The sequence below is a fragment of the Xenopus laevis genome, chromosome 4L, assembly GCF_017654675.1.
Source record: "Xenopus laevis strain J_2021 chromosome 4L, Xenopus_laevis_v10.1, whole genome shotgun sequence".
Classification (NCBI taxonomy): domain Eukaryota; kingdom Metazoa; phylum Chordata; class Amphibia; order Anura; family Pipidae; genus Xenopus; species Xenopus laevis.
In genome coordinates, this window is record NC_054377.1 from 88,104,632 (window position 1) to 88,176,720 (window position 72,089).

The window sequence follows — 72,089 nt, forward strand, 5'->3', positions numbered from 1 at the left end:
ACAAGTATTTAAATGGCAATTACTGCCCCATTACATTGTATTCTCACTCCTATTATTATTAGTATATATCACATTCTCTTATCTGCCCCATACAATTCTATATATCCACCTCGTTGTAGACATAGCCAGTTACATTATAATTTACGTAAAGCATGTTACATCAAATTCGTAGTTCAAACCAAGTGGTAACCGAGTGTGCAAGTAAAAAATCCAAAAAAGTTCTCTTTTTGCTAACAGCCCTGCCAGGTTACCCCCTCTACTACCCAATCTTACTTTTTCTATTCCCTGTACAGAAAAATATGCTACATCACTTCCATTACATCTTGAAAAATGTCTCGTTATATTACTCTTTTCAACTGTTTTTGGATTTTTTATTTGACTCAGATGTTCTCGTATTCGCTCCTTTAGCGTTCTACTTGTGCAGCCCACATATTGTTTCTGACATTTCAGACATGTTATCAAGTAAACCACTGTGGATGTATTGCAATTGATATAATCTCTTATTTTAAAGCTAATATTTGTCAACGTAGACTTAAATTCTTTTGAAATTTTCATATGTTGACAAGTTATACATCTACGACTACCACACTTGTGGCTCCCTTCTACCTTCAGAAAGCTCTTATTTCTTTGGTCTCCCCTATTCGTTTCCCTGTACATACTTGGTGATAAGTGGTCCCTCAATGTATGAGACCGCCTTGGTATGCTATTAACTCCTCCTTTTAATATTTTATGAAAATCATCATCTGCATATAGAATCGGGATGTATTTCTTAACTATATCTAATACCATATAAAACTGTTTACTATACCTAGTTACAAATGGGACCTTTCATACTTAACTGAATATTTGCATTGTGACTTTATGGTATTGTTCCTATTACTGCTTTGTCTGGTCTGCCTTTTTAGGCTACTTTCACCTGATTGTACCCTCAGTTTGTAAGATCAGTGCCTTTAAACTGCATTCCATAACCCATGCTGCTTTCTTGTAAGAGAATTATCTGATGGACAGGAGATTAGGAGGAATGTGAGAAGATACAGAATAAGGGGTAATTTATGTTGTGGAAGGCAGAGTGAAAAGTGCAAACAGGGGAGCAATCCCCTCTGTCTATCCTATGCTCCTTGTGTGTATCATACTCTGCCCGCCTTATTCTCTTTGTGTGTGCCATACTCTGCCCATCCTATACTCCCTGGGTGTGCCATACTCTGCCTGCCCTATGGACTCAGCCTGTGTGTGCCCTGCTCTGCCTATGGAACATAAGCCTGGTATTTGTTTGTATTTTGGGGATTTGTTAACATTTGTTTAATCATGTGCTGGGGGTGCTGTGTTATCCACAAGGGTGGAGGAGGCATATTGATATAAGGGTAGGTATTAATATGACTTAACTTTTTCACATATGAGTGATAAGTGATAAGTGATATCCCTGCAATGTGCACCAACCATTTGGTTTTTTGATGTGCTACCACAATTAATGCAGACATGGTCTTGTGGTAACATGGGTGTGGTTTAAAGTAGGTGTTGTTTAAACACAGGGAGTGGTCAACACTGGCTACCATTACAGGCCCTCCACCATGTAGGCCAGAAAAATTCTGGCCCTCGCTACCGCAGAAGTTGGACAGCACTGTTTGTGAGCATAGAGATGTGTAGTTGACCCCATTAACACAGCATTGTATTTATTAGGGCTGGATAGGGGCACCCTCCCTCTCTGCTAGTAGAATAACTTGCTTATTTCATTCAATACATTTTAGTTAAAGGGACTATATACACCTAAAAACAACTGTGCTAAAAGTTAGCACAGTAAATGGATCTTGTGTTGAAAATTCATTCTGTCTATATATTACATTTTTAAAAAAAAACACATTTTCTTATTTTTTTGCCACTTTTTTAAAAAAATTGGGGTTTTCACTTTTCACTTAACAACCTCCCCCTCCCTTTGTAAACAGGGCAATTTGTTCAGAGTTCTTTCTTTACTTTTAAACAAATAAACCCCTCACTTCTCTAAGCAGCAGTCTTTTAGCAGCTCATTATCAGGGGCTTCTCAGTGGACTCTTAAATGCCATATGCTTGCTTTAGAATGCCCACACTAGTTTATAAAAACAAGCTGCTCTGTAGCCATGGGGGCAACCATTTAAGCTGAAAAGGGAGAAAAGGCACAGGAAACTTGGCAGATAACAGATAAGCTCTGTAACAGAATACAATTGTAATCTACAGTGTGCATCTTTTATCTGCTATGTAACCTGTGCCTTGAATGGCTGCCCCATGACTACACAACAGTTTTTTTTATAAACTATAGTAGCATTTATGAAGCAAGCACACCAAATTTAATAGAGCAGGGCAACAGCACATTATATTTTAATTACTTTAATACACTTTAATTTTTTGGTGTTACTGTTCCTTTAATTCAGATCCATTGCTCTGTGGGACAGGAACTGCTAAAGTGAAACTGGCTTCAAATTCTTGTTTAGTGCCCAGAAATAACAAAAAACATATATTTCATAATTCAGATAATAGGCAAAAAAAAATGTATCCCATTTTTTTATTAAATAAATCTTGGCCAAACATCAACAATTTTACCTTGTTTATCAATAAAAACTTGAAAAAGTCTGGTCGGGAAAAAACTCGAAAAAGTTTACCATCTTAAATATATTGCAATATATGGACAAACAATCCCTGTTTTGTTTAAAGAGTAAGGCATTTTTTAGTAGTTGTATGCACAAAATGTCTCAACGTCTTAAATATATTGATAATGGGTTGAGTGCAGAGGACTCTTGTATTTGTCTATATGTATTTTGTGGTCACAGCCTCATTGCACCCCTGTCTTATGGTTTTAAAAATCAGTGGTGAGCACAAATTTCCCTTGTTTGTAATAGTTATACAGGAGCAGTGACCAGCTCCATGTTGTAGCCCCCACCCTTCCCAGCTATAGTCATTTGATCCCTCTTGTGGCTAATAAAAGGGCAGCCAAGTTTGGGAGTTTTACTTTGAAAGCATCTAGTAAGTTGCAGGTAAAACTTAGTCCCTTTGTAAAATGTATAATGAAGCAATAGAATTCTTAATGAAACAGATGAAAATTGAGAGTAGGACTGGCCAGATATGGGATGACTTTGACGTAGTTGGCCAGCTTAAATATATTGCAATATATGGACACACAATCCCTGTTTTGTTTAAAAGGTAAGGCATTCTTTAGTAGCTGTATGCACAAAATGTCTCAATGTCTTGAATATATTGATAATGGGTTGAATGCAGAGGACCTCTTGTATTTGTCAGTAGTAACAATATCAGGACATGACAGGAACAGACTCATAAACAGGAGCAAGATACTCTGGATACAAAAGATATTCAGGATACATTGAACTTGATAACAGAGAATGGTTCAATGATCCAGCAAATCCGAACCGTATGCTAGTGCCTAAGCAGGACTGCGCACATGATGTGCCAAAAGGTTCAGTGGAGAGCTGCTTATACAGTAATATTGTGACACATTTCGCAATTCAACTACTTTTTCTTTTTAAAATTACTGTATTTGCCTCTGCTTTTTGCTTATTTCTAACCTGAAACTGAAAAGGCTTTGTTTTTTTTTGGAGATAATTAGGTCTAGCAATATGACTATGAAGATTTTCATTCATCCAGGTCATGGTATATCTAGTATAGGTAAATCTAAAAACAACTGGACTTGCTGAGTAATCAATGAAGACGTTTCACTACTCATCCGAGCAGCTTCTTCAGTTCAACTGACTGGTGTGGGAAGTTCTCGGCGTATAAACTCTTCCACTAATCCAATCACCCTCAGCAGCAGAACAAAGCTCAGTCCCAACCAAGTATGTTTGTTGCTAGATTTGTGTCTTAACACTACATACTTCATGTACAAGAACCTTTTTTATAGACAGAAACATGGCTGTGCTATGGGTTCTCAAGTCTCTCCTATTGTAGCAAACCTGTACATGGAGGAAGTGGAAAGGAGGGCCTTACTTAATTTCTAGGGAACTACACCGAGTCATTGGTTCAGGTATGTGGATGACACTTGGGTTAAAATCAGATCCAATGAAGTGGCGGCCTTTACAGAACACATTAACTCGTGGACAATAACATCAAGTTCACAAGGGAAGATGTCCACGAGAACAAACTTGCCTTTTTGGACTGTTTGATATGCATCCAAGATGGGGGTAACTTGAAGACGGAAGTATACAGGAAACCCACTCATACGTACCAATATCTGTTGTTTGATTCCCACCATCCACTGGAACACAAACTGGGTGTCATTAGAACTTTGCACCACAGGGCGGAAGTTGTGGCAACTGATACAGAGTCCAAAGACAAAGAGCAAAAACATCTTAGAGGAGCTTTGAAAGTGTGTTGCTACCCAGACTGGGCCTTTGTCAAAACAGCAGCAACCAAGCCCAACAGGAACACCAATAGAAATAACTGCACGGAGACACATAGTAGGTGAAACATAGTCATCCCATATGTAGCTGGAGTGTCTGAGAAACTCAGGAGGATTTTTAACAAACACCATGTCCCTGTGTTTTTCAAACCTAGCAACACACTGAGACAAAAAACAGGTACACCCAAAGTATCCAACCCCTAAAGTAAAAAAACAAAGCAATGTGGTATACAGAGTCCAGTGTAGTGAGGAGTGCACAGATCTATACATAGGGGAGACAAAACAACTGCTCACCAAGCGAATGGCTCAGCATAGGAGGGCGAACTCTACAGGGCAAAACTCAGCTGTCTTTCTACACATAAAAGACAAGCGACACTCCTTTGAAGATAGCAAGGTCCAAATCTTGGATAAAGAAGACCGCTGGTTTGAACGAGGCGTGAAAGAGGCAATTCATGTCAAGGTGGATAAACCATCCCTGAACAGAGGCGGGGGCCTTCGACACCACCTGTCTGCTACATATAATGCTGTTCTAACATCTGTACCCCGACGGTTTCAGAACACTTCACACGTCCATTCATGCAACTCTCACAAGTAACACCTCTTTCTAGGAGTTGCATGACACATTGGATAATCCTATCACAGTAACTACACAGATTCTACACCTCTGTGAATTTCTTCAGATGTCACCTCTTTGAAGAGTTACAATGGGCCATTGTGATTGGATTAGTGGAAGAGTTTATATGCCAAGAATTTCCCACACCAGTCAGTTGAACTGAAGAAGCTGCTCGGATGAGTAGTGAAACGTCTTCATTGATTACTCAGCAAGTCCAGTTGTTTTTAGATTTACCCATACTAGATATAGGTCTAGCAAGTAAAAGCAATATTCGATATAAGGATTGCACACTCAATTGTAAAAAGGCAAAAATGTATTCCATCAAAAGAACACTTACATATCAGCTTTGGCCCACTAAGGCTCTACGCGTTTCAACCACCAAGGTGGTCTTCATTAGGGGCATAGCAGAAAAAGATAAAAAAGGCCTGCTGAAGTTGCTTCATGAGGAAACTTTGGGCGACTTCGGAAATCTGAAGCGGTTCATATGCCACCCCCCCGACGATTCATATTGTTGCCGGTGGTAAGGCATTTCGGGGATATTAGTCACGTGAAGAAGAGAGGATTTGTCGCTGGGCGACTAATCTCCCTGTCTGCCACTACACTTAAACTTCTTACACCCTTTCCAACTCACATTCCTTTCTAAACCTTTGCCTGATACTACTTGGGTAATTGAGATCCTAGCAACCACATAACAGCTAAAACACAAGTAACAAGAAGAAACATAGAATATAACTCTAGTGCATACTAGAACTTAATTTTAGCAGAAAAATGGCAAACCTGTGGGTGACTATTTTTCCATGTCCCCCAAAAATATCTTCTTAAAAAAACTTCCTCAATTAATACTTGATAGGAATACTTGATGCTTCCTATCAATTAACTTTGAGTTGTAAAAGAGGATATTTAAAGGTTTTTGGCATGGTAGAAATTTGTGGTGAGACATATGCCAGGGACTGACAGGATTTTCTTGCTTTAGTGGAGCTCAGGAAAGCTCTCCTGACAAGGGTTCCCCTCCTCTGTCACTGACAATTATATTCTGTCTCGCTTCACTGGAGGAGAATTGATTTCACAGGGAAGCCTCTGGCCATGTTTGTTCCAGATCTGGCAAGAAGCCCAGCAAGATGCACACCTCTGCAGTCAGCTCAGCTAGAGACGGGTCGTGCAGGCAGCTGTAACGCTTTCTAGCCTGGAATGCACTGAAGTATCCTGGGAGGCAAATATTTAAGGAGCAGATTCCCTTGGGACAAGGGTTTCCTTCTCCATACTGTAACATAATTACTGAGGAGCAAAATAAAAGTCTATGAAGCTCCACTTTCTGTGGAGGCAAATATACTGTAAGCCCTACTGATGTGATTTTCAATTTTAACTCATATAACGATTGCGCACAGTACTTCTTCATCCAAAAAAAAAAGCAATCACATTACTTCCTGCAGCAGTCTCCTTACTATGACAAAATTATTCTCTACAGCATTTCATAAGGCTGTAAAAAAATATTTTCTAATAGGGACTTTTTTAGTCTTTCATTCTATATCATGTTGTCTAGAGATAGCAGTGTCAGTTCTGCTAGACTCATCTGTATATGCCCTTTTCTGTAATTATTATTTGACATTGCCAAAAAATAAAACAAAAATACAATGTTTAGGCTCAGTATTCACATCACTAAACATAGTCAGTGGGTGTGTTAAGTACAGGGCAGATTTAGCCACAACTATTTTTCAACATTTCTGTGAGTGTATGTTGCATTTTTTTTTTAAATATTCAATTAGGGGTAGATTTAGCAAGATGTAATATTAGAGTTTACCATAGAAAAATGCACTCATTTTCTATTCATTTCTATGGGATTTTTAGAATCGTATTTATTAATGGGTGAAAGCAGGGCCGGAACTAGGGGTAGGCAGAGTAGGCATGTGCCTAGGGCGCAAAGCTTGGGGGGTGCCCAGCACGTACCTTTAAGTGCTGCCTACCCTTGTCCAGTCTGCCGTTCTGTTCCGTGTACACATGCGCGCATGCGCCTATCTGGCATCAGGGTTGCGTGCGTCCTGTTCTATGTGCTCATGCGCCTATCTTACAGCAAGGTGGCGTGCGCTGTGAGACTGCTTCCAGCACGCATGCGTGCGGTTATGTATGCACGCGGTCACGTTTGTGAGCGCACAGTGAAGGGGGCAACGCAGCTGACCACTTGCCTGGGGCGCCCGGCCCATCTGGCCCGGCTCTGGGTGAAAGTTAGAGTTCACAATTTTATAAATGCAATTCTAAAAATACCATAGGAATGTATAGAAAAAGATTGCACCATAGGAGACCTCATGCATAAAAACTCCAGGGTGTCCATATACGCAGACTACTCAATTGAAGTAAACAATAGATGCAATTTATAGATTTCAAAAAATAATGTCATAAAATGCCTGAGATACCTACAGCTGCCCTACATAATGATTTATCCAGCTAAATTGCAGGCAGCAGACAATGGCTAGACTCAGACATTTCTTCACATCAGCCCAGGAAGTGGACACCTGTCTCGAAATTAGACCTACGAGATCTCCCTGCAGATAAATATAGGAGATTTACACCTGCTTGTAAACAGGGAATGTATTAAAAGTAAGTGAATTTTTGTTGGTGAGCACTAAAATCACATTTTCATAGATTTGCCTCTTAGTGTTAAGTTAGTGACATACAATGCAAAGATATTGGTTCACTTATACAGTATAGTTAATGCTGTGAACACTACTTTGGGAAGATCCCACATTTTCTTTCAGGTTTCGATTCTATTTTAATCTTTTCCACTTAGGTCTACACCTAGGGGATGGAACAATCCCAGACAGTTGCAGTCAATCAAAGGTATATGAGTATGTAGGTGTAAGGCCACCATGAGGGGGCACAGGGATGGTCAGTTGTCCCAAGGATTTCCAGCTTCAAAGGGGGCCCAGCCATTCAGTGATTTCCTGATTAGACGGGCCCCCTTTACCTAATCCAATATGGACCCTTCCGAATAGAATTCTGAAGCCACCGGAGCTGAAGAAACCAAAGACGTCTTAGTCGAAAACCACCGGTGCAGAAGCAGCCAAAGCCACCAGAGCCAAAGAAGATGGAGCTGCTGCCAGAGAAGGAGACCACTGAATACAATGAAGAAGACGTTGCTAAGGAGAAATAGGACCACCCCCAGTGAACTGTAAAGTTCCACATGTTATTAACCCCTGGCCACCAATGTAATGCTTTGGTATCTCCTGACCCTGGCCACCAATGTTTTTTTTTTTTTTATAACTTGTAGGGGCCCTCACTACCAATGTTCTTTTTTTAATAACTTGTAGGGGGTCTGGCCACTAACATTTTTATTACTTGTTTACTTGCTTTTTTGTTTAACTTTTAGGTGACCCTGATCACAAATCTTGTAGGGGGGCCCTGGGTCCTAGCACCCTCCCTCCACTTGCATGCGCATGTGTTGGAGCACTGGGGACGTGTACTTCTGCAAGGTCGTGGCTGGGTAGCATGGCTACCCTAAAATCTTGCTGCCCTAGTCCTGGGCCTTTGTGGCCTCGTCATACATCTGGGCCTGTTTATAATGCCCTACCAGAGATACTTCCAAGAGATTTCCTGAGCAGCATTCCCGAGCAACCTCTACAAACAGATGTAAACAGGCTTCCCATGTGTCAAAATATTTTGGGGACAAAATCAGGCAATGGGCTTGTTTGCCTGTCTCCTTAATGGATTGGATTTTTCAGTGTATGGTTAGTTTAATTTAGCTAACTAAATTACTTTTTATTGTCCAGAAGGTTGTATTTCAACCCAAAGCACCCTTAGGTTGCTCATACCCAGCCCCCCCCCACTGCTTGCACCCTACTCCCTTACACACTGATTCAAACAGCTTCTCCAATCAATCCCCAGTTCAGATCTGTGCCACCCTAGGCCTGGGCCTTCCTTTGTGGTCTGCTTCTATCTGCTCTACCTTCCTACTATCCAATTCTCCTTCATCCAGGATGACTTTTAAATGCCCATAATACAGCTACCACTCATTCTCTTGCCTTTGTCTGAGGACCCCTGCCACCAATGTTTTTTTTTTTTTGGGGCCCCAATTTGTTTTTAACTTATAAGGGGGCCCCTTCCACCAATGTTTTTTTTAAAAAAACTTTTTTTTTTTTTTATTTTTTTTTACATTTTTCTTTTTTGAGGCCCCAATTTTTTATAAGGGGGCCCTGACCATCAATAGCTTTTTATAGCTTGTGTGGGGGGGTTACTTTTTTAGCGCTGATGTCTGTGTGGTCTTTTAACTGCCATGTGGAGTGGGCGGGATATGGGGGTGCAGCTTGGTCGTCAGTGTGGGCGGGGCCCAGGGGGCCCCAAAAATTTTGTTTTACAGGGCCCCGTGATTTCTAATGGCGGCACTGAGGACATCACATATATAAAATGTGAAGAAACATTGTTATGCTCAGCTTCTGCTCTATAAGGCCCCTACAATTAAGATGTTTGGTTAAATAAACCTTTACATCTGCAACTAAGCAAGGATAGCAGATAATAAAAATTAGAACATTTTAGCAACTTATTGTATTATTTCTCTTAAAAGCTATATAATAATCTTTCCAGGGCAAACAACCGGACAGTCACTTCTATGCCTTTGCTGTCTTTACAGACGTTTCTTCTGCAGTATCTGAAATATTATTTCCTTTGATAGTAGGGTCTCTAACCTATTCAATGAACCATGGAGATTGCTGCCAATAAAAAAGCATTAATTATTACCAAGAGGAATATTTTTCTTCTATTCTAAGGGCTTTTGATCTTTTTACATAATCATTCAGCAAATAATCCAACACTGAAAATGAGCAGTCAGAAATAAATTACTCCGCTGCAGACTAGGGGTCAAGACAAAAGAGAAAAGTTTGTTTGACACAGAAATGCCTTTTTAATTTTCTGCATTTGTCTGATGAAAATAAAAAAGGCTTGTTAATCAGTTCCAGGCCTTTCCCTCTAGCTTGTGGAGGGGTAGGTCTTAGACCCCTAGATTTAACCTTGTACGTTCGGTAATGAAGAGCTGTTTTCTAATTGGGGCATATTGAGACTTCTATTTTTGTGTGCGGAATAACAATTCATCTTAAAGGGATACTGTCATGAGAAAAAAAATAATTTCAAAATGAATCAGTTAATAGTGCTGCTCCAGCAGAATTCTGCACTGAAATTCATTTATCAAAAGAGCAAACAGATTTTTTTATATTCAATTTTGAAATCTGACATGGGGCTAGACATATTGTCAATTTCCCAGCTGCCCCAAGTCATGTGACTTGTGCTCTGATAAACTTCAATCACTCTTTACTGCTGTACTGCAAGTTGGAGTGATATCACCCCCCTCCCTTTTCCCCCCAGCAGCCAAACAAAAGAACAATGGGAAGGTAACCAGATAGCAGCTCCCTAACACAAGATAACAGCTGCCTGGTAGATCTAAGAACAACACTCAATAGTGAAAACCCATGTCCCACTGAGACTCCTTCAGTTACATTGAGAAGGAAAAACAGCAGCCTGCCAGAAAGCATTTCTCTCCTAAAGTGCAGGCACAAGTCACATGACCAGGGGCAGCTGGGAAATTGACAAAATGTCTAGCCCCATGTCAGATTTCAAAATTGAATATAAAAAAATCTGTTTGCTCTTTTGAGAAATGGATTTCAGTGCAGAATTCTACTGGAGCAGCACTATTAACTGATTCATTTTGAAAAATTTTTTTTTTCCCATGACAGTATCCCTTTAAAATTCAACTGCAGAAATAAGAAATGTGAGAAAGTTTTAAATTTAGTAAGTATGTATCATTTAAAATCATGGGTTATTATGGTCACTGAGCAGCCAATTATAAAGGGGAATCTCATGCGTCAAGATAGATGTTTTCAATCTATTTAATTCATGGTTTTCATTAAAATGAATGCCTGTTGCAATTTATAATCTGTCTATATTAGATATCGCAATTGTAAAATATACTAAATATAATTTTGTTGGAGATCATCAGCCATTGAAAAATAACCTATAACATAAGGTACATAAACCCTGCTAATTGATTTATATTTGTCTTGTTGGTTGTGTATTGATTAACACTGCACATTTGATTTCAGTTTCCTGTTAGAAATTATTTAAGTGAAGTCTCCAGCTGTGGCAAAATTCTCTGCAGTGTTTAAGGAAAACTTTACCCCCAAACAACGTAGGTCTCTATTAAAATATATTGAATAAAATAACAAATATGCAAACCCCTGCTTCATCTAATCAAAGCATTTTCATAAAAATATACTTTTTTATTAATATTTGCCATCGGGTAATCCTAAATAGAAAATTGCCATTTTAAGTTCTAAGGGCTGCCCCCTGGGACCATACCAATGGCACACAAATATGTAAGGTCACATCAGCCACTTCAGTAGGAGAGGGCTTGGTTAAAAAAGATAAGCAATAAAAGCTACAATAAAAATAAAATCATATTTGAAATTTGGAAAGTCAGAAGAAAGATTGAAAGAAGAAAAAAAACGACTGAAAAGTTGCACATTCTGTAACATACTAACATTAAATGGCTGAGTTGCATTTACAAACCGCTGCAGACATTTTGCTTACATTTGCAACAAGCACAATTATGCTGAAAGTTGTAGGGGAAAAACATTTGTGCTAATGTTTTCCACTTTGCGCATGTAAATAAATGCACAGCATCCCCTCTATATCATTTACAATTGTAAGAAAAGGCATAATAAGATGTTTCTATGGTTTGCAGAGATCTAACAAGCAGTTTCCTTCATGATATTTTTTCCACTGAATGGTTTTTTTTGCAGGTCATGCAGCTCAGCAAGGGTTGGCTGTCTACTGTAATGCATCAATAATGGAACATTCTTTTTTATTAGGTGCTTATTGCCAAGGGCTAGCATGATTACAAAATACAAATACATTCTAAAGACTGTTTAGTCTGTTTGTGTGTCTGTATTAGCCAATACATTTGTGCATCACCGCCATAAACCACATATCACTTCCATTTGATTAAATATCATTCACCTCAATCCATTCCCAGCAGAGTATACAATCTATGCACACTATGGTCAATTTTATCAGGAAAAAATTGGCATTACTATATGTTTTTGGAGTGAGGGACGAAATCCATGTAAGCAAAGGGAGAACAAAAACAATCCTTCCTCTGGGTGGAATTGAAACTAGAACCAGGTCCGGACTGAGAATTAAAATAAGCCCTGGCATGTCAGGTGCACAGAGGACCAGTCAGCCCACATAGAGGCCCAAACATCCCCCACCAGCCCACTAAATACTGACTTTCTATGGGACCTTATAGCAGCCCCTCTGGCATTTGCCAGAACCCACAGATTGCCAGTCCGGGCCTGCCTAGAACCCTAGAGCTGAAAAACAACAGCACTAACCTCTGGCACATTTCTGACAAATCCACGGGTTGCTCTGAGCACATCATTCATGCCCTCATTTATTCAAAGCTATAAATATATATGTGTAGTATGAATTTTAGAATTAGAATCTTTAGTGTGATACCAATGGAATATGGGGAATGTTAGAAAAGCTAGGTGTCCAAATTAATTTAATTGCATAAGGAAAGTTAAAGAAAAGGGATGTGTAAATGAAAGCTCAATGTTGCACGGTTGCAACTCTTTTGAGTATTTTTTGAGCTAAACCCTTTGGGCTTAGCTATATGATGTTAAACCATCTCTACTCCATCATGCTAAACAGATACTTGCCTGTGGGGTGGTTCCAGGTGGAGAAGGGCTCAGCTTAACCAACATTCTGATGCTTGGCACAGTGATCATGTTCCACCATTTCTCTGTCTAATTTTGTGGGACTGAAAAAACAGTAGGGCCTTCTTAAAACATTAGGAGAAGTCTTTCACTTGCATTTCATTTTTGCGAATCCTTTCTTTTTCTTTGCTGTTACGGTAGTTTGCACAAGCAGCTTTTCTTGGCTGTCATTTAAAATGGCAATTCTAACCAGCATACAGTAATTGCATATAATAATTTCATAAAGCACCACACAGTTCAGTGGAATTGGAGGAGCGTTCCATTTTGCTCAGCTATTTAAAATATATCGGAGTGAGTCAAACATACATAAACTGCAAAGAAAAACAAGTGATTTTAATGTCTGACAAACACAGGATTTATAAAAGGGCTGTGTAAACAAGATATTTTAGAATATAGTACCATGCATAGGAATTGCTGAGGGTTGTTGCTACTACAGTAGCTACGAGAATAGTTCCTAGTATCAGGAATGAAAGCCTCATCTTGAAAATCGAATGCAGTTTTGGTCTCCGGTGCTCAAATCAGAGGAGGGGCCCCAAATATGAGCAATTAAAGGAGAACTAAGCCCCTCCAAAAAGAAAAGCCCCTACCTACTATCCTACATAGTCCTCCACCCTACTTCCCCCGGCATACTTAACTATCCCTGAAAGTGTCCCAAATACATTGCTCACGTATACAGTATGTGCAGAGTAAGCCCAGTGTAGCTCATGGGCACCATCTTCTGGATCTTCAGTCTTCATCTGTAAGGGCGCAAGCGCAGTTGCTGCAAACTGGACGACTGCTCTAACTGTGCATACACCAATATGCCCATGAATTGCCGAAGGGAATGAAGAGGACCCAAGAATACCGAAGATCTGGAAGATGGTTTCCATGAGCTCCTTATCGCTTACTCTGCACATATACGTGACCAATGTATCCAGGAAACTTTCAGGAGTAATGAAGTATGCATGGGGGTGGGAGTAGGGCGCACTGTCTAGGGTGGTAGGTAGGGGCTTTTCTTATGGGGGGGTTTAGTTCTCCTTTAAGCTGAAAAAGCATATGGAAGGTCCACGTTTTGAAAGCTAGCCAGTCAAGTGGCAATGTATGCATGTATTTGTAATGAAAATCAGATGGCACACACTCTGTAAAAAGTGTTTAATAATTCTTGTGGTTTATTTGAGATCTCCACACAATGTTTCGGAGGTACAACCTCCTTTCTCAAGTGCTCCTTTTTTAAGTGGCAATGTATACACTGCAAAAGGGGCACTTAAAGGAGAAATCAACCTGTGGGGAAAAAAGCCCGTACCCCCCACCCAAGTTATCCCTCCCTCCATCCTCCTCCCAGACTAACTACCCCCCAGGGAAATGCTCCATACTTACCCCTCGGCGCAGATTCTTCAGCGAAGTTCAACACGTCCATCTTCCAGCTCCTCAGTAAGCTGACTGCGGTATTTCTGCACATGCACAGTTGTAGCAGTTTTCCGTTTTGCGACAACTGCGCATGCGCGGAATTACACAGAAATTGACGATCTCTCAGTCAGCTTACCGAGGAGCCAGAAGATGGATGCGTGGAGCTTTGCTGGAAGAATCTGTGCCGAGGGGTAAGTATGGAGGGGGGTAGTTAGCCTGGAGGGAGGGAGGGCTACCTGGGGTGGGGGGTACAAGGTTTTTTCCCCACAGGTTGATTCTTCCAGCGAAGTTCCACACGTCCATCTTCCAGCTCCTCTGTAAGCTGACTGCGGTATTTCTGCGCATGCGTAGTTGGAGCAGTTTTCCGTTTTGCGACAACTGCGCATGCGCGGAATTACATGGAAGGTGACGATCTCTCAGTCAGCTTACCGAGGAGCCGGAAGATGGATGCGTGGAGCTTCCGAGGGGTAAGTATGGAGTATGGGGCATTTCCCTGGGGGGGAGGTAGTTAGCCTGGAGGGAGGGAGGGCTACCTGGGGTGGGGGGTACAAGGTTTTTTCCCCACAGGTTGATTTCTCCTTTAAGGGTAGATATAATAACTATGTTATACTTTGGACTTTAGGTTTTCTGGATAACAGATCTTTCCGTAATTTGGGTCTTCATACCTTAGGTCTTCTAGAAAATCCAGGTATATTGGGACCTGAGAAGGAATTTTTTCCTTTAAGGCAAATTAGAGAGGCTTCAGATGGGGTTTTAACCTTCCTCTTGTTCAATTCGCAATATGGCAGGTTTTATTTAGACAATAAAGGTTAAACTTAATGAATGGGATTTTTTTCTATCTAAATGAAATGTTCCTATGGTATAAATGGTTAATTTAGAAATGTCCATCCCAAAAAAACACCAACCATTCTCATCTTCAAATTTCTTTGCATAAGCATTTCATAGTGCACAACAAAACACACAGCACTATATTATTAGTGACCGAGCCAGATGCTTGACTGATCATGACTAATAATATAGCTATACAAACCTTGTAAGTTTAATTATACAGAGGATGTGTGTCCCCCTACAGGTCTTTTAAGCAGGAGAAAGCTGATATACTTAAATCAACTGCATAAATCTTTTTGAAGTTCCCTTTGTACTGTGTTCTGCTGCTGCCTCAGGCTTAGCTCAAATGCTGATAACATGTAGCAGCTTCCTGATCAGATACCAGCTGTTTGGTGATAATATGACACTTGCTCATCAGTGCTGGCAGATTCTTCACACTAATGAAAAATGAAAAAGGAACGTGAACCTTGGCTCTTCTCTGCCAAATCCAGTTAGCCTGACTATGCATATCATTACCCAGGGTTCCTATACCTTATTATTATTACAAGATGTCATAGTAGGTAATAATATAATAAATAAATAAATATAATAAGTATAATAAATAATATAATAAATATCCAGCTGCAGGGTAACAATAGCTGTGTGATCAGGGCTTGGTGATTTTAGGGTAAGAGAGGTAAAGGGATACACTAGTTTTCTAGTGCAAAGATAATCGCCCTGCAAAATGGACTTTTGCTAATAAAACAGTCACAACACTATGCTTGTAATGTATGCAATGGCTGTAAACTGTACACCATTCCTTTTTTTGTTCTGTTTTAATTTTAATTGCATTTTATATAATCACAATTTAAAATAAAACCTTTAAATAAATAAATAAATAAAACAGTCACATTAAAGGCCAAAGGTAGGGGGTTATACACTGCTAATCTATTTACTGAATCTACCACGCAAGGACCAAATATGCAGCAGCTTCAATTTCCCTGTTTGCTGTGTTTTAAAAGAAAACAAAACCATAGATTTTCCATAATTAAAACAATAAGCAAGGAATATGTTCAGCACACGCTCTAGTTAATGAACTAATGCTGCAAATGGGTTATACTGAAGACCGACTAAAGGGGAAAAGGTAGGAGTCTGGAAGGGCAGCCAGTAGTAGGTTGCTGTAATCCAGGTGGGATAAAATAAGTACAGGAATGAGTGTTTTATTATGTGCTAGAGAGAAAAGGATGGACAAGGAATACATTTTAGCAGCAGTATTAATTTGAGTAGAGATGGAAAGGGAAGACAAGGCGATGATCAAAAAAAGATGATTATTCACTGCTAAATGCAAAAATGGTTTGGTTTAAGTGAAGACCCAATGAAGCGACCATCCATGGTGTGACTGTTTCTGTCCTTTACTATAGGTCTAGTAGAGGAGATAAAGTGGAAAAAGTAAAACTGGTGAGGGTAAAACTGGGGAGTGTCATAAATTCAATTTAACATCAGAGAGGAATGTAGCAGTGGATGCAGCATTGGAATAGCTCATCGGGCGACAGGAACAACTGTAGTGGGCCTGCCACCCTGGATTCTTAGGGGCAAATTTACTAAAGGGTGAAGTGACTCATGCTGGCGACTTCGCCGATTTACTAACGGGCGCTGGCGTAAATTAGCTAGTGAAGGAGATAGACTGTACCGCTACTTTGCACTCTAACGCCAGGCACATTTTTGCTCTGGCGAATGGACGTAACTGCGCAAATTCACTAAGATGCATATTTTAATGAAAGTTACCTTTTGAGCCAGACTTGCCTTCGCCACCTCAGACCAGGTGCAATAGAGTAGATAGGAGTTCCTCAAAAACAAATTTAAAATTTTTTCTAAGTGCCAAAAAACGCTGGTGACTTTTCAGTTTTTTAGGGTGATAGGCTGCAAAATGATTGTAAATGTTTTTTAGGGTACCCGGGCTTCCCCCTACATTTCCTAACATATGTCACGAACGCCGTCCGGAGCAGTTCCAGGAGCTCCGGGCGGCGCATCCGTTCCTAAAATGGCGGCGCCCATGGCACGCCAATGGCGTCACTATGGCGCCAAATTCAAACTTAAAAGCGCAACCAAGACGCCAGAATGGCGCCCAAGTATAGGATACATTTCCTGCGTTTATCCTGGGTTCCATGTGAGCTGTTATTACTGAATCTTGTTCCTGATTGTTAACCTGACCTTTTGCCTGGACTTTTGATCTTGCTTCTATCTGCATGCCTTTGAACTCTTGCCTGAACTTTGATTATCCGATTGACTAACCCCTTGGACACCGCGACTTTGATCCCTCAAGAGGGATTCCTCCTCGATCCTGACTACCTCCCTGGTGGGAGCTCCCGGCTCCCTGACAACATATGGCACATAAACTATACACTGGGCACATGTGTAGGGCATTATAACAACTCTATTTCTTTTATTAAGGTTCCCTGGGCTTGTGTAGTGTAATGTATTTGCTGCAACATATACATAAAAAATCAAACTTCCCGTCATATGCAAATTAGCCAACACTAGCGTAACTTCGCTTTGCATGCCGAATTAACGCTACCAAAACTTTGCCATCATTCGCCGCCCTGAATGCAACGTTGCATTCTAGTGAATTAGCGTTGTCTTGGCAAATTTTCATCTAGCGAAGTGTGGTTATGTGAGCGAAGCTGTCGCTGGCAAATTTTCAGAGGTTAGTGAATTTGCCCCTTAGGGTGTCAGGTATGTGCATGGCAAGCATGGATTTATATTAGTGGGGTGGGTGCTAAAGGCAACAGCAGAGGAGGCAAGGGAAGGCCAGCAGTGGCAGTGTGCTAGAGGGTAGGGTGGTGGTGATGGGTCACTAGAGGTCAGCTCCTCTGGTGGGCCAAATTGTCTCTAGCCTATCACTAAGTGGATGTACTATACATAACAGCCACACATGCTAACAGAGTTTTGGATTGCACTTTAAATGAAGGACAGAAGAATGGGGTAGATATAGTGATGTGTTTGAAACAACAACAAAACACAAAAGAATGCATATTCCCCCATCATGCCAGTCAAGTAGGGGGTGTGATAGAAAGAGAGGCCACCATGCAAGAGAACAACTTCAATGTCATTTTCATTCTGGGAGAGACAGATTTCATTAAGGCCAAAGGAATGAAAATACTTTTAGCAAAACAGGTAACAGATTAAACCAGACTAAAAAAAAAAGTAAGTGGTATAGCAGCAGAAGCAGCGAGCAACAATCAAAGACAGCAGAAAAGGGACATAATATGCAACAGTTAAAGAAGCACATGGCACGGCAGCAATAACAAAGGTTAATTTTCTTATATTCCAAGCTGACTGCACAGTTTATTTTCATAGTTTGATGGAGCCAACTGGTTCTGGAATCCCTGCTAGACTCTCATTACATGTTTTTTTTTGCTGGAAGGTCAAACTTTGAAACAGGCTAGCACCAGTGGCTGCTCTGCAAGGTTTTTATCAATTGAATAGAAATGGAACGTTTTAGGTTGTGTAGTCATTTTTATATATTTGAATGTGTTAGAAAAGCTGCATATAAATATATAAAACAGGTACTTGATCCTTGATCTTGATCCTATGATAAAATTAATCTATACTGGAGTCAAAACAACTCTATACCGTTTATTCAAAGTTCATATAATTTTTTCAGAAGACTTAAGGTATGGAGATCCAAATTACAGAAGCTTTATCCAGGAAACCCCAGCATTCTGCATAACATCTCCTATACCTGTTCTGAAAAAAATGCGACTTCAAGAATTCATTCCTTTCTGACAATATTGAGAGACTTGGGGGGGGGGGGGGAGAGTTGGAGAAACAGACCATTGCAAAATTCTATGGTGGATTTGCTTAAATGAAAAACTGCCAAAACTGCATATTTTGCCACATAACTTACCAGGCAAAAAACTTTGCTCATCCCTAATTTTGACATGTGCAACAATTAAATAGCAGTTCTATTTTCTTTGTATTGGAATAATAAATGAAAATCTCTGCCAAAAATCTTATCTTACAAAAGAATAATACCACCCAGTGTTAATGTGAATAAAATGAAAATATGAAGTTGCATCTGGTGCGGTGAAATATTCTCGTAAAGTTTTGAACGTCACAACCTCTTCAATAATTTCCATTTTTTCCTTCTTCAAAATGAAAAAAATGTGTATCGTAGATGTCCTATCTGCAGCCATACAGCTGATCCTAAACTCAAAGCATCTGCCCATAGCTTCCAGGTTATCGGTGAATGTCTGGGTATCCATATCCAAAACAGCTGGTCATTAGCTGCTTAAAAGGGAAATGATTCCCCATTATGACATATACGCTGTTCTGAAAAATGACTGTTCCATTAGAAGTGTTTAGCAGTTGCGGGATTAAGTATTTATAGCTTTGTCACTTGCAGTACCATGCCTCATCAAGTACTTTTTTCCAGTGACTTAGCAGAAAAATGCCGCAGGCTACAGCTTGTCAACAAAAAGCAAAAGGGCAGATGGCTGATATGGAATTATTTTTCAACCTTTTTATTCAGCTAGAAGAACTCTACTTTTTTTTTTTACATAAGGAGAGCATGTTATTCATTTAATAGGCAATATTGGGTGGCTTTGTGGAAGGTGCACTTCAGGGTAAAGGAATAATACACCAATAGATTGCTGTGCGATTTATCATGGGAGCATTTGCTGAGAACCTTATTTCCAGATTCCATCTAACTTTGGAGTCCCCAAGTATTTTCCAATTCATCTTGCAAGGGCACCTCAAATAAATTAACATTTTTAGATTATTAGACTAATTTATTGACCATCTGCTTTTACACACCTGTCACTAGTATGTCATCAAGCATAACTTCTGAAGGACAAGAGACAGAGAGATGAATGTCCTTACATATTTATAACAAAACACCTGTCGATGAGAAGACGAAAGCTGATGTTTTTTTATAGGTGTAAGTTTATGAAACTTATTATTCTTATGGTGCTTATTTCACAGCACAATTTTTAATCTCTAAGAAACTTTTGCAGAATGGTGGTAATGTATTGACACAAAGTTTGCCCTAGTTTCTCTTTTTTTCAGTTACAGTTGACCAATTGAGTAGTTGCTGTGAGTTACTATACCCAGCATTTAGTACATCACACCGTTCATTTTTCAATACACTCATCTTCAGAATTACTTTGTCAGATTTGTTAATATTCAGTGTTCTTTTACTGTATATTCCAAGTGTGTCTGTAAAAATAGGATTGTCAGTCTGGAATGATAGCCCTAAAGAAGGAGCTCCCTAAAGGTGGTTCCCCAGAAAAGCCACAATAAATTTCAATTGTGATGTAATCCTATTGCTACTAGATAGCTTTTAATAATCCCTCTGGCTATTCCTCAGTAGAACATAGATTACATTAAGTACTCCGCATAGGCCCCTGCAAAAGGACACAATGTGGTCCCTAGAGCACAGAATGTACAGTGCATCAGAAGTGTTAAACAAACAGGAACAATTTATTACAACTAGGCAGTGGATATATCAATTCAATTCATTAGTACATTAAAACTGTACAGTACGCATAGCATTAATACAGGATTTTCTTTCCTTTTAGGTGCTTCAAAGGAATAATTAATCTGTACATCTATTATTAGCTTCTTAAATCCCTATCCTGATCGATAAACAACCACAATACTAACCTTGCTTAACAATGTAACCCAGATCCAATGTTCCCATTAAGCTGTGCGCTTGTGCATGCACATACAAATTTTGAGGGCAGCGCACACAACAAATTGTGGTGTGCACATAGAATTTTGTGTGAAAACACAATATTTTTAATTTATTACTTGGGCACACAATTTTTAAAAATGAGAACATAAGTTTAAAATGTGCACACATTGATATGGGGCATAACCCATCTATTCAGCCTGTACTCATTTTATCAAAAACCATGAATGCCATGTTATTTAATAAAAGATCCAAATATAAAGAGCACAAACAAAAAACAAAACCTCTAATTCCTCTAATTTTTCATGTCATTATCAGGGAAGAAACCGCCTAAAACCTGTAAAAGCAATAATTAAAGAAAAATGGTACAATTGGATATGGACAGCTCCCATTGATTTATATATGACCTTGACAGCTTTTAGTTGGCGAAGATTTGTATTATTGTTTTTTTTATTTAATGAGTTACATTTTTTTGTGGTATAGAGTAATTAGTATAATCCATGATTTTTCGCTCCAAAATAATAAAATTCGGTAAGACAAAAAAAATTTGAACGTTGGTAAATGGGCCCCTTAATGTAGGCATCTTTTCTGTGTTTTAGCTAACCTAATGAGGATACAAGAATACAACTTGGATTTTGTGCTCCTATCACCAAAGCATATTTAGCTGTAACTAATGCCAGAAAGGAGGAATACAGCCTATAATTTTCTAAGTAGCCATTACAGTTTACCTTAATATTCCTTTTTTGTACTTATCTCTGCAGAATTGATGACTGCACCCAATACAGTACTTCACGCCAGTCATTATCTACTGATCCCTCTCAAATAAATTAATCCATAGTAGATTAGAATTTTGAATGTGTTCCTGGAGACATTTTCACACTGAATTACCGGAATTTGATTTACACTGTTTATACATGACTCGCATCACTAACATATACATATGAAGACAATACATGCAGGAAATGGTTCATAACATCCCCTAAAATAAAAGAAGGTCATCAAAAGAGAGGCCAATTTCTGTACTACAAAAAAGTAAACAGATAATGCTATAAAGTGAAACCTCGATTTTAAGTACCCTAATATTAAGTTTTCCCGCATTTTACATTTTTATTTATTTATTTGTGGTCCCACCAATTTATAATGCATATCAATGGGTGCATTTCCCTGATTTTAAGTAATGTTTTCCCAGATTTTACATCAAAATTTTGTCCTGATGTTTCCAAAAACAGTTTTTTTCTTCTATGAATGTTATTATTTGTAAAATAAATAAAATACTAACCAGATGTATATTTTGCCATGGTTCTGCCTGTAAATGGTCATTCCAATTAGTCTGCCCCTTATACAGTCCTGCACCAACAGGGTCGGACTAGGGGGCCTGGGGCCTCCCCTGCATGTGTGCGAATGCACTAAATGTTTTTGCCACGACCACCCAAAGGGAGGGATGCCTTTGTATTGCGGCATGTGGGTGCGGATCTGTGATGGCAAGGCCAACAAGAGCTAGAGGCCCACTGGGGTTTTTCCCTGGTGTCCCGCTGGCCCAGTCCGACCCTGTGCACCAATCACATTGCTTTAGGTTGTGTATATGACTGACAGAGAGGCCTTGCACATGCCCCCCATAGTGTTACATTAACACTACAATGTTTAACCCTTGTTATGAACACAGTAAATATTGTATCTCAAAGTAAAATGGACTCCTGTGCTTATATCCTTTCAGTAATTAAAGAAAAAGTTACTTTACTTTATTTTATGGTCCCCTGAAAAACTAAAATGGGGGTCCTACTATAAATATATTAAAAAGGCACTAAGTTTGTCCAGGAGCAGTAATATAGCAACCAATGAGATGTTTGCTTTTAAACAGCTAACCAGTAAATACTTCCTGACTGCTATGGGTTACTGCTTTTGGACAAACTAAGTGGGGCTCATTTATAAACACTTAGTACATTTTCACATGGCAACCAATCATATGTTTACTTTCAATGTTCTACCTGCAGCTGGCTGATAAAAATAAAATGACTGATTGGTTGTGATGGGTTACTAGTGCCCAGGTGCAAATTGCCCAATGTTAATAAATTAGCCCCAGTGTCTTTCATTATATAATCCCATAAAAGGCATATCCATGATCACATAAATTTGTGTTATCACTTCTGATGAGTGTGCTAGTTAAATGTAAATTCTGGAGCAGGAAATTTGTAAAAGTTCAATTTAGTGTTTACATAACATTCCCTACCAGATCTTCATGTGAATAGTTAAAATCCAAACTTCAGTTTATCCCAAAGACTTCAATGAATAGGTCTAAAGTTGTATAAAACAACGGCTTCATTGTGGCCTATAACATCTATAACATCATATAGATATATCAATTATTTCTTTGTAATTAGTGATTTTAACAGTGGCGATGGGCAGCATTAGATCACACATAAGGAAAACAACGCAGCTTTATAAAGTAAAGACACCATTTATTTTACACCACTGTTTACATCTTTTTTTTGGCAGAAAATATTTTACGTAGCTTTATAAACATGTCCCTAAAAGTTCCACAGGATGCCGAAACCCTAGTAAAGTGTTATAGTCAACATATATGTACAGTATCAGTGTTGCTCATTTATTAAAAGAGAAAATACCTTACAAAATAATGTAGCAGCCTGATTTATCTAATGACACATTTTACAAAGTCACTGTTGTGGTGATCTTTTTGTAACTTCCAAAAAGTGTTCCCTAAAAAATGACATCAAATATAGCAAACCTGCTTAATGAAACAGGCGATAAATCAACATACCACAAAACTCAGTACATGCTAAAACATGATGGTTAATACTAATATTGCATGATACTGCAACAGACCCAAAAAAATCACATGTTACGTTATGTTCTTTCAGACCTATAAACAAGACATACAAGATCTAAGCTAGTAATATACTGTAACTGCTGTTACTGCCCAGTTATCAGGTAAACTGCCTGACACTCTTTAGAGAGACAATGGCGCTTGGCTGAAAGGCAGAAATGAGCTCTAAAGTTTCCCATGAGCATAAGTGGTACACGTATTACCTGTTATCCAGAATTCCAGAGACCTGGGGTTTACAGCATAAGGGCTCTTTCTAAATTTGTATCACCATACTTTATGTATATGTATACTAAAAAATCTTTTAAAAACGACTTAACCCCAATAGAATTGTTTTGCCTACAATACGGATTAATTATATCTTAGTTGGGATCAAGTTCATGGTGTGGTTTTATTATTACAGAGAAAAAGGAAATAATTATTTAATTAACACGAAGTAAAAGGTCCTCCTGTAATTTGGAGTTTTCTGGATAACAGGTTTCTGGATAGCGAATCCCATACATGTATTGGCTAACTTCGAATTTTGAATTTTTTTTTGGGCTACTTCGACCATCGAATGGGCTACTTCGACCTTCCACTACGACTTCGAATCGAAGGATTCGTAGTAAAAATCGTTCGACTATTCGACCATTCGATAGTCGAAGTAATGTCTCTTTAAAACAAACTTCGACCCCCTAGTTCGCCATCTAAAAGCTACCGAAGTCATTGTTAGCCTATGGGGAAGGTCCCCATAGGCTTGGCTAACTTTTTTTGATCGAAGGATATTCCTTCGATTGTTGGATTAAAATCCTTCGAATCGTTCGATTCAAAGGATTTTATCGTTCGATCGAAGAAATTATCCTTCGATCGTTCGATCGAACTATCTGCGAAGGATTTTAATTCCTAGTCGAATATCGAGGGTTAATTAACCCTCGATATTCGACCCTTAGTGAATCGGCCCCTAACTGTATGTCTGAAACTGTAACAATGAATTCAACGTTGCGTTTGCGCACAGCATCATGTAAAAAGGTTGGCTTATTAATAGTGATGGGCGAATTTATTCGGCAAGTGCGAATTCGCGGTGAATACCCGCAATTCGCCGCCGGCGAATAAATTCGCGAAACCGCAGCGAAAATTTGCTGGCATAAAAAAAAAATGGAGGCTGACGACCGTTTTTTTGGACGTTTTCAAAAAAAAAATTCGCAGGAAATTCAGGAATTTTTCGGCGAAGTGAAACTTGCCAAATTCGCCCATCACTACTTATTAAGCCAGTCACTCAACGTGAAATGATGATGTGATGAAAATATGATTCTTCATTTTGACATTTCAATTGAATTTCTGATTTTTAGGTATGGGAGATTAAGGACAATTGTGTGTATTTTGTTTAACACAGTATTCGTAGGGAAGATCATTGCAAACAAAATTCCTGGACTTGTAGCCAATTGGTGAGAATTATTCTGAAGGGACAGAGTGCCCCTAAAAATGACATGACATCTAAAAATGACAATTGGACATCTGTGCTTGGTCGCAATTTTCAGCATTTTGTTTGCTGTGATTTCCCTGAGCAAATCAAGGACACAAAAACAATCATAGTGCCATTTCCCTTAATTCCTTAGAATGCTATTCAAGAATCCATTATCGAAAATAAATTGGTCACAGCGTAGGTATGCTTCTATGAAGGCTCATTCAAAATAAATATCATAATCTTCTATGTGGAGTACAGTAATTATCTGGTTATGGATATGAACTGACTTCACATAACAAAATGCTCAAAATATGGACATAGCAGTGTAGGGAAAGGAGTTTGTGAAAATTGAGAGATTAAGAGAGAGTTTTTGAAGATGCAGCATAGTAGGGGTCATTTATAGAGTACCGGGCAGTGTGCAAAGAACCCTCCTACACTCACCCATCCCTTAGAGGGGTTGTTTGCCTTTAAATTAACATTTAGTTGATGATGATGTAGAAAGTGATGTTCTGAGACAATTTGCAATTGGTTTTCATTTTTTATTATTTGTAGTTTTTGAGTTATTTAGCGTTTATTCAGCAGCTCTCGCATATATTTGAATAAGATACTGGAATATGAATAGGAGAGAGCCTGAACAGAAAGATGAGTAATAAAAAGTAGCAATAACAATAATTTGGTAGCCTTACAGAGTGTTTGTTTTTTAGATGGGGTCAGTGACCCCCATTTGAAAGCTGGAAGGAGTTAGAAGACATATAATTCAAAAACTATCAAAAAGAAACAATGAAGACCAATCAAAAAGTTGCTGGAATAAGCCATTCTGTAACATACCAAAAGTTAACTTAAAGGTGAACCACACCTTTAATCAAAAATATAATCAGTGCCTGCAAGCTGTGTGTAAATTCCCCTTTAAATCCTTAATCCCAATGTGAAAAGGGATTGCTGGATCTGTAATGTCCTTGTATTCGGACTGAATATACATGCAATTGAGTAACAGTCGGTCTGTAAGTAAGCAATTTTTGGTCAATGATTGGTAGTAGCCTTCATAGTCACAAAGGATATTCAGCACAAGTGGCTATAAAGATCCAGAAATCCCTTTTCACATCGGTGTAAAAGAGTTTAATGATTTTTAATGGAACTTTGCCTCACTTTTAGGGGCAGATTTTTGAAAGGTCAAAGTGAAAATTCGAATTTTTAAATTTGAATTTCGAGTTTATTTTAGCGTAATTCAACTAGGGAATAGTCCAAATTCAAATTTTATCATGTAAGAATTCAAATTCGACTATTCATCATATAAAACCTGCCGAATTTGTTTTTTAGGCTATGGGGGGACCTCCTGCAATCAATTTGGAGTCGTTCGCCGGTCTTTTGAAAAAAAAAAATATTTTTTTCAAAAAATGTTTTTATTTTTTTTTGGGGGAAAAATTTGAATTGAATTTTATTCGAATTTTAAACTCAATTCTATTCACACGTTTTTAAAAATTTGATTTTCTAATCAATTCTGGTTGGTTGTTTTTTTTTAATTTGAGTTGATGGGAGTTGATGGGAGTTTTTAGAAACTATATAAACTCGAAATTCAACCATTGATAAATCTGCCCCTAAGTGTAGAACTACACGGGACATTTTTGATGCGCGTCCATCCTTTCTTTTTTAATACAAATGTGGCACGCACCAACTGATTGCATCCGACATGGCACGACTGTCGGAAGCAATCGCTGCATGTTGCATCTTCATCCGACAGTCGTGTCGGATGCAGTCAGCTTGTACGTGTGACATTTGTATTACTTACATTCGATTTGGAGCATCCGACGTGACGCCTGCACTTCCTCGCATCATGTTAGAACGGATGGACGCACAGAGAATATTATCTGTGTAGTTCTACCCTTAAAGTGCACAAATAACTGTGTTCATAAATATTACACTATATTATTCTATATTTATCTTCCCCACAGCCTGCAGGAGCTGATCATTTTTTGTAATTAAGATATCCACGCACAGCTGAGAGACTGTTAACAATTGGCTGGGAATACAACCGACATTTACCTAAACATTTTGTTACCTACCCATCCCTGTCCTGCCCCCTTTCTGTCCTCTAACTTGTGCATCATTAAGACATGCAAGTTAGGAAGCACTGGTAGGCACAGAGAAAAGGCAGAGTTGCACCAGCCAGACCCTGGACGCAAGTGTTTTTAAATTAGCCCTAAAAAAAGGGGCCCCTTTTTGCTCTAGAATTTGTTTCTTGAGTCATAGTAAATTATCCCTTTTGTGGATTGGCTAGATATAGAACTGGACCTTTAACGTTATTAATAGAAAATCACTCAAACAGGACATTATTGTATTAGAGAGGGTACAGAGAAGGGCAACTAAGCTGGTAAAAGGTATTGAAAATCTTAGCTATGGGGAAAGACTGGCCAAATTGGGGATGTTCACGCTGGAGAAGAGGCGCTTAAGGGGTGATATGATAACTATGTATAAATATATAAGGGGATCATATAATAATCTCTCTAATACTTTATTTACCAGTAGGTCTTTCCAGCTGACACGAGGTCACCCATTCCGATTAGAAGAAAAGAGGTTCCACCTAAATATTGGGAAGGGGTTTTTTACAGTGAGAGCTGTGAAGATGTGGAATTCTCTCCCTGAATCAGTTGTACAGGCTGATACATTAGATAGCTTTAAGAAGGGCTTAGATAGCTTTTTAGCAAGTGAGGGAATACAGGGTTATGGGAAATAGCTCATAGTCCAAGTTGATCCAGGGACTAGTCTGATTGCCATTTTGGAGTCAGGAAGGAATTTTTCCCCCTCTAAGGCAAATTGGAGAGGCTTTAGATGGGTTTTTTGCCTTCCTCTGGATCAACTGGCAGATAGGTAGTTAATAAAAAAAAAAAAAAAGGTTGAACTCGATGGACATGTGTCTTTTTTCAACCTTACTTACTATGTTACTATGTTACCAAAAACTCTATAATGTTTTATTACTGACATTATAGTTTGCCTAAACTATATGTTTCCAGACATTTTAATATCTATACAGCTAGTAATACTGTAGGACACGGGGGCATCTGAAAATATTGAAGGAAAGGATAGTTTTCAATAAATTTAAAGTGCTACCCTCAGAAACAAACAGGGTCCAATATAACTTTTGATCTCATGTCATGGTTGCTATAGGAGTTTCCAGGTATGAGCAATCATCATTTTAACCTATTTACAGCACACTATTGATATAAGGAGAAAATGTGACGTTTCACATTAGGGACAGAGCAATTGCTAAAAAACATTTACAAATAACAAAATGCAATAGAATTTATGGGGTTTATTTATCAAAGAGAGAAGTTAGAGGTCGCCGCAGTCCTCTAGAGTGAAATTCCTCCAATTTCCATTCATTTCTATGGGATTTTGAAAGGCGTATTTATCAAAGGATGAACTTTTACTTTCACCCATTGATAAATACTCATTTAAAAATAGAAAGTGGTGGAATTTCACTCTAGAGGACTGCGGCAATCTCTAACTTCACTCTTTGATCAATATACCCCTATGTATCTTTGTGTCTACATAAAGGGATTTTCCAGTTTTTTAGAAAAACTATCCTTCTTTAGTTTATTTTTATACAGAGTTTACACTTATATCAATAGTCATAACCTCATATACCATGTACATTTTTCAAACAAATCTGGTAATACATCTAGTTGGTTTCCAGCCTGCTGCATTTGCTTCTTAGTTCAATTGTAGCAGCCCAAAAAATGACTGTACCACAAACAAAACAATTAAATGACATTTCCATTGTAATAACTGCATCTCAGCAAATTCTCACTTAAAAGAATTAACATTTGTCCGATTGTCCTGTTAAAAATCTGTGTTATCAAAAGCCAGTGATTCTACTTTTGCAGTCTCTTATCTGTGTTTGCCCAGAGATACCCACTTCAGGTAAAAATATTATAAAATAACGATGTTGGAATCGGCAGACAGTCTTACAAAATAGCAGCTGGTATACTCTATTTAAACGTTCCTGGGCGTAGAAGAGATTGACAAGTCAGGGTATACTGTAGTTTCCATACATCCTCAATTTCATGCCACAGGTGAATGAGAAGGAACATGTAAAAATCACTGTCTTCAGGATTTTTGTTTCTAGTAAAATACTCTGAGCTTTGCACAGTGGAAAATAAAATGCCAACAATTCCTCTTCTGAAAAAGTCCTTTTTTTAAAATAATTAAAATCTGTGCCTAAAATTTATTGTGTTTGAAACACAAGAAGCTACAAGTTACTCATGTCCCCGTCTCACCATAATTAAACCAGCTCTCCAGGAATGTACAAAGCAATAACCAGTTCTTGAAAAATATTATGTTTGTTGTGATATGTGGGAAATTTCATCCATGCAGATAAGAAAGTCTCCAGAATGGGAGGGTAACTGCTCCTGATGTAAAGAAGACAAGGAGATATCTTGATTTTCGGTCATCTCGATTGCACTTTGGCTGATACAATTGATGTCCGATTTGTTACCTTTGACTTCAGGGCTGGAGCCAAATATCCAGTCTGCATTAAAAAGAGACATATAAGTTTAATGAACAATGCATCAGAATTAGAGTCTTGTTTTACAGTGATCACTGTCTGATATGATATATTTACCAACTAGTATTTTAGACCTGATGGTGAAAAAAAATACCCTTCATTTTATGTAGAACTATCAATGTATTGTAGCCGACTTTGGAGAATTCAGCAATTATTTTTGTTTAATGCTTTTCCACAAATCTTTTTTTTTTACAGCTAAAAATTGTGCATTCTACTCTAAACCACAAAAAAATATCAAAACCATGAAAAACAGAGATGCAAAGCTTTGCCATCTAAAAGCTGTCAAGGTCATGTAGAAGTCAATGGGAGCTGCCCACATGAAATTGTAAAACCTTTCTTTAAATCAAGCTTTTAGAGGTTTTCGGATTCTTTTAGTTCGTAAATGCATGAGGATTTCAAAGTTTTCATATTAGTATTCTGATTAGGTCTGCGTTTTTATATGTTCATGCTTTTTATATATTTCGAATACAGAATTACTTAGCATTTGTGGTTTAAGAGAATTTTTTTTGAGGTTTCTAAAACCTGTAGAACCATTAAAACAAGAATGCTGATAAATAGGCCTCCCCATTGCAGCACAGATGACATTGCAGGATAACACCATGTTCCTACCTCATAATAAAACAATTAAAATCCAATGTCTAACTGACTGAGTGCCCTGCAGTATGCTACAATCGTTTTTTTGATGTTGGAACTTGCTGTTCCTGTCCAGTGTTTATGACTGCTGACTGTATATATAGAATTAACAATCGAGCATTGGGGATAACCAGTTTTAGGTGTTAGTGCTTAGCATTGCCACTGAGCTCTGACACCCCTTATAGCAGAAACGTGTTTGACTGTCCAAATAATTGACACATTGATCTGCTTTGATAATGTGTCATTTCATTAATACACTTTCCTGTCCAGAAATTCTTTAAAGTTCATATTTTCTTAACTTATTTTCTGTCCTTTCAGTTCTTCTCCGTGTTCAATCATCACTCATTCCTTGCCCAAGATCTAGCCATGAGTTATGCTTGTGAGAATTCTTGTCTCACAGTGAATGTGACCTTCAAGCAAATATATAAGTTGTGCCCTGGAAGCTTGCATCTTTATAAATACGCTGACTTTAATTAAGTAAGTCATTAGTGAGATAATGGCTTTTTTTTTGTTGGTATTTACCATGCGGCAGTTTGAATGAGAGACTGGAACATGAACAGGAAAGGCCTACATAAAACGAGAAATAATAAATTAACAATTGTAGATTCATAGAGAAAAGGTGTATTGACTGCTGGGGTCAGTGACCCCTATTTGAAAGCTGAAAAGAGCTTGAAAATCTCATCAAATAGTTCAAATACTATAACAAAAAAAAAAAAAAGTCACTAACAATAGGGTATAATAGCATAATAAAAGTTAACGTAAAGGTAAACTACCCCTTTAAGATGACAGAAAGTATCTTTTCTGTAAAAAAACATTTTGTTGTCTCCTATTAATTTGTACATCCATTAACTGTACCTTTGAAGGTCTATCGCACCACTTCCTTGCCAGATATTGTAGAAAACACACTAATATGCACCATTTCATTTCAAAGAACATCACACATCCTGTTGCTTGGCAATCTGTAAACATAATCGTATTTGAAAAACCTTTTTTGTTCTCTTTTCTACCAGCCCTTATGGTATGAATAGAGCTGTCTGCTTTCAACATCCCTCCCTAATACAGCAACTATAACAGACAGAAACATGGCAGTATATCTGCAAAGTGGGTAATCCAAAATGCATAAGGGAAAGAGGTGCTCGTCACTAAACATTTTTAAATTATAAAGCAAACATGCAGTGAGTGTGTGACCACAGAATTCACACAGACACGCAAAAAGATCCTCTACAAATACCTATATTTATATAGAAAAGGATATTTGTGCAAGAAAACTCATTAAAAAATATTGACTCATTTAAAACAAAAAACAGGGATTGCCTCTATGTTGAAATATATTTCAGATGTCAAAATCATCCATGGTCTGACCAGTCCTGCACTCACTGATTCATTAAGAATTCTAGTACTTCATTATACATTACAATATCCAGTGTATAACGAAATACTCGAGATCCTAATGAAGAAAATGACGGTGAGTATAGGACTGATCACCCAAGGGAGGCATTTTTAGGAGCTTTTGCACAAAATGCTTTCATTTTCTTAAACATATTAATATATGTATAGCCCTGCAACAGTGGCTAAAGCTTAGTACAGGTATGGGGCCTGTTATCCAGAATGCTCAGTACCTGGGGTTTTCCAAATAAAGGATCTTTCTTTTATTTGGATCACCATACCTTAAGTCTATTAAAAAATGTAAACATTAAATAAAACCAATAGGATTGTTTTTCCACCAATAAGAATTAATTATATCTTAGTTAGGATCAAATACAAGGTATTGTTTTATTATTACCAAGAAAAAAGGAACAATTCTTCAAAATGTGAATTTGTTGATTAAAATGGAGTCTATGGGAAATGGTTTCTAGTAATTTATAGCTTTTTGGATAACGGGTTTCTGGGTAACAGGTCCCATACCTGTATAATGTTCTTTGTAAGGAACACAGCTATCTCTTGTCTGTACAGATTGCACTCAGTGACATAAGCTGTTGATGTGAAAATGTCCTATCTTAAAATAAAAATTGACATAACATTATGTAGAGGAACGGAGCTTTTTACATATGATGACTGACAAAAGCTTTGTGGATTATTTTGTTAGTTAATGTACCATTATTTTGCTTTCTCACTTATATGTCTTAGGGCATCTATCAATTTTATAAGGTAAACCATGGAGTTAAGTAAACATAGAAGGGTGAACTATTCTTTGAATGTAAGGGTTAAAACATGACAAATATAAGATTATTGCATTATAGTTCCATATATTTTTCCTATGTAACAAAAATACCCCATGTCTCAAATTTAGCCCCACCTAGCTACTTAAATTACAAAAATGTTTAACATATCTGTTGTGAAACCAACCTGGGATGTATAGGGCCAAAAAACCCGTTATACAGAAAGCTCCGATTTATGGGAAGGACATCTCCCATAGACTCCATTTTAATCTAATAATTTAGATTTTTAGAAATGATTTCCTTTTTCTCTGAGAAATGTATTTCTTATATTTTCATACCTTATATGGCTTCCCTATCTCCTTAACAAACAAACATTTAATATAAACTTTTTAAATGTTGGAGGGAAAGCATTGTTTTTACACAAAACACATTATCAGGTATGTTCAATAAATGCTTATTATGGTAAGATTTATCAACTGCTTTTTTTTAAAACAGATTATGGTATCCAACCCTTAGCGGAATTGGCACCTGTGTCAGCAAATCACTGCATTAGGAAATCAAACTTTATTTCTATTTCATTAATGGCTTTAGTGTGAATTACAGCTTCACAATACTACCTGTAAGAAATTAATAAATGGCTACATACATAATGACTACATAAGCTTGACATACATTATTTATGTAACTGATACAGTTTAAAGTGCTAAGATCATGCTCCATGTCACGATCACACAGCAGAGGATTTGAAGTGGTGTGAGATGTGTCCTGCTGTGCAACTCACCTGATCACCTCTTGAGTCCATTACCCTTTTTGTACATTCACAAAAGGGAGTTGTACTTTCCTAAAATGCTTTTACTCTAGTAGGTGTATGGCACAATAAAAGATACATTCCCTTGATACTATGTTTACAGAGTACTTTTCAATCTTCCTTGCAATATCCTTGGATATTGTTGCTTATGGTTCATCACATTTAATACAGAAGATTTTTTTCTTTCATTAGATCTTCACAAAGCAATGAAAGCTTCCATGAAAAGACATCCAGAGCCTGGTTAGTTAGACATTCTACCTCCCCAACATGCTATAGAGGTAGGCATTCAATCAGAATTAAAGATGATTGCTTTTTTCCCCCTGACCTACCAATGTACAGAGTTCCTGACTGCAGTAGATTAGGGAGCGCTTGGTGCTGAATTTCCCTGAGAGGACAACAATTGGCAAATCCACCTCAAGCCTCCTGCTAGTTGACTTGAGCAGAGGTGAAAGTAGGTCAGTGAATTTAAAGAATAATAGATTTCAGTAAGGTCATTGAAAAAAAAAAAAAGATACATATTGTTCAGCGTTAGCAAACACACACACCCCATTCAGTGCCAATACAGGTATTTGCTCATATTTTCCTTATGGTCTGAAAATGAACTTCCATTCTAGTTGTAGAACTGAAGAAATGACTGGTGTGTCACTGATACATGAAATATGTAATATGTCTGGGATTTAGCTTCTTACTTCTTCTTAGGCTGAAAAAAGTATTTTCATTACATTTAATGGCATTTGGTAGAAGCTGGAATATGGTTTCAAATAAGAGGAAAAATCTTTGCTGCCAACCCTAAATAAGGTAATCATATGAATCCATATTACTTAACTATATTTTACCAGTAAGCAAGTGGCCTCAAGAAGAAGGGGGGTGGTATATGTTTGTCCATATATTGCAATATATTTAAGCTGGCCAACTACGTCAAAGTCATCCCATATCTGGCCAGTCCTATGCTCAATTTTCATCTGATTCATTAAGAATTCTATTGCTTCATTATACATTTTACTCAGGGACTAAGTTTTACCTGCAACTTACTAGCTGCTTTCAAGGTTAATACTCTAAAACATGGTTACCCTTTTATAGGCCACCAGTGAGATCACCTGACTATAGCTAGTCAATAAATATATTGCAATATATGGACCAACAATCCTTGTTTTGTTTAAAGGGAAGGTATTTTTAGTAGCAGTATGCACAACATGTCTCAATGTCCTAAATATATTTATAATGGATATATAGCAGAAAATTGACTGGTTATATTGATTTTTACAAACAGGACAATTTATTGCTGAGCTTGATTTAATAAAGCTTTATATGTACAGCAGAAAAGTCACCTGAAATGTTGTGTGGTTTGGGCATAATAAAAGGTTAGGGGCTAGTCCCCCTTGGATGGGCTTTGTGTGATAGTAGCCTTTCTTCTAAATGTATATCGTACAGCATAATCACTCACAAGATACTGGATGTAATGCATTGGAGGTTATATAGCTACAGGGGATGTAAACTGAAATATAACTTAACAAAAGGAAACTTTTCCATATTTTTAAAGTTATTTGTAGATGTCATTGCCATTTAATGTAGTATCTACCTGTCCTGGTCACATGCGCTGCTGAAATTATGTCGTAATCAGCCCAACTCTAGCCAGGACTCCAGCGCCCATAATGCCTTGCACCTTCTGTTAATAACATATTTATAAAGAAGGTGAAAGGTGGAAAATGTGGAAAAGATTCATCTCCGGGGGAGAGCTGTCTTCTGCAAAATGAATTCATTAGCACATATAGTAATTTCCAAATAACCTTTACTTAACGTATACTGGAATGTTTCCTAAATTGATTTCAGTATGCAAAATATTATATTTGGCTTTACTCTACCCATTATGTATATGCATGAGCTGCACATCGAATGCCAACAAAACATTACATTTGCATGTGCTGAAGATTTTCTTTGCCCTTTAATTCTTTAACATAAATATTATTTGTTGATTTGCATAAGCTTTGGAGAATTATAGTGTATAACTTTTTTTATTTTGCAGCCTGAAGGACAGAACTAAAGACATCAACTTCCTGATTTCAATTGCTTAAATTACCAATCACTCTGGATTTAACCGGATTCAACATTATTGATATGATTTTTAAAGCAATACTAAATTAAACCAAATGCTAGCTGGAAATCTCTGCAGTGCATTGTATGTCTAGAACTACACACAAAGAGACCAAGGAAAAGAAATATGCCAATTTGTATGAGCAAATCCTTGATGCATGTGCTTTGTCTTTACTTTCGTGTGAACAGCGCTTTAGAAAACAATGAAGCAGAATTCTTACAGGCTGCAAATTCTGAGGCAACAAAATGCAAAGCCTTTTAAGCAGATAACTCAATCACTTACTTTATTTATTGTAGATACACTGTAGCCTATTGACTATTTTCATCTAAGATATGTTGGCAGAATGAATAGTAGAGGCATTTTAATAAAGCTCCAGTTAATCCAGCTCTGTGCCCAATTCAATAAATCCTGTAACGCCACATTAAAGTGCTGAAAATAAAGTGTTGTCATAGGAACGCCACATGCTAAAAATGTAACTTAAATCTGAGGTAGTACTTAAATCCTGACTTTTTTCTAAGGTTCATGAAGTGGGTGTCCATTAGAAAACCAAGTCCTTAAATTATTTTTGTAACAGTAAAAAGTAAGATGGCTGTTATAACATTCATATTATTTTAGGTCTCCCTAGGTGATTTTTGACTATATTGTAAAAAGGAATCTTGTAATATGTTTGCTAAACATGTCTGGGGGTGCATACAGAGAAGATGGAGCCTGTATGGGCCGAAAGAGGGCATGACTGGAAGTCAAGGGGGGAGAAAAAGTGGATGGGTTCAGGGGAAGTGGTAATAGGATGGCAGAGGTAGGGGGTTGGGAGATAAAAGGAAAGAGCGGGAGAAGGGTACTTCCTTTCCTAACTGTGACAGTGGGCACAGCTGCTATGGACAGAAGCAGGCCCACCCCCCTCCCTGTTTTTTGGGCAATAGGGAGTTCCCTAATCGTAAGTAGATAGAGAACTGGTTGCTCCCTGGAATAAAGGGGTGCCAAAGTAGGGTAGATATTTGTTACAGCATTTAGTCGTGGTCCTGGGAAAGGGAGTTAAAGGTCGAATCTGATGGGTTCCAGAGAGATGGAGGAACACTGTATAAAATGGCCAACTTGGTCATGGGGTCCCCTGGTGGCATAAGGGTAAATACCATTGAGTCAGTGTACTGCGGCTGAGCAAACGTTATGAGGAGTGCAGCGGTACGGAGGTACAATGCAAAAGATGGTAATCCCAGGACCATCTGCCCAAGAGAATAAGGACAGATTAGGAATAGGTAGGTTTAACTGGTCTGGAATGTTATGGATGTTAAAAATGTCAATTGTGGTTTGTAAAAGGTTAATAATTGCTACATATTATTGGTGGTTAAATGTTTTGAACATGTTTAAGTTGATAAAGAAGCTGCGGCCATCATTATCCAACAGAAATATGGGGTTGTCTGCATTTATTGGAGAGAGGCTTTGGGGGTCAAGGTCGAAGCTGGGGAGCGAGATGATGGGTAAGTATAAGGCTTCACTTTCCCTCCACTCCTGGCCTTTTACAGTCATGTTAATGGTTTTAACTGGAACACATTAGGATGTTATATATTCCACTTTCAGACAGAGTGACAAACAGTCATAGTTGTCAATATTAACTATTAAATTGTAGAGATTAAACAGATAAACCAGATGAACGGTTAGAAAAGCATAAAATTGATCAGAAATTAAATTAAATCTTTATATGAATCTATTTTTTTTAATCTCAATATCACCGAGCTCAAGCAAAACACTGTTTTTGCCCAAAACAAAAGTACATTGAAAAGTTAACTTATACTTATTACTTATATTACTGCAGAGTTCCTTTTAGAATGCCTCAGGAGAATGTTAAATGTTCAGAAGGAGCTTATATATAATATAACATGTTGAATCTAGTTCAACGCGGGATTCACTGCAAAGAACAGCTTTGCAAGTAGGGGACAATACAAGGTTCTCTGGGTTTCACAGAAGTATTTAAATAGAAACTGTTGGGGACACCTTCCTGCAGCAAACTTGATGGCTGTCAAAGGACAATGAGAAAAGGGCTGCATTTTACCTTCATTCAGTTTGAAATGTAACTACAATTTACCAAAAATACATATTTTTGAAGGTATCTTTGTTAATGATTCTCTGTAACACCTCCATAAAAAGGGTCCACCAATCAAGACATATTTTCCCACCTGACTTTCTGTGATGGCTGCTTGTGTGTCTCCTTTCATGGTAAAGAAAACTTTGCAGCAACATGCAGATGCTAAATCCATTTCTTCACACCTAACAGATATTTTAAAGTGAGCCACCAGCTAGAAGGAGGGTGAAGGTAAAAGGGAAAATATATTTTCCAAATGGTAATTAAGAAAAAATTCTCAGCTGTTATGCATTTGTGTTTAGAATTGGTTCACTTTATCCAGCCATTGGGGTGTGTATGCCTCACTGGTATAAGCTGGTCTTTCAGTGACATGCATTCACATGGATTTGATGTATTTCACTGGTTGTTAGGGAGGTAGCGAACGTCGGAAAAAATGTTCGCGAACATATTCGCGAACTTGCGTCAAAAATGCGAACGGTTCGCGAACGTCGCGAACCCCATAGACTTCAATGGGAAGGCGAATTTTAAAAGCTAGAAAAGACATTTCTGGCCATAAAAATGATTTTAAAGTTGTTTAAAGGGTGCAACGACCTGGACAGTGGCATGCCAGAGGGGGATCAAGGGCAAAAATGTATCTGAAAAATACATTGTTGACACAGCGCTGCGTTTTGTGCTGTAAAGGGCAGAAATCACACTACGTCACTCAGGTGATGTTTCTGGACACGGAATGTGAAAAAGCTCACACAGCTAGGTGGCACTTAGTTAAAGACTGGGCAAACAATGCCTGCAAGGGCAACGTATACAGTAGTGGATACGGAATATATTATTGCTGCTGTAAAAACATCACTCAGGTGATGTTTACGGACACGGAATTATTATTGTTATTTAGACAGAATGTGAAAAAGCTCACACAGCTAGGTGGCACTTGCATACCTCCCAACTGTCCCTCTTTTGACCACTCAACCCCCTGTCCCTCTTTTGTACTGGAAAGTCCCTCTTTTCTCTGCACTGAACAGCCAGAAAAAAACCAGTTTCTAACTTAATTGGCTTTTGGCAGAGAGCTCAGAACAGCTAACAGGTGCAAATAAGATACTTTGTAACAATTTTGACTCTGGTTGGTGCTGGTAGTGGTGAACTACTAGGAGGAGCAGCACACCAGTCCCTCTTTTCTCTGAACTGAACAGCCAGAAAAAAAACAGTTTCTAACTTAATTAGCTTTTGGCAGAGAGCTCAGAACAGCTAACAGGTGCAAATAAGATACTTTGTAACAATTTTGACTCTGGTTGGTGCTGGTAGTGGTGAACTACTAGGAGGAGCAGCACACCAGTCCCACTCCCCAACACAGCTAGACTAATAGCACTGGGCTCTTACAGTAGCAAAGTAAAAAAAAACAAAAAAGAAAATAAAAGCAGTCCTTACAATGACTATTGGGTTACAGGCAGCAGTCAGCAGATGAGAGATCAGCAGCAGGACAGCTGCCCACAGCAGCTACATACAGAGCACTGTAGTAGAAGGTAGATTACTAGCCAGCAAAGCTACCTAACCTAAAATGTCCCTCAAATCCCTGCAGAGTTCTGTCCCTACAATACAGAGCAGTATCAAGTAGATTACTAGCCAGCAAAGTTACTATCAACTGTCCCTCAAATCACTAAACAGCTCTCTCCCTACACTAGCTCTTCCGAGCACACACAGGCAGAATGAAAAAACGCTGCAGGGCTTCAGTTTATATATGGAAGGGGAGTGGTCCAGGGGGTGTGGGGGTGGTCCAGGAGGGAGAGCTTCCTGATTGGCTGCCATTTATCTGCTGGTCTGGGGTGAGAGGTCAAAAATAAGCGCCAGCTAAGGCGAACCCAAATTGGCGAACGTCGCGCGACGTTCGCGAACATTCGGCGGACGCGAACGGTCGATGTTCGCGCGAATTAGTTCGCGGGCGAACAGTCCGCGACATCCCTACTGGCTGTTAGTTCTGTGCTTATGGTCCCAACTGAGCTAATGAGTCATTTGTTTGACTTTTTTTTACTTACTTTCATCCCATTAATCATCCATCTATATTTATGTATTATAAAACAAACTCTACCTTTGTCTAGGATGCTAATACTTTTTAAAACTTTCTGGCACAGGCTTCAGGTTTTACATGGTTAAGTTGGGTTGAAAAAAGACCAAAATTTGTCAAGTTCAACCCCTCCAACAGAGCCCAGTGTAACGCCTCCATAAAAAGGGTCCACCAATCAAGACATATATTCCCAATCCCACCTGACTTTCTGTGATGGCTGCTTGTGTGTCTCCTTTCATAGTAAAGAAAACTTTGCAGCAACATGCAGATGATAAATCCATTTCTTCACACCTAACAAAACAAAGCTACCAACCCTAACAATGCCAGATATTCCGAAAGCCACAAGAGATACAACCTCTTCACTATAGGCAGCCACCTACACCGAAATGATGCTGAATATAATTCATAGAGGGTACCTATCCCTACACTGTAGACATCTCATAAACCCTAACATCAACCCAGCCTGCCCAAAATATGTGACATCACAGGCAGATCTGTTTCATCACTGATGGGACTGCCCACATATAAAACACTTCTGGATACAAATCAGAGATTGGGTCACGTCTGTCTTGATAAACTATGTGCCACTGTCCCCTGAGTGAGCAATATTTAACTCATACTCCAAATGCCAATCAATACTTACAAGTGGGAGCAAAAACTTCTGACATTATATCTGTGGTAGCTAAAAAACAATACTCCAAAGATGAATACACACTAGCCCACCTCCATTCACGCTTTTTCAGAAAAAAACTATTCCATGCATTCCTAATGGAATGGGTAGAGACATTCTTACAAAAGGAAACCTACGTTAGCAAACACTTTACCTGGGAAAGCTACATTGACACTTCACCATTAAAGCACCAAAAACAGATACGTAACTGCTTCCATGCAATCAAGTGTTATGAAAGTAGAATGATACTACAAGACCCACCCATCCCCTTACCTTCGTACTAAGAGGGCTTGCAGTATGAGGAGCCCGGATCCAGATCCCTGTTCTCTTACCTATCTTTCAATTTTCCTTTCTCTTTCCTCACTGTTCTTTTCAAATTACTTTATGCTTATTGGATCATTACTTGCAGTTAAATATATGCTAATAATTGAAAGCCTATTGTGTAAGAACAGCTATGCATCTGCAGCAATGATGTAATATGCTTTTTCATTCTCTATAATGTATCCTGATGATACCATCGCATTGTTCCTCGCTGTGTTTCAAATAAAAAGAGTTATACAGAAAAGTAAAGGGCCAAGGACAGACCCCTGAAGTACTCCACTGACAACACTTGTCCAATTAGAAAATCTTCCATGTATTACAACCCTCTGTAATCTACCATTCAGCCAGTCTATTCAAGTACAGCTATTATGTTCCAGGCCAATACTCCTTAATTTAAGCATTAAACTTCTGTGTGGTACTGTATCTACTGCTATAGCCTTGGTTGCTGATCACCTCCTCAAAAAGGGCAATTAAAGAAGTCTGGCAAGATCTGTAAAACCATGCTGGCACAAACTAATAGAACTGTACTTTTTAATGTATTCAAGTATCTAATGCAACCCCACTACTACAAAAACCTTCCTACCACTCATGTCTAGTTGACTAGAAGTAGACAAGTACATGTAATAGCAGATTCTGGGAAACAATAAATGTCCGGTGGAGGCAATATTCAGGGTAATATCAAAATTGTACTTCTCTGGTTTGAATGTTTTTTTTTTTAAAAACAATTTCAAATGTGTGAAGGTAGCACACAGTGGGCATGGTTTTATTGTATGATTTATGTTTTGTACTGAAATGGTCACCCCTGTGTCTGATTAACTCTAGAAGTTTAAGCGTGGGAAAAAAATCGATGATTCGCTTTGTGTCACTGTCTTACTGCTCTTTTGTCCTTTGCCGAAATTGCAAACTGGAGAGAGTATAAAACGAAATAACTCAAAAAACACAAATAATAAAAAATTAAAACCATTTGCAAATTATCTCTGAATATCACTCTCTACATCATGCTAAAAGTTAACTCAGAGGTGAATAACTCCTTTAAGTTTAAAGAAGCCCACCCCATAATAAAATCAGAAACATAGGTTAGTGCAGTAGCTAACATTTGTTTTTAACAATGTTTCCTAATTGATACATGCGCTTAGCACTATGTATTTAGTACACACATACAGTATATTTCTATGACTATGGGGCAGATTTATCAAAATGTGAGATTAGAGTTTATCACAGAAATTCCCCCATTTTCTATTCATCCCTATGGGATTTTTAAAAGTGTATTGATCGATGGGTGAAAGTTACAGGTCACCAATTGACAAATAAATTTTTACAAATATCATAGGATTGAATAGAAAGTGGTTACATTTTTCTGTGATAAACTCTAATCTCACATTTTGATAAATCTGCCCCTTAGTGGGGGTCATTTCTAAACTTTGCGCAGGGCAGTTTGGTTCGCAAAGTGAATATATTTGCCCTGCGCATGCTTATATTTATAAAGCTGAATAAGAGGGTGCAAACAGAATTGCGAATTTTTTTTTCACAATGCGAATGTCTATAGCAGCTTTTTAAATATGTCACAATTCGCAAATTACGAATATTTATGCGCACACTCTGCGACTCAATTACGCCACAACTTTGGTGGCGGATAAAATATTCGCAAAACAGTTTTGCGAACTGCGAATTTAAGTTACTGTCAATGCTATTTTCGTGTACAACAACCTCACACATTGGGTGCGCTCGTGCAAACTCCCGTCTCATTTGCGCGCTTTTGCGAAAATTTATTCACACTGTGGATTCTTAAAAACTGGAAAGACGGGCAGAGCAGTGCAATATATTGGCATTCTGGAAAAAACATGCGCAATACAACCATATGCACTGCGTGAACTTTATAAATGACCCCCAGTATCTTTTATCACTTGTGTGCAATAATTAATATGTTTTATTCTTAATGTATATTATATAACACTGGTCACTTAATGTGAGGATTATGATGCACTGATCTCTATATCTAAATGACTATTCATAAGTCCAGGGCTGGGCCTGACCGGCCGGGCGCCATATTCAACCTGGCTGTCCACCACCCCCACCCTGCGTGCATATGCATGTGTGCATGCCCGTCCGGTGCAGTGGTGAGAGAGGAGAAGGAGGGAATGGAGGTTTGAGTGACTGAGAGGAGAGAGAGGACATTAACGGAGGGGAGGGGAAGGAGGGAGGGTACACCGACAGAAGAGAGGGATGGGTGAGTGACGGAGGGGTGGGTGACAGAGGGAAGGAAAGGGAGTAAGACTGAGGGGTGCAGGCCCGGATTTGTGGAAAGGCCACAAAGGCCCAGGCCTAGGGAGGCAGAATCTTAGGGGGGAGGCATGCTGCCCAACCACACCTGCATTGGTTCGGAAGCACTCGGGATTTGCAGAAGATATTTCATGTATTCAATGTATTCAATACTTCAGTACTCAATGCTGAAAATTTGCATATGTGCACAAAGGAAGGGGAGGGGATGGGGAGAAAGAATGGAGACGGACCTAGCGGCGCCTGCTATGTAAATCCGGCCCTGGAGCAGTGTGAACTAGGGCTAGGCAGAAGACAATTTTAGAGTTAGCTGCCCAGTGGCCCCCCATTATTTAGGCCCTAGGCAGCTGTCTCTTCTGCCTATCCCTACTTCCGGTCCTGCATAAGTCACTTTTATTTAAGATTGCAGTGATGTCACTTCCTCAGCTAGCAGGGCAAGAAGAACTATTTATACACTACTTGGTTGTGTTCACGGTGGGGTCGAGAAAGGTCCAGACAGGGTCTGAAACATCACATTGGTTGTATGTACTCACTTAATACACATTTTTGATTGCTATACTATCCCGGTGTTGCTGTACTTTTTTAGTGAAATGTATGCCTTTTTTTCTATTTTACTATGCACCTGGGTAAATATTTTTAAAGCAGAGTGTATATATGGTCCTTGATGAAGGCCTACAATTGGGGCCAACAGTGTACCCCCCCCCTCCAAATGTGTGCAGCAGTGTGTTCTGGGTTTGCATGCTGAAAAGTCCCCTGCCATGCCGTCTGTGATAAAATTTATCACGGCTCCGGTGGGCCTCAAGGGGGTGCGGTGCCAGGTGCTATTGCAGCCCCTGCACCACTAATTGGGGCCAAAAGTTGGTTCTTATACACCGATTATAAATAAAATTTAAGGCTAAATACTGTGTCCTGTGCCAAACTTTTTTACACACACACACCTATATAAACAATGTATAGAATCCTCTAATATTAGGTACTTGGGTACAATGAGGTATATTGATATACTATAATATATATATATATATATACATATATATATATATATATATATATATATATATATATATATATATATATATTTATTTATATATATATATATATATTATATATTGGGGTATATTGATATATATATATACACCCCACTGTCTGTTAGGCTGAAATACACAGGCTGGAAATTAGCCCATATGAGGACATTAACCTCCTCACCAGCCTGTATACAGAACCAATGTGTCAGCTCGGGGGCAGGCACACATGGCTGATTTCAGAGCAAGCATGTAACCTCTTGTGTTTCTTCACCAAAATCAGACGCATGTGACTGCACCCAAGCTGACACAACGGTTCCAGGTACAGGGAGGAGAGGAAGCTAATGTAATTCATAATTCTAAAGAAATGTACTTATTGTGCGTAAATTGTTATGTGTTATTTAGTTGGAAAACAATTTCACCCCTTGAATCACTTTTCTGAAAAAGGCTGCATATGAATAAGAATAAGAATAGAGTGTATGTAGGCAGCCTAATTAAGGAGATCTTCTAAAGAAATGTACTAAATGAGTTATCATGTGTTGTTTAGTTGTGGAAATCTTCAGTGTATTACCCAAAAGCAAATGGAGAAATCGAGCGATTCAACAGAAGTCTGAAAGAAGCACTACAGACAGCAAATTTTACTGGAAAATCTTGGAAAGTATTTACAACAGAGTTCCTACATAACTACAGAGCAACATGCCATGCAACAACCCAAACATCTCCAGTTGAATTATTACATGGCAGACAGATGCGCACTAAGTTACATGTTGCAGACATTAAACTTCCACAAAATACTGTGCCCACAAAATCATCTACTGTTGACATTGTGAAACATTAACAAGCCAAATGCAAGGCTTATACTGACAGAAAACATGGTGCCAGAGAAGTGCACTTTCAGCCTGGATCTTTAGTCAGAATTAAGAAACCAGGAATACTGAAACAAGGACAATCTACATTTACTACACCACTTGAGGTGAGATGCCAGTGAGGACCATACACATATGAACTGTCTGATGGTCGCATATGGAATGCAAGTCTTCTTGCTCCTGTTAGGAATGACTTTGGAGAAGCTCCATTTGATGAAGGACATTTTCCTACTCCTGATGCCAACTGCAATGGGCCTGAAGAAAGTGAACCTATAAGGCATACTGAGAGAATCATAAAACTATCTGCATGGACCAAGGACTTCGTGATGTGAAGAATGTATAATATTGCTTTAAGATGCATACTGTTTAATTGTTGCTGTTTATTACATTTGCCCAAATGCTTTCCTACTATAGGGGAAATGTGGTGTTTATACAAATGGCCTGTAGATGTCACTTTGCTCAAGACTTATACTGTGCATACTTTCTATACAGTTTGTGGTGTTAGAATTGCTGACTGTTGTGTAATGGCTGCATGAACCTGCTAATAAAGCACTGTTATACTCTATTCAACCTTGGCTACCAAAACATAACAAGTTGGGAAACAATTAGACTAGTCATGGGCGATGGGCGTTTCGCCAATTTTTGTGTTCATGACTATTCTGACGTGCAACAATTTTTTTTGTCGCAGCGGAAATTCGCCGCAAATCCATGCTTGGCGAATTTATTCGACCCATCACTAAAGTTGACTCCTTGACAAGGATAGAGTGTTTGTATGCAGCATAATTATGGAGATCTTCTCAAGAAATGTACTAAATGTGTGATTATTATGTATTATTTAGTTGGGAAACAATTTGACTCCTTGAATCACTTTTCTGGAAAAAGCTGCATACAAAAAACAAATGATTATAGAGCTTTTAGCACTGTAGAGGTGTTTCTTAGGGATTCACTTACTTAGCTATATGTGATCAACATAATTAGATTTGTGATCCCACATTCAGCCATTCTGAGATATGTGTCTGTGAAGCTCACTGTTGAAATTATTTCTCAGGCACTGGGTTTTCCTTAGACTGTACATTGGCAGAGTCAGAGACAAAAAAAGTCATTGATGTCATTATTCCAGATGCTTGCTGATTGGCTACTATTAGTAAGAATTCTGGAGTAAAATGATTGCAGTTTTGTAAATAGCTTGTAATCATAGAGCAAACCATGGGTAACATGCATACAGTACATGAATCTTTTATATGTGTATACTGAGAAAATAGGGAGTGTATATTGTCTATTAACATGAAATCTCTAATCTTCTGGACAATAAAATGTAGTGTAATTTGACCCCACACCCAGGGCACATTCAGCTGCTAGATTACTACAGATGCATTTCCCATAGCCGTGCCATTGGGGATCACCTGTCAGTCTGGTTTCACATAATAAGATCAAAACATCAGACTGTAACTGTTGAGAGCACTTATTCAGGCCCTTTGAAGTCAAATGTTCATGCAGTTTTCAGAAATGACCTTAGTTATCATCAAAAATGCATGTCTGTGTGGTCAGTGTTTTTAATAATTCAGGGGTAAAATGCCAAGTTTCTTAAAAGGATGGTTTACATTCAGGTGAACTTTCAGTATGTTATAGAATGGTCAATTTTAAACAACCTTTCAGTTGCTCTTCGTTGTTAATTTTTTTTATAGTTTTTTAATTATTTGCCTTCTTCTTCTGACTCTTTCCACCTTTCAAATGGGGGTCACTGACCCCATGTAAAATCAAATGCTCTGTAAGGCTGCAAATGTATTGTAGCTACTTCTTATTACTCCGATTTCTATTCAGACCCTCTTCTGTGTATACTCCAGTCTCTTAATCAAATCACTGCATGGTTGCTAGGGTAATTTGAACTGTAGCAACCAGATTGCGGAAATTGCAAACCGCAGAGCTGCTGAATAAAAAGATAAATAACTCAAAAACCTCAAATCATAAAAAATAAAAACCAATTACAAATTGTCTCACATTATTACTCTCTACATCATACTAAAAGTTCATTTAAAGGTGAACAACTCCTTTAAGGGAAACTGTAGAAGAGACAGCCGCTAGCTATATACTGTACTCTGAAGTCATGGACAGGTACAGAAAGAGACTCTGCACAATGTAGCAACTTGGAAGAAATGCTATGGTGCATGTATGATTTATATGATTGCTATATGATATATGATCGCATCTCCATGCCATTAAAAATCACAGTTATATTTACATTTTGTAGACCGAGTTATACTTGTTATATACAAGTCAGTGCAATTACTTAATATACAAAATACATGTTTTAACATTCAGCAGATGCTCAATCCTCTGTTTCCTCCATGATCATGGCACAGCTCATGTCCATTAGAGTTTGGAAGGTTCTAAGACTAGATATTTCCAATACTAAATATTTTGGCCAGTTGGAAAATATGTAGAACCCAAACTAATTTATATACTGACTAGACCCCGTTAGACATTTCCATAAATAAGCCGTGTATATCTTTCAAGCACACAGACAATCAAGTAAGCTCTACTAAGATGGGCTATTTTGGATTTTTCCTCTCTATCTCCTCAAACAAAATCTTAGTTCATTTCTCAGAAAATCAGTTAGCTACCTTATTTGCATAGAGATTATACATGCAGATAAAAGGCACTTGCACGCATAATAAGCAATTAATTATGGGCCTTTGGCATATTTACTGGTGAAACCGATATATGAGTGACAGACTCATGTGGGAGAGAGAGTGTATCAGAGAGAGTGGATATTACCCCTCTACACTGCACAAACTGAGATTCGGTATTTAGCTCCATAATTATGTACCCCCATTCATTTACAATGAGAATGTAAGAATGTAAGAATAATTCTTCCTGTTTGTTTCAAAGGCTCAAAAATGATCTCTGTCATTTTTTAAATGGTATGGTGGACCGTTTGGGGAAGATGCATAAATAAATTTGCATTACTCTCTAAATGTATATAGTGAACACTTTACCTGATTGCTAAGAACATTCTTCATATAAAGCAATCACTTTATGGTTCCTGCATATCGTAGAGACCTGATTTAGTGTTGCATGTGGGTATGTGAATTTAAGGAACATTTTATAGTTTAACACAGCAGCTGTACCATGAAACTAGTGCAGATCACATTGAGGCGAAGCCACCTTTTTTCAGTCTCACCGTGTAACTTTGAAATGTTCTCTACTGGACTTTATACAGCGAGATTTAACAACCACCACCACCACCACCCCCAGTGGAACTTTTAATGCCCTCAGTATGCTGCAGTTTTCCCTGTGTTCCCAGTTTTTCTTTACCATAATTGCTGAAATCTTCCATATTCTAGTTGTTCCCTGACTGTGTTGGCATTGCAGTATTATCATTTTAGGAAGAGTTCTATGCATGAACATGTGCTATATCAAACCAACAAGCAACTGTTGTGGCGACACAGCTAAATTCTTTGACCAACATTGTCTACGGAAGTACATTATAAAGATTTTTTGTTCTTTTTTAGAATCCAAATTTCTTAGCAGCTAATAAAGGATAAAAAAAACAAAAACAAATTCTACTTTTGAGTTTTCTTCAGTAAACATGGGTCTACTCAAAAGTAACAATAACTCAAACCAAATTTTAACATGGAATACTCAAATTTTTTTTGGGGGGGATTCAGTTCTCAATTGTTTTAAAAAAAATTGGATTTGGTGTAGATATCCATAAACACATTAAATATGATATACTATGTGGAATATAGCTTCGCTAGTTATTAGACCACCTTTAGAAAATGTCTTTGGGGGTCATGTCATATATAGTGCAAAGTTTGCTACACATTATCACTGACAGCAACCAATCTGTAGGTTGCTGTTTCTGTTCACTTGTGAAAATCTTTTTGGTTGCTATAGGTTACTGCTCATTGACAAACATAGTGCCTTTTATTTCATATTGGGGAGAGTATCATAAGCACAGCCTCCTGATGTAATCATCCCAACAAGTCAGTAGAGGATGGCTAACACTTTAGCATGTGGCAATGTTAGAATGGTATCTAGGCCACCATGGTGTAGACCTAGCTCTAATCCTCCCAAGCACCGAAGACTAATAGTGGTTCACATAGGTAAAATATGTTTTCTTGGACTGAATACACCTTTTATTTTTTTTACAGCCTGTATGCAAATAAAGCAGACATTTCCCTGGACTGGGATGCCGATAAATACCCCATTCCAGACTACTGTGAATTACTTAACCAAAATCATATCCTCCTAGTTTGTTCACAAATATGCAAATTATGAAAATATTGTCTCTGAATAGTTTCACAAATCCCTAAAACGTACACATTTAAGAGCAGTCTGTGTACTACACACCAGCTAGAAAATGTTATCAATGCTAGCACTACAATGGACAGTGATATTGTCTATCTCTCCGTGTCTTTAATATGGGTTTTATTGTCCTTTGTAACAGGCAAACTCTCCAGAGCTCCAGTTACTTTTATGTATGTGTGTATGGATGGCTGTACCTACATGTGTGACTATGTATGTACGTACGACATATATGTGAGAATGTGTTCATGTGCAAGTATACTCATACAATCATGAAGGGTTACACTTGTCACTTGTTACACTTTTTTTTATTCTTTTTTTTTTAACCTGCACCTGTGTGTAGGCAGAACCTTTGAGTCATTGAAGTTCTGGATCAAAAGAGTACATAACAAAATTATAAATTGTAACAGTTTACTGTCATTGTCTAACATTCATGGTGTAGACTGAGCAAATCTAATTGCTGATTGGTTGCAGAAAGTTCTACACTGAAGCCAATTTGACAATGTTATTAATAAATTTGTCTCCGTTATCAACAAGCCTAGACACACACACACACAACTAGTGATTAACAATTAGTGATTAGTACAACTTAGGGTGCTATTCATTTCAAGCAGCACAGTAAAATAGAGCACAGTTCAAAGCAGACAGGTGCAGTGTGTGTTAATGCAAGTTGAGCTAATTTTATGGCACCATACTTTTAATTACACTGAGCATTGTTCTATAAAAAAATGACTTCCTTACCTATAAAGTCATGAATAAGATCCTTAATAATATGGCCCACAATAGCATATGCCACTGCCACCATCACCAAGGCAGCCATCAAGAGGTAGAGCACAGCCTTGGGCAAGGGTACCGGTTCCTTGGGAGGAGGTTTGTAATCCTTGTACAACTGGTCCTCTTCTGATTCCGAATAAGAATACTGGATGAGATGATCCAGCCCCGTGGTGAAATTACTGGCATTCATGGGTTCGGTATGGGGAAGGTAGCTGGTCTGCTCCGGCTCTTGTAAGACACTAACCATGGAGCTGGTTGTAGCTTCCACTGTGTTTATACCTTGATGAACCAAACGGAGGGTTTTGTTGACTCTGGGGAGGATCTGAGATAGAAAAGAGCCCCAGTCCTTTATCGCACTGATGTTACATATAATCATACTGTAGTCACACCAGAGCCCACAGCTGCCACTTTAGAGAGAGAGCTGCGCTGCCAAGCCTGGGAGTCCCCCGGAGCATGAAACCAATTGTCTAAGTGACAGGTGCATCAGGGCTCCCCCCACTATTACAAACAACACACAACTCTAAACAATCCCTCATGGAAAGCTTGGTCTTGCCTCAGTCTCTTTTAGTTAGTAAATTTCTCATTTACATGAAAGAGATTCCTTTGTGTTCCTCCAGCCTTCGAATAACAACCACTGTCTTTGGGCAATGGCTAAACTTCACATACTGTATGTGTATTTACTACAGCAGCCTGTAAACAGTATACAATAAATGCAGTTCATTCAAGTTCCCCAATAAGTGCAACACTGCCTACCAGGTAACTTTTGTCCAAAAATGTCTTATTGCCTTTTTTGGAGTCAAAACCACACATTTGTTCAATATTAGCTCAGAGTAAATTGCTGTAAATGGGTGTCGTAGGAAAACAGATCGATACAATCACCCTGGAGGAAAAGAGAGCCAACCTGATGCTCCAAGGTCCTAGCTTTAGTTCCCGGGGGTTCTTGTGGAAGCAGAGCCGTGACATTCAGTCTGTGCAGCTGCGATTTCAGCGAGGAGGTGCAGCAGCGACAAGTCAAGCAGTGGAGCTGTCCAGGTGCTAAACTGTCTTCCCACGATGAATAGATTATTTCCGCTGTACAGAGGCTTTGGTGCTTCCCAGGCACCTGATATTTATGTACTGAATGATGTGAAGTGCTGTTAATAAGCAGGAGGCATGGTGCCTCCTCCGTGATACCATTAGTTCCCCCTCCTCTCTTCTAAAATGGCTCTCCCATTCATTTCCATTTCAAAAATGTCACATTTACAAAATTATCATTTGCACTTGCAAATGTAGCAATGCAAATGAAAAAAGAAAGAAATAAAACAGGATTAAATAGAAAATATCCAGAGACTCTATAATCAAAAAGGTCATCAATGCAAGATTTAAAGCATAACATTCCACAGATTAGATGTTAAAAGTTCATGCTTGTCATTTTCTAAATTATAGATTTAAGAATGACACAGTTCAATGCATGTACCCTTTATATGCATCAGGCTGAAATAGAGAGAGGAACAAGAAAAGAGAGAGAAACCTAGCATTCCTTGCTGTGAGGGTGAGTTTCTGATGGGGGTCTGCTGAACCTCTCCTACTTTTACTTACATTAAATAGATGGATAAACAATGCAACATATGGTATTTTGCTTTTCATTTGTCACACATTTTGTATAGAACTCTAGAGTGTTAGAGCTAAACTGAAACTGCCAGACTGAGATTCTCTAATAGCACAATAAAAAAACTGTTGTCCCTGAAATGGATTTATAACAGGATTCTCTTAGCAATACGTATATATATATATATATATATATATATATATATTATATATATATATATATATATATATATATATATATATATATATATATATATATATATATATATATATATATTATGGGATATACAAGTTAAGTATTGCTTCTATGGTAGATGCAGAAATGATATGGTATCTCCATGACGGAAACAGAGCATGCCACAATTTAGTCATTATTAGCCATCAGCTTCTCTATCGCTATCCTGCTTTTTCAGGACTGATAACAGAGATGATGGCCTCATAATCGTACACACAGATAAAGATTTAAGGATTCATTACATTGATGGAAGTTCACTTACACTATCATATGTTCATGTGAATAGCTGCATGATTAAAAGAACAAAGAATAAGATTTCAGTTAATCTTGTTCTCACATGTAAGATTTAATTCTGGACACATTTCAAGTGCTACATTTGTTACAGCTAAAGAGAGTGTACAAGTTTCCAAATACAGTAGCACATATATCATATAGTCGTATAGCTACATCAGTTTTTGGTCCCCATGGTTTAAGAGCTTTATGATTAAGTAATGGTTCTGTAGTACCTCTCTGTTCTGGTGTACATTCTGCCCATACCCAGTATGTGGTGAATATAGTATTAGCTTTCCTTCTTCTTACCTTAGTACCATGGGAACAGCAATCCCAGATTTAATCTAAATAGGACCAGGTGTGATGTGTGTTAGTACTTAAACTAACATTTTTTTTATAGCTGAAATATTGGTGTGGATTCAGCCATCTCAATGCTTTGTGCTTGATTCTTAGCTTTGAGAAGGAGCCATCACTTCAGAATCCTTCAGCAGAGGTGTCAGGTAGCTGCTCCTGGTAAACTACCCATTGTTCTTTTGATAGACTGCTGATTGGAGGCTGGGGAGGGGAGGGAAGGGAGGGGACTGGTGTCACTCCAACATGCAGTGTAGCAGTAAAGAGTGACTGAAGTTTCTCAGAGCACGTCACATGACCTGAGGGCACCTGGGAAACTGACAATGTCTAGCCCCATGCCTAATTTCAAAATTAGATATAGTATATAAAATCTGTTTGCTCTTTTAAAAAACAGATTTCACACAGATTTGTGCTCATCAACCCTACTTAATAATTTAAAATTATTTAGTAGTGAGCACAAGTTGGGCTCTGTTCTGTTATGTTACACATCCAGTCACTCCAGCCTTATAGAACACATTTTTGGCTAACTACCGTATATACTCGCGTATAAGCCGAGTTTTTCAGCACCCAAAATGTGCTGAAAAACTCAAACTCGGCTTATACGCGGGTCATACCTCTGCTCTTCCCTCTGTCCTTCCCTCTGTCACCTCTGCCCCAGCCGGACTGCCTGTGACTGCCTGTGTCGCCGCCCGGAGCAGGTCCAGGAGCTCCGGGCGGCGCGTCCTTCCCTGCCGGCGTTCGCTTTCAAAATGGCGGCGTCCATGGCCGCCACGTGGGTAGCGGCGCCGGCCGCTACCCACGTGGCGGCCATGGGCGCCGCCATTTTGAAAGCGAACGCCGGCAGGGAAGGACGCGCCGCCCGGAGCTCCTGGACCTGCTCCGGGCGGCGACACAGGCAGTCACAGGCAGTCCGGCTGGGGCAGAGGTGACAGAGGGAAGGACAGAGGGAAGAGCAGAGGTGACAGAGGGAAGGACAGAGGGAAGAGCAGAGGTGACAGAGGGAAGGACAGAGGGAAGAGCAGCCAGGGTGGGGAGAGCGACAGATGGGGGGGGAAGTGGCAGAGGGAAGCAAACATGAAATAGGGGTGGCAGAGGGAAGCAAACATGAAATCCGGTCGGCGACACAGTCAGTCACAGACAGTAACAGGTACCTGCCCAGTGTCCCCCAATTGTTGCGGCTGGGTCACATTCACATTTTGAAATCTGACATGGGGCCCCTAGGCTTATACACGAGTCAATACATTTTTCCAGTTTTCTTAGGTAAATTAGGTACCTCGGCTTATACACGGGTCGGCTTATACACGAGTATATACGGTAACTATATTAGATACATTTTTTATTTTGCACAGTCTATATACCCAGTTTTTATTTTTACAATGAACTGTTTCTTTAAATTTTGGGCTCCATCATTCCTCTTGATAGTTCTTGCACAGTGAAACATAACTACCATACATCTTTAATCTTGCCAGTTAAAGATGGGTACATCCCTGAAAAGCACCATTTACTAAGCCCTGAACAACAAACACAGAACAAGCATACACTGCAAATTAAATGGATGGATTACTAGTGTTGAGCAAATCTGTCCTGTTATGTTTGTGAAATTTTGCGAAACTTCTGGAAAATTCATGATATAGTGTAAAATTCTCAAAACTTTTTTGACGTGCATCTTTTTTGTAGCAACAAAATACTATGGGTGTTTTCTGGGGGTCCTTGTTTCTGCTTTGGGAGGGCAATATCAGATGCATTTTTTGCTCAGTATACTGCTACACACATGCCCTACATTGTTAGAGGACCTCCTATCCACTAGGCTACAACTGCTTTTTCTGTAGAAAAAAAGGCTCCCATGTTGCCAATTTCTTAAAAACGTTGGTGATTTTTTATGTTACCTCTGGTCGACTGGTAATGGTCTTGACTACTCTACCATAACTAACAACTAATCATAAATCTGACCACCAAGAGATAATATCTGGCTGCTTAGTATCTTATGTTAAAATGTATAAACTATATACTTATTTGTAGGTTTTTATATAGGCAGTGGGATGGCTCAGATCCATTTGGTTGATGTGGAAGGAGAGGGGAAGGATAAACTGACATATGCATTTTTCACGTGCCTATTTTTTGTTAAGCAATTTAGTGGAAATTATTTGCCGCTGGCGAAACGCAGAAGTTAGTGACTAGTCTGTACATGGCAACATTTTTTGCTCAACACTAGTTTTAACAAGCATCATCTATTAAAATCCAAATACATCTAGTTTGTAAATAAAAAAAGCAGATTATGCTCCCTTCAGATGTCAATTGCTAAGCTTCAATTATAAGAAGATGTATTTGGCCTTTGGACATTAGGTGATTGGCTAAAAATTTCAAGTGCTATTTATGTAAAGATACAATACAACTTATAACCTAATATTAACAGTTAGGCACAAAAGATCTCAGCACATTGGTGACATGGCATGCAGGCGATAACCTTGACAGAATCACTTCAGACACATGGATCAGTTTGCAAAAGTGAATATTCAAAAACAATGTGGGTGTATGACCCACATATAATTGGTCAATAGAGTTCAGTTGCTTAGCAACACATGTAACAGTTGGGCTGTAAGAAGATGCTGTCCTTGGATCAATCACACCAGCGCTTGCAAAGTTCGCAAATGTATTCAGAGAAGAAAAAGATGAATTAAAAGCATAAATTGCAATTTATTGCTAGATTTTTATATTCTGTATAATTTAGTTATGTGTGATTATAAAGCAAGCCCTTCTAATGCATATTTGCATGCTTTAGAGTAATAACTGACCTTTTTCTATAATGGTTAAAAATAGTGATTATGATAGGATTTAGGTTGTAGGTTATTAATTATAAACTGCATACATTTGCAAGTAAGATTTATTCAGTGTTCTTTCAAAGGTTCTTTTCTACAAAAGGCAAAAATAGTAAATGAAGAGAGAGAACTGAGAGACACCACAATAAAATTACCCGAGTGCATGGAAAGCTTGGAGAGTTACTGGGCCCCACAATAAATTCAAATTACTAGACCGCCTACACTCCTTCCCCCCCCCCACAACCGCAGGCCTGCTTTCTCTGTAGGTAGACCCTAATGGAGAGAAAGAAAGAGGCCAAGAAAAAATTGTTCGGGTGCTAGTTGAAAAGAAGAATGTCATAAATGAAAGAACAAAGAGTCATGGACTCATTTCCTAACACAGGTCCATTACAATAATCCTTAGTAAAAGGTATACTATAGACTATAGGGGTTGCATGTTGTGACCTAGGAAACCAACATGAAGATTTCTGTACGAGAAAATGCATACAATTACTCATTCTTGGGTCAGTGATATTATAGGGTAAAGGGAATGGAAGTTGTGAAGATTCAGATTATGGGTTTCCATGAGACATATATCCCAGCACATAAAAGCCAGGCAGCCGTTCTAATTTGACAGAACAGCCACATTTGTTTTTTAGCTACCATACACCTAAGAATTTGCACCATTGCTAATAAACAACCCCAATTATTCTCTGCTGAATCTCTCTCTGCATTCCCTTTTCATCCTATTATTTTACAGTGCTCAACTTTTTATTTGCCTCCTCCTGATCATCCTGCACTGCTATTTGCTCATTTTCTATTACCTCTCCGTACACCATCTGTTGCTATTACACAACCACAATATCTTTGCTCTTATATGTCATGACTGCCAATCAAAGTATCAGCCTTGTTTTGAGCTTTTACAGCAATATATCTCTAGCCTCTCCGCACATGTAATAAAAGCTGAGATCATTTTGCCCCTTAAACATAAAAACATCAGTGTCATGTGAGTATTTCATGTGCAACATTATCATTGAATCCATAAACACTGAAAACTAAGCTTCTCTTAACTAAAGGTACATAGAATAAGAAGAGCTAAATATGCACAAGATACTGCAGGCGTTGTATCTGGGGCTGCACATGGGCATACACTTTAATTGCTTGCAAGTGATCTGTGGCAAGAGTGAACATAACACACTGTAGGTATTGCCTGGTCAAGGCAGGTGTTAGGTGCAGGGTTTTCTTCCTACACACAACACCCTTGCACCTAGTGCACTGTCTGCTCACTATGTTAATGTGTAGAAACATTAAACATAGACACAGTGCTACCTAGTTTTATCCAATCTTTGCATCTTCTTATAATCTTTTCAGTGTCAATAAGAAGCAAATGTAGTCTGGAATTCAAGAAAGACATATTGAGGGTGCGTTGAGCCCTGAGAGGATTCAAATTCAGATTGAGTCTCCTTTACAAGCCTATGTGGGACATTCTTCTTGTGTTTAGGCTGGTGCTAGGAAAGAGATTTCCTTTAGATGTGCAATCATTACCTAGCCATGAAAAGGGACTGTACTTGTTCTTTAGGCTGCATTCATACATAATAACCCAGTAGGAGAAGTCTGTTGACTTGAATAGGGAGATTCTGGGAATCAGTGAATTGATTTGCATCATCTTTGTTGTATGAACTTCCTTGCATTTTCTCATGTGATTATTTTCCAGTGTATTGCCGAAGTGATTCTTTATTTTAAACTCATTTTGCCATGTTGCTTGGTAACATTAATGCACAATGTCATTTAACTGTTAAGTCCAATTATCCAATTTCCTTGTTATAATGGTTTACTATTGGCGAGAGTTCGATTCTTGTGTCACAGCAGAATAGCAATAACAGAACAGAATAAATCAGCACCAGTTAAAATATTGGTTTCTGTTACGTGTTAAGAGTTTTCGGAAGCTGTAACATCCAACGTGAACTGCAAAAAATCAAGGATAAACCGTGAGTAGTGCAGTATGAAGCTGGGCAGCCCACACCTGAACTATAGTTCCTTTGCACCTTGTCCATCCTTCTGTCCTTTCCATCCTTTCTTACAAGCCATTCATTGCAGTCAATGATTATATCCAGACTGGGTTAAAACACCCAAACAAAAAAGGCCACAAAATAATTAAATTCACAAAAACTATATTAAGGGGGAGATTACAATTTCAGGAACATGGTACTGTGCTTTAAACCTATGCGGAGCAAATCTCCCAATTCAATAGCAACCTATTGTTTCCTTCCAGCTCCCCATTGCTGACATGTGAGACAGTCTTGTGAGTGATGCCAGGCTTGAAGTGCAAGGCACCCTGGTATTCAAATCCTAATAGTCAAGACATGTAAAAAGTACCCCAGCTTATCAAGACTTCACCAACTCTGCAAGACTAATAATGCGTTTAAGACTGCACTATTTAAAGCGGACACTGATCAGCAGCTGAAGCTGACAATGACCAGCACAATTTAGAAGGTGTTCTGGGCACATGATAATATATTTGAATGACTATAACACTAAAATCTGCAATGTATCACTATCCTTTTAACAAACAACCCCTTTAGGAAAGATTGCAATAACAAACCCACCAGACATCTTCTGCAGCTGCCTCGGGCTGGCGAAGCACCAATGTTATGGATCTTTTGCCCAAGGAGACCAGTAAAGTCACCAAAACATCAACCAATGCTTATATATTAGTTACTTGAAAAATGGCCAATCAGTCCAACTGCCAGTGGACATAGAAATACCCTTCAAAAGAGTTATTGATATTGCCATGTTCAGCCAGTTGGGTTGCAATTGCCCAAATAAACCATAAAAATATCATCAATAAACCCATGCATAAAACCAGTACATTTTCATAAATAAATATTTATCCCACAGTTTGCAAATATGGAATTGTATTGGGCAAAAATAAATCCTTTGAATGCTGAAGAAATAACACTCAAGAATCAAGTCAAGTAATTACTCTAGATATTCTCCTGCTTTAGCTAAGGGGAGGGGGACCCTTTTGCAGCACATTAACAAAACACCATTACTAATCAGTCTGCTTGACTCTCTGGGAATATTATTAAACATGCAAACAATGTCTTTTAGGGACTAGAAGTAATTCTCATTGGCATTACAAAGATGATGATTTTTTTCAAGAGCCTTGGATCTGGTTATTCATATAATGATAAACAAGAATGCCTACTGTATAAAATGCAAAGCGTCATTTCCCTTTAAACATTTCTGTTGCATATATACATTTGATGATTTTAATGCTGTATTAGTATTTAACACTGTCATAATGAATATACACAATCATTAGTTTAAGTGAAGACGAGAAATACTTAATAAAACCAGTGTACCTCCGAGGCCAGTCAGCCGATCCAGATGGATTTCCAATTATATCTGTGGGCAGGAGACAGCTGCAAATTCTTATGCTAACTGGAGTGTTTCTTACAAGTTTGGCTCAGAGGCCTTTGCTTTGTGGTTTTTAGGTGCACTATTCTTTTCACAGATAGGGGCAGATTCACTAAGCTCGAGTGAAGGATTCGAATGAAAAATACTTCGAATTTCGAAGTATTTTTTGGGTACTTCGACCATCGAATTGGTTAAATTCGTTCGAATTCGATCGAAATCGAACGAAATCGAACGAATCGAACGAAAAATCGTTCGACTATTCGACCATTCGATAGTCGAAGTACTTGCCCTTTAAAAAAAACTTCGACCCCCTACTTCGGCAGCTAAAAGCTACCGAAGTCAATGTTAGCCTATGGGGAAGGTCCCCATATGCTTGCTAACCTTTTTTTGATCGAAGGATTTTCGTTCGATCGTTGGATTAAAGTCCTTCGAATCGTTCGATTCGAAGGATTTAATCGTTCGATCGAAGGATTAGCGCTAAATCCTTCGACTTCGATATTCGAAGTCGAAGGATTTCAATTCGAGGGTCGAATTTCGAAGTATTTTTTACTTCGAAATTCGACCCTTAGTGAATCTGCCCCTTAGTGTTGTAAATTTCCACATCACCCCCCTTATAACAGCATTAAGAATTTGCTACGTATCGCTCATTACACCATCTGAAAAACATGCGGATGCTTATTATATAGTCAAGGTGTGCATTGTCATAGGTTTCTGCAATGTATAAAGTATTTATACTAGAATGATGTAGATCAAATGTGCCATAAAAATGCCTAATAGTGGAAGAAAGCATCATTTATATATCATTTATTTTTAAAAAGAAAAGGACAGGTTATACTTTTATAAAAAATAAACACAAAGCTTTGGAGCTGTATTGTTTGAAGAGCATAGTACTTTTTCCCTAGTCAATTATCAGCCACTATACAGGTTTTAGCAACAACAGCACATAAACAAGCATACCAATGTGGGCTGGACAGCCAACCGAATTTGTGAAGTTTGCAAAACCACCAGCTGTGAATAAGCATTTGCTGTTGAATGTATGGAAAAAATGCAAATCACTAAAAAAAAACAAAACAGCAACCTCCAAGTGATATCGCAAATACTAGTGGTAGTACTAGTAATACTGCTTGAGAATGTTATTTGAATCTAGAGTAATATATAAGTAACACATTTCAAATGAGAATTTATAAGTATTGATAATAATTGATACTATGATGAGATAACTTAGCCCAGGTATATTTTATATTCTCCTAAACACAAAAATCATGTGGTTGGGAAATTGTATGATTTAAGATTTCAGCATGCCAAAAATACTGATTGTGATTGCTGTTGAAAAAGGGAAACTGCGGCTGGTTGACATAGCCCCACTTTATGGCATATCATCTATTCAGTCTCCATTAGGGCAAGACAATGTTATATACATAAAATAATATTGGCATACTGCAATAGCTCCAGGAAAATGTTAAGACATCAAGTTCAAGGTCCCCATAGTTTTTGAAGGTAAATCAACTCGAGAATTCTGCGTGAATTTTCAAGTAGGTGGAGTTAAAGAAAGATTTCCCTTTAAAAGGGGTTATGTATCCAGTAAGAGTTCTTTACATAATCAAAGAAAATTGAATTCTAAGCAACATTATAACATGTTATATGTATTAATTATATGTATTAATATGATTTTTCATGGTTTGATTTTGAACATATTTATATAAATGCAATTGCAACTGAAATCAATATTTGTTTATATGTACCTTTCTCTTCTCTTATTCTGATTCTTAAAACAACGTAGCAAAGTCTCCTTCGGCTCATTTAAAGAGCTGGCTTCTGTTAAATTCTTTCAGGAGTCAGAACCAGAAGTGTAGAGACTATAAAACATCCAGATACATACTAATTGTAATAGTAAATACATTGCACTGATCTACAGTGATGCTTGAAAGTTTGTGAACCCTTTTGAACTCAACATTACAGCATAAATATGACCTAAACCATGATCTATTTTCATACAAGTACTAAACTAGATAATGAGAACACAACTCAATAAATAAGTCAAAAACATAATGCTTGTTGGAGTTTGGAAAGCTTGGAGGAATTTTAGGCAGTTTTAGCTCAATGTTGTTTTTTGATCATGGTGGTATTCTCCTTGCATCCCTCACCATGGTCACCATTGTTGTTCTGAGTTCTCCTGATGCTGAACTTATGAATACTGACATACAGTATTTACAGGCATTTAATTACTTAGATGCTAACCTTGGATTCTTTGGGATCTCCTGGAGAACTATACACCCTGACTTTGGTGTGAACTTTGTTAGTCTTAGTCCTGTCCAGTTGCCTTTGCCTTAATTCTACTAGATACTGTACAAAAGAAAAGTACATTTTTGGTAGTGTGGATGGTCTCTTAAAGCTTTTGCCAGAAAAGCAAGACATACAGTAGAGGCATACAAGGCAGTGTTTCGGGCTCCACTTGGCCCTTTCTCAAGCCTGAGAGTAACCCATAATACACAGTGTAATATAGTGAGGGGAGGAGGTGGGAGGGAAATGGGTGGAAATCAATAGTTTATATACACGCACACAATAACACCGGTGTCTTAGTAAGTAGCACAGGTCAAACTTCCCTATTCTCTTTTTTATGCACAAGGGCATCTGAATAAATTGTGTTGTTTGTCACATACAAATATGTCAATGTCATTTCCTTCAATAAATAAATGAACAAATACAATGCTTTTGATTGTTTTGCTTATTTCGGTATTGATTATCTAGTTTTAGGGTGTGAAAAATAGATCATGTTTTAGGTCATATTTATACTAAAATATTACAAATTCAAAGGGTTTACTAACTTCCAGGAACCACTGTTCAAAAGAAAAGTACTTAAAGTAAATGGTCTTTTAAAAAAGTAAATCCTGCTAAAGCTATAACAATTTTTTTTAATACAAACTCCTAATAACAAATATACTGTATAAGAAGGTTATACAGCCAAACTTCAGGGAACAAAAAAAATAAATACCTTTCAAAACTTTAAAATGCAGGAAAAATAAAACAAGACGACGTAATGGTAAGTTTCGACTATAGGAAAAGTATTTTTTTTGTAATTTGCATCAGCACAGGAAGGAACTGCAACCCCCCCCCAAAAAACAAAAAATCTGGAAAAACAGAAAGGAACATTAAATTAGGGTTTGAGTAGTTTTAAAATACATGGGGGATAATAAGGCAGGGGGTCTATTGATCTAGTTTAGCTGTTAAACATGATTGACCAGGTTGTTTACCTTTTAATAATGTTTTAGTATGATGTAGAAGGTGATATTCTGAGACAGTTTGCTTTTGATTTTAATTTTTTTTTGTATATATGGTTATTTTGATTTTGTTCAGCAGCTCCCCAGTTTGCAATTTCAACAATCTTGTTGCTAAGGTGCAAATTACCCTAGCAACCATGTATTGATTTAAATAAGAGACTGGAATGTAAATAGGAGAGTGCCTGAATAGCTTTTTTTTTATTCAGCGTTCCAGCAATCTGGTTGCTAGGGTCCCAATTACCCTAGCAACCATGCATTGATTTGAATAAAAGACTGGGATATGAATAGGAGAGAGTGTAAATTGTAAGGTGTGCAATAACAAGTATTGATAATAATACATTTGTAGCCTTATGGAGCATTTGTTTTTAGATGGGAAGTAGACAAATAATTAGAAAACTAAAAAGAAAAAAAGACAAAGTTTCATAGAATTAGTCATTCTACAACATACTAAAAGTTAACTTAAAGGTGAATCACCCCTTTAAGGCACTGCCTAGGAATATTTGGCCAGCTGACCAAGCTAATTTTGGTTTTTAAATTGTGTGTATATATGGGGGGGGTCATAACCTCATTTCTTAAAGGCATTTTATTAACAAGGATGAAAAACATACATAAGGCATATTATTGTCTTGGATGAAATACATTTATATTAGCATTCAGGTCCCATTTATTCATCTCCTGTTAGTGAATAATTGCCTATTTACATTTTACACATCTCCTACAGTGACCCCTGCACTGTATATTTTCAGGATATCCTCAGAGGACAACAGTGAATAAGCAGTTGTGACATCCATTTATGCTACTGATTGATCCACCTATGTTCCTATATGGGTGGTCAAATTAAAATGTACTGATGCCTGTATCTGACTAGGGATGTAGCGAACTGTTCGCCGGCGAACTAGTTCGCGCGAACTTCGACTGTTCGCGTCCGCCGAATGTTCGCGAACGTCGCGCGACGTTCGCCAATAGGCGTTCGCGTCAAAAATCGTTCGACCATTCGACCATTCGATTCCTTCGATCGCTAAAATCGAAGGATTTTCGTTCGAATCGAACGATCGAAGCCATTGGATTGAATGAAATCATTCGATCGAATGGCTTCGATCGTTCGATTCGAACGAAAATCCTTCGATCGAACGATTAAAATCCTTCGATCGTTCGAATCGAACGATTTTCGGATGTTCGAAGTTCGCGAACAGTTCGCATTTTTTGCCGGTGTTCGTGAACGCCGTTCGCGAACACATAAACGGCAGTTCGCTACATCCCTATATCTGACTTAGATATATATATATATTTAAGATTAGGCAGTGGTAGTATAGCACATTCCTGTGTATCTCACCAACTATCAAGTAAGAGAGACATTCAGAATTCCATAATTAATCCTTTTCAGTGTGCGTCTTTCACTTAAGTAAAATATTGTAAGATTCCATACAATAAGGGTTGCTGTTTCTATGTGGCTGCATTGTATTGCAGGAGATATATTTTCAAATGGTTCTTTTTTTGTAACAAGCTTCAGTTCATTTCTTGGTAAAGCATTATATTTAAAATTTACTTTCTAGGTTTCAAGTTAAGGATCACAAAGTGAGTATGCTGAAAACACACATCTAATAGACACGGAAGGAAAATATGTGTAGAGTGAGCTTGTGCTCCACAAGTAGATGTGTTGGAATGGTGAAAAAAGCTTAGTACCTCTATAAAGGAAAAGCCTACAAATTCCATATATAAAATTTCAAAATATCACTACCTCTAAAAGGTGGCTGGATGGGAGAATGACAGTCCCACAACTGAAAAGAATGTTATAGTGCTGGAACAATTGTTTGATTAAGTTATATGGAATCTACGGGATATTTTAGCAGTATATTTTGTGTACTGTGTGTAGTAGCAAATAATTTCTATAGTTATTAAGGATATATATATATAAAACACATAAAGATGCCAATGCTCATGTATAAATGATAAATGCACCTGGGTGCACTTCATCAAGGAACAGTAATAAATGTTAAAGCAGGAGTCCACACGTCACAGGTCTTATAGTGGAAACTAAAACTAAAAAGCAAAGTTTTTATTTGGAGACTGACACTTCGACCTCAACAAAAGTCTTTTGTGAGAGTGTAGAGAGATAGGACAGGTAGGAAGATCATTGCAAGATGAATCAATTAGTGCAGTAAATAAAACCTATTGGAGACACAGAAAATCAGGTATCCGTGACATGAAATGTAGAATAAGGGCTGCATCTCCACTGTAGTACAGTTTGCACTACATAAACAAGCTGCTCCCTTCCCCTGCCCTATGGACTTGTGCAAGGTACATAGTTACTTAGTTAATTTGGGTAAAAACAAGACAACAATCCATCAAGTTCAGTCCCTCCAAATTACCCCCAGTGCACATTTATACACATACAGTACTTATACAGGTCTATCTATGTATTCACATACTGTATATAGAAATCTATATACACACACCTACAGTATACTAAACTAACTGTAAATCATAAGGTCAAAATAACATTGAATATTAGGCTTGTTCAAAAACTTCAATTCCTCAAGTTTTAAGGGGTGGCCAAAACAGTCAAGAAATAGCAGTATAGCATTAGTAAAGGAAAGACCTAGACTGTCTACTATAGTTATTAAAAGTGTACAAATACCTTTACCTTTTCCCTTAAATAGTATATTAAGATACTTGTATTTGGCTGTCTAGTACCAGGTCTTACTAAAATTGCCAGGTGTATTATTTGCAATAATGGCTTTTTTTAAATGTAGTGCATTGACTGTGCTCAATCTGTCCAGCATATGACTTATATCACTGCTTCTTCAACCTTTTTTTGGACCTGCCAACAATGTTGGTTGATGAATATACATACAATAGCACAGGTGTCTTAGTAAGTAGCACAGGTGAAACTTCCACATTCTCTTTTTCATGCACCTGGGCATAAATAAATTGTTTTGTTGTTGATTCCTAAAATCACAGATGGCAAAAATAAGTGTAAGCAACATATGCTCTTAGTAAGCATCATATAATGAGCCTAATTGTCCTTCTTTATAATTGTCTACACCGGGAGGATTTTCCTTAGAACACCTGTCATATTTGTTTTCTGTGTCATCCTCTTTTCCTAAGCCATTGATGCTTGGCTTAAATCTGCAGATGCTGTCAGCTGGAGAGCTGAAAGGTTTTGTTTTTGTTTTCAAGTTGTGCAATGATTCATTGCTTCTGAATCACAGCAAAAAAAAGGACCGACTTTAACTCAGCTGCAGCTTAGGTGGACCTTTAAATGCTGTCTCCGACCTAGCACAGAAGAAAATGAAATGGAAGACTGAAGAAAACAAAAGTTAATAGGCAGTGGACACTTGCATTTATTGTAGCAGAGGGACTGTAGAAAATGTGTCCTTCTTAAGCATGAAATTAATTATGATGGGTGACAATGCCATAATAGCATCCAGAGCTTTCTTCATTAGCATAGAAAAATGTTATAGTCTCTATAACTTGTCACAGATGACATACTTGGGAGGAATAAAACACTTACTGGTAAAGTTGTGAAGTTGTTGCTATCCCTTAAATGTGTTCCACGTGAGATATCCAATATGGACAATTTGATGAACACAGTCATGACACTTGGATTGTGTTCAGTCATCTGGCCATGGGCAGCAGACAAAGAAACAGGCTGCCTGGAATGTAATACAGATGCAAATGTGTATAATCCAGCTCATACCTTGTGATATTACTTTGGGAGCCAGGAGGGATGGTTTATAATTGACATTTTAGCATTTGATTTATCTTGCTTCTCTGCCTGTCTTCTTACAATGTGTGACATCCCCTGTCTGTCAAGAGAAAATAAATATCAATCACACTGTCAGAAGAACAGAAGCACCAAGTCATTTTACTCCTTGCCTCCAAGTGTTGAGTACTATAAAACTACTACCGTATATACTCGAGTATAAGCCGACCCGAGTATAAGCCGAGGTACCTAATTTTACCTACGAAAACTGGGAAAACTTATTTATTTATTAACTCTAGTATAAGCCTAGACACAACTACATCCCCTGTCTGCCAAAGCGACCCCCCCCAGCGATCAACCGGACTTCTTTGCAAAGTTGATGGTGACAGAGAATTGCCAAACAGATTACTGTTTGCATTGTCGCACTGTCCCACTACCATGTGCAGAGGGTGCTGTTTGATATTGCCATCACTGTTAATCTTTCGTATAACCAACAAAGGGCGCTGTGTGATATTGCAGTCACTGTTATTCTTTCATATAACCAACAGAGGGCGCTGTGTGATATTGCAGTCACTGTTAATCTTTCATATAACCAACAGAGGGCACTGTGTGATATTGCAGTCACTGTTATTCTTCCATATAACCAACAGATGGTGCTGTGTGATATTGCAGTCACTGTTAATCTTTCATATAACCAATAGAGGGTGCACTGTTATTCTTCCATATAACCAACAGAGATTGCTGTGTGATATTGCAGTCACTGGTATTCTTTAATATAACCAACAGATGGCGCTGTGTGATATTGCAGTCACTGTTATTCTTTCATACAACCAACAGATGGCGCTGTGTGATTTTGCAGTCACTGTTATTCTTTCATATAACCAACAGAGGGCGCACTGTTATTCTTCCATATAACCAACAGAGGGTGCTGTGTGATATTGCAGTCACTGTTATTCTTTAATATAACCAACAGATGGCGCTGTGTGATATTGCAGTCACTGTTATTCTTTCATACAACCAACAGATGGCGCTGTGTGATATTGCAGTCACTGCTATTCTTCCATATAACCAACAGATGGCGCTGTGTGATATTGCAGTCACTGTTAATCTTTCATATAACCAACAGAGGGTGCACTGTTATTCTTTCAAACAAACGATAGCGATGGTCATTTTCACTACCGAATTGTCGTCTGCGTGAGTTGTCCCTGCGAATGTGATTTTTGGCAAAAATTCGCTAGCGTTAGCCACTTCACCCTTTAGTAAATCTGCCTCCAAGTCTAGTGGACATTAAAAAAGGGGAGAGCCACATAAATATTGTGTTTTGTTGGATGTCTCATTTTAACATGAACTTGTGATGTCCCAAGATGGTATGCAAACACTAAACAGTTAAGAAATACTCAAGTTATTTCTTGGTATAGTTATCCCTCACCAACCCATGTTATTATTATCAATACTCCTGCCCCTAATACAGGCTAGCTTTAGAGCTATATATCTTAATTTTCAGTAATCCATTAAAAATAAAGCTCATAGAATGTGTTTTAGTGTCCATGTATGTATACAATTGCAGTCTTGTAGAGCCTTGTATAAATCCCACAGGCATGTGCATTATATTATTCTAGTGCACTCTTATACCTTTTCATCTGTAATGCAGACCTAGACCAGGAAAGCACACATTTCTATTTGTGAGTTACTAAAAATGTGAAATGGTCGCCTATGTCTTGAGATTAGACAAGACTGTATCTTCTTACTTAAGAATAATAAATTAATACCATGTATACATTACTCCAAGCCGATATCTCTAGAGGTTTCTCTCTACCACAAAATAGAAGTAATTTAGGGGCCGATTCACTAACTTCGAGTGAAGGATTCGAAGTAAAAAAACTTTGAATTTAGAAGTGTTTTTTGGGCTACTTCGACTACGACCTTCGACTACGACTTCAAATCGAACTAAAAATCGTTCGACCATTCGATAGTCGAAGTACTGTCTCTTTAAGAAAAAACTTTGACCCCCTAGTTCGCCATCTAAAAGCTACCGAACTCAATGTTAGCCTATGGGGAAGACTTTTTGATCGAAGGATATTCCTTCTATCGTTGGATTAAAATCCTTCGAATCATTTGAGTTGAAGGATTTTATCGTTCGATCGAAGGAATAATCCTTTGATCGTTCGATCGCACTATTTGCGCTAAAATCCTTCGTCTTCGATATTCGAAGTCGAAGGATTTTAATTCCCAGTCGAATATCGAGGGTTAAGTAACCCTCAATATTCGACTCTTTGTGAATGGGCCCCTATCTTTAAATTAATATCTCTGTTCATGCTTTGCAGTCTTAAAATTTTGAGGATAGAAAAAAAAAAAAACATAAATCCAGACACAGTAAATGATAATATACAGTAAAAATGCACCTAGAAGTAGATAGAAGAAAACAGATACTTTAGTTAGGATGCCTCTAAAACATTGGCAGCTTCAAAGGGAATTCAATAAACTTTTACAATTGACTTTGTAACAACATTGTATTGTAAAAACTTATTTTCTTTATTTTATTGAATGATAAATATTGACCCAGATGCCTGTTTGGCCTTCACATCATGTTTTGGTTATTACCCTATCTCTCTCTTCTGCCTTCTCTGTCTAGATTGAAAAGATCCTCAAGTGACTATTACAATCTACAATCTAAAATATCATACTGTGCAAATATAAAATCTCATCATTTCATCCACAAGTCTTATCTCTTTGGGATCTCATTCATTTTTAGCTTAGGATACAGTGATAAATATCACTCAGACTCAGATAAACCTCATAATTAGTAGGGTAAGATGTGTTTTAAACGTAATCTGGTTTTGGCAACTCAAGAGTTAAAGATTCATTTGCACTGCATTTTACCTTCATTTTATGTTTTAAAAACAAGGATGAAAATGATTGTGTTCCTTAAAAACATCAGCCTGTTGCGGCACAAATAATGTTTTCTTTTCTCCCACATCAATAACATGATAATCTCTTTCCTGCTGTGTTGCTACTTCTGAGCGGAGGGGTTGAAATGGTCTGCATTCCCCCCAGCTGTTCCCTTTGTGTCCCTTCACCATTCAGCGTGACACAGAAACAAAATTAAGAGCCCAGACACAGAGCATCCAGATGAAAACAGACAGCCGATAAAATACTTTAATCACAATAAAAGCCTACGCTGAGTATTGCATGTATAATGTATAACAGTTATGTGACAGTGCTAACTGCATTGTACATTTGGTCAGAATATTGTTTGGCTCTTTTTAGAAAATTGTTTGTCATACAAACAGTTCTATTGTAATTGGCACATGCATAACATATGTAATCTAAAAAGCATACCATTTTCAAGGAGCACTACTTTTTTATTTTTTTTTATTCTCCCTTTAAAAGGGAACTAAAATGAAAATTTAATATAAGCTTCACATCAGTGGCGTAACTAGATGTTACTGGGCCCCACAGCAAATTAATTTTAGGGCCCCCAACATATTCAGTGTTTGTCCTGTTTTACCAATATATGTTCAAATTGCTCATCAATGAGAGCCTCATGGGGCCCCCTGTACCTCCTGGGCCCCCCTGCAGCCGCAGGGTCTGCTTCCTCTGTAGTTACGCCCCTGCTTCACATACTTATATTGCATAGTCTGCATAATTTCTGAAATAATCAAGTTTATGTTCACTATTCCTCTCTCAGCATCTTTTTCTCTTCATTTTGTCTTCAGGCTGCAGTTGGGTGTCAGACAGTCAATGACAGTTAGATCCAATAAATCTAATAGGGTTGGCTCCTTTCCTAGCAGATGCATTAGAGTTCACTCAAATACCTTATTCCAGTACAAACAAAATCTAGCAAAATAACTGCCTTTTGCACAAATCCTGCATGTAGAGAAATGATATTTGGTGATTTAATACATCTTCTAGGCAAAAGGAGCCCCCCTATAAGATATAATGCATCTAACTGTCAATGGGGTATATTTATCAAAGAGTAGTTAGAGATTACTGCAGTCCGCAGGAATGATATACCGCCTCTCTCCAGTCATTTCTATGTTTTTTTAAGGCGTATTTATAGAAGGGTGAAAGTGACTGTAGGGAGGCAGTAGCTTGTGAGCTAACATTTAAATAAAACACAACACTCCCTTTTCATGGGTGGAGGTCGGCCACAGCTTTTATTAAAACCATATTTGCGAAAAACCGATAACCCTGCCCTTGCCATGTTATACAAAGCCCAGGTTACCACAGATGCCAGCCACCGTAGCCGCCGTAGGCATGTAAAGGGAAAAACCTACTGGCCATACCCAAATACCCATACCCAAATGCCAAGGACCAAAAACGGCTGTGACAATAATAATAATATTTGTTATATAAAACATTTTTAACAATATGGAAACCAATCCATTGAAAACTTTTTTAACACATAAATGTAACAATTTAAGTGTTACAGTGCAACGGGTGGGAGTGGTGGGATAATCGGCTGCTATTAGGGGAGACAAGCCTGCACAACGCTCCAGGTGCCTGTGACAGCACAATAGGAGGCGGGTAAGCAGCTTCCCCTTTTTATAACAGCCCAACCAATCCTTCCACCCCTTGTAGCCAGCCCCAGGGTTCCCTCTGCTCCCAGTACCTCCCCACAGTCCCGGGCACCATTCGTTACCCACTTTGGTGCCTTGCAGCAAGTTCACCATTTGATAAATATGCCTTTAAAAATCCTATAGAAATTAATGGAGAGGAGGTATTTCACATTAGTTGACTGTGGCGATCTCTAACTTCACTCTTTGATAAATATACCCCAATAAATATCTGACACCAAACTCCTGTATGAAGACACAATGAAGAGAAGCAGATGTTGAGAGAGGGATAGTGAAGATAAACTTAATTATTTCTGAAACAGTACAGAATTTTAATAGATTATACTTAGAAAACGTCTTATTTTAATAAGCTAATATTAAATTTTTCCTTTTTGTGATAGATCCCCCTTTAAGCAGCCCTAAAAAATTCTTTGAACATTCATTGTTCCCACTAACCTGTGTGTTTTTGCTCCTGCACACAAATTATGACACCGGGTACACATAGTCTACATGTTAAAAGGCACAAATTATCATAAGCAAACGGCTATGTACAAAATCCAGTTTTATATCACCAAAAAACTCCAAATGTTCAGGTCACTAAATGTGCCCCGTTCCACTGCACTGAGCGGTGATTTAATAAGTGAGCGTTGTTTTTGTTTTGTCACTTCATCTAGACAGTAAATTAAGAAAATTTGCATCCCAGAAGAGTTTCATTTGCATAAGCGTTTGGGGAGTTTGTTATTATCTAAAGGTGAATATTCAAAAAACGTTCAGTAGCTGCATCTCAGGGGAGAAAATAGTCAACGTAAGATGTTCAGCAGAAGAATACAATTAATCTGCTAAAATGAAAAATAGAATTTAAGAAAACAAATATCTATTAGCATTACTGAATAAAGATTGACAAAAACACAGAGGAGAACCTGAAGAAAAGTGGTGCAATACTCCCCTTAAAAATGTTAATTGGGCAAACTTTGCCCCTTATAAAGTGTGTAATTCATTATTTTATATTTTTAAAGTTGTTCTCTTCTTAACTGTCTTGAAATTATTATGTACTGGGAAGCTATATGATTAACAGTTTGGTATCTTCCACCAGTAAGTTTGTTGCTGCTTTGCACAGAGGTTAGAATAAATTAGAATTCTAGGTAGCAAACTGGCAAATAAGGGTCAGTGTTGATATCTGTAAGGATATGCACAATAAAACCTATACATGCTAGTTATACACTAAATGGAGGTGTGTTGCTACTGCCTTAATTGAGAAGAATTTAATGTTTTTTTGTGGATAACAGACTGTGCAACTGTAGGTATTAAAGAAAAGTGTTTTCTAAAGAAAATACTATATTGCCTAAAAATAGCATTGACTTTCAGAGACAAAACAGCTTCAACTATGCAAAGCAGTTTTGGGCCCTGGTCCTTAAGAGGGATATTAATGAGTGGGAATTTGTGCAGACATAAAATGAATCAGTAAAAGGAATGAAACAATTTAACTATGAGGAAAGGCTGTTGGGAGTTAGTATCCAGGGAGACAGCCACTATTCCACAGTGTAAAAACACCAGTATTACAAATACCAGGACTGGATCAATAAAACAACAATGACCTGAATAGCTGATATTTATGAAGATGTGCTTTAGCGAACTGTGTGCTCTCCACTCTATTTCCCCAACATAATTCTGCAATGTGGTTTATTTAGAGCTTTCTTTCAGAACATAATTCTAGCTCCCACCACTATAATAAGAGGACATTCATTGAAAATATCATGATGTCATGTGTATGATGACGAAAACTCTTCTGTAGTGTGGGAACTATAAATAAAAAAGTACACTGCTTTGTTCATTATGTTTTGCCTATATTAAACTGGAAGTTTGGAGAGTTTACATTAATAATCATCCACATTTATTTAACGTCCTTCATGGAAATAAGTCGTCTTTAGTGGTAATATTACCCACATTTATAGACTATGTGCATTTTACACTAACCTTCCTCCCTTCTAGGCAATGTAGGAATCTCTTTTAAGGCACTGCTTAAAATGGGAATGGCATGCATCATCAAACTTACACATGGGCTTGATGTTAAAGTAACATTATACAGGAAAATCAGAAATCATTGAAATGCTTGCTTTATCTCTCTGCATACCTGTGAGAGATGAGAGGGTTAATCGGATTCTGTGCAATTTGTTTTTTCTGAAGTGTGGCAATCAGTACTAATCAAGCAAAATTTGGAGACTCAATCAGAACTTGATTGCCGTACACTCAAGAAAAAAAAAAAGACAAATCTAAATTACGAAAGAGGCAGCAAGATCCATTGTGAATGTCATTATATCCAAAAACATTAAGAGCAAAATAAGGTCTCTAAATCCCTA

At 38.1% G+C, this 72,089-nt stretch overlaps 1 protein-coding gene across 1 annotated transcript; it reads right to left on the minus strand.

Annotated features, from left to right (window-relative positions):
* Window positions 1–28,476: 28,476 nt before the first annotated feature.
* Window positions 28,477–51,204, minus strand: LOC121403052. The gene is made up of 2 exons (XM_041590447.1): window positions 49,502–51,204; window positions 28,477–29,438 (listed from the first exon to the last, which is right to left on the minus strand). The coding sequence occupies exons 1-2, from the start codon at window positions 49,908–49,910 to the stop codon at window positions 29,245–29,247; spliced, it is 603 nt and encodes a 200-aa protein (XP_041446381.1). The 5' UTR covers window positions 49,911–51,204; the 3' UTR covers window positions 28,477–29,244.
* Between the last annotated feature and the right edge of the window lie 20,885 nt (window positions 51,205–72,089).

Coding starts and splice junctions, on each gene's coding strand:
- LOC121403052 (XM_041590447.1), bottom strand. CDS start 49,910: ATGATTATATGTAACATCAGTGCGATAAAGGACTGGGGCTCTTTTCTA. Junction 29,439..49,501: donor TCTTATTCATGACTTTATAG/GTAAGGAAGTCA, acceptor TTTTTAATGCAG/ACTGGATATTTGGCTCCAGC.